Source organism: Dreissena polymorpha, chromosome 6, assembly GCF_020536995.1.
Source record: "Dreissena polymorpha isolate Duluth1 chromosome 6, UMN_Dpol_1.0, whole genome shotgun sequence".
Classification (NCBI taxonomy): Eukaryota; Metazoa; Mollusca; class Bivalvia; order Myida; family Dreissenidae; genus Dreissena; species Dreissena polymorpha.
Window position 1 is genome coordinate 43,377,870 of NC_068360.1, and position 72,089 is coordinate 43,449,958.

General features: G+C 36.0%; 4 protein-coding genes across 8 annotated transcripts in view; 1 reads left to right on the top strand and 3 right to left on the bottom strand.

The window, feature by feature from the left end:
* Window positions 1–2,184: 2,184 nt before the first annotated feature.
* Window positions 2,185–12,822, bottom strand: LOC127834418 (COMM domain-containing protein 2-like). The gene is made up of 5 exons (XM_052360244.1): window positions 12,642–12,822; window positions 6,648–6,725; window positions 5,133–5,215; window positions 4,327–4,500; window positions 2,185–3,460 (listed from the first exon to the last, which is right to left on the bottom strand). The coding sequence occupies exons 1-5, from the start codon at window positions 12,706–12,708 to the stop codon at window positions 3,263–3,265; spliced, it is 600 nt and encodes a 199-aa protein (XP_052216204.1). The 5' UTR covers window positions 12,709–12,822; the 3' UTR covers window positions 2,185–3,262.
* Window positions 12,823–12,865: 43 nt separating this feature from the next.
* Window positions 12,866–51,986, top strand: LOC127834417 (centrosomal protein of 63 kDa-like). 5 transcript variants are annotated; one of them, XM_052360243.1, is made up of 20 exons: window positions 12,866–12,961; window positions 15,283–15,409; window positions 16,353–16,542; window positions 19,170–19,265; window positions 21,424–21,567; window positions 22,700–22,813; window positions 25,913–25,975; window positions 30,782–30,916; window positions 32,282–32,401; window positions 33,529–33,674; window positions 35,311–35,397; window positions 36,967–37,078; window positions 38,438–38,464; window positions 40,418–40,552; window positions 40,989–41,111; window positions 41,337–41,492; window positions 42,658–42,800; window positions 43,689–43,846; window positions 46,193–46,305; window positions 47,852–51,986. In XM_052360243.1, exons 2-20 carry the CDS (start codon window positions 15,351–15,353, stop codon window positions 47,993–47,995), a joined length of 2,265 nt encoding a protein of 754 aa, XP_052216203.1. In that variant the 5' UTR covers window positions 12,866–12,961; window positions 15,283–15,350; the 3' UTR covers window positions 47,996–51,986. The 5 variants fall into 5 exon arrangements, with proteins under 5 accessions (XP_052216203.1, XP_052216198.1, XP_052216199.1 ...); XM_052360238.1 differs by lacking the exon at window positions 12,866–12,961 and adding an exon at window positions 12,985–13,103; XM_052360241.1 differs by lacking the exon at window positions 12,866–12,961 and adding an exon at window positions 13,113–13,382.
* Window positions 51,987–53,018: 1,032 nt separating this feature from the next.
* Window positions 53,019–57,556, bottom strand: LOC127835221 (kelch domain-containing protein 10-like). Its single transcript, XM_052361543.1, has 2 exons — window positions 56,714–57,556; window positions 53,019–56,402 (listed from the first exon to the last, which is right to left on the bottom strand). Exons 1-2 carry the CDS (start codon window positions 57,436–57,438, stop codon window positions 55,871–55,873), a joined length of 1,257 nt encoding a protein of 418 aa, XP_052217503.1. The 5' UTR covers window positions 57,439–57,556; the 3' UTR covers window positions 53,019–55,870.
* A 9,873-nt stretch (window positions 57,557–67,429) lies between these two features.
* The window catches only part of LOC127835633 (uncharacterized), a 30,043-nt gene continuing 25,383 nt past the window's right edge, over window positions 67,430–72,089 (bottom strand). Inside the window, exon 15 of the mRNA XM_052362068.1 lies at window positions 67,430–67,489. Within this exon, the coding sequence (XP_052218028.1) occupies window positions 67,430–67,489 (60 nt within the window). The remainder of the gene's footprint in view (window positions 67,490–72,089) is intronic.

Consider the following 72,089-nt stretch of genomic DNA (forward strand, 5'->3'; position numbering starts at 1 on the left):
ACGACACTTTCCGCTTCAATGGTATTTTTCGTTTACAGAAAGTCTCTTATTTGCAAAAATCAAGTTTAGGCGGAAAGTGTCGTCCCTGATTTGCATGTGCGGACTGCACAGGCCAATCAGGGACGACACTTATTTTTATACGCACAGGCATTAAAGCCCATTTTCACAGAGCACGGCCCAAAATTGATTTATGTCATGAACACGTCCTTCAACACAAGTACAACAGCGTTTGCACTACTTTTCATTTTTTCAGGACAGACATGGACTAAGATTGCATTAAAACTGTTGATAAGATATCTTGGAACGAGTTAATAAAATCTGTCTGAATCAATACGAGATTTACGTCACGAATATTCTGTACCGAGTCGCACATGTACCGGTAATCAATTTGCAGTGATTTAAAAATCCAATCATGTCACAAAGCAAACAAACCGGTGGGCGATAACCGGGCTTAGGCGGTGTCGCGAGAATCCTTTTCATAAACATGAAATTGGAATCGCAGGCGACCGGAAATGGCAGAATAATCGGACGAAATGCAAACAATTACCCGTGGAAGAAATGGAATCATTATTATAAAATCGTTACAGATATATCGTTACATATAATTCAGCGCACAATTGCTTCAATTAATTTCAAGTAGGGCGCTATAAACTGACGTACAAAACAATAATCAGGTAATTGTACTTACCCGGTATATTCATTTGTTAAAAGATCAATCGTTAATAGACACACGTATTTGATGTGTGCATTATTATAAATGAACAGTGAATAGATATATGACATGTTATGCGTTACGCGGTATGTAAATACCGCACGTGCGGACGCATATATTTTGCCTGTCTTAAAACATATAAGCGCAAATAAGATAAACAAAAACTTGCTGACACTGTCAAAGAATATGAATGCAGTTTCACTACAAAGACAAAATCTTGAATATAAAGAAAATACAAACGAACGACAACTTTAAATTAAAAGATGTCAATCTCGAAAATCTGTTGTGAGGAGTTTTCTATCCTAACATTCTATCTTCAAGTATTGTCGTGGTTATCATGTACACACGTTCGTTTGCCTGATGAAAGTGATCAGAAGGTGCCGTCAGCCTTCCTTGCCCATGTGCATAACGGGACGTAGTGTGTGCCAACATTAATAATGGACGTAACCGTTGACATGGGGAATTCGGAATCAGTAAACAATTCATGTAATCGCAAATATAATTAACGATATCCCGACCGTAATAAGCGTTCGGCGTAATGTGGAATCGATAATCTTACGTGGGTAAGAAGGCCGTTTTAGATTTCCCCATGGAGAATGGCTGCCACCAAATGACTTTGTTTGAGACTGAATCATTAAATATATGAGCCGCGTTCTTGGAATACTGGGCTTACTGCCATATGCGTTAACCCTTTGCATGCTGGGAAATTTATCGTCTGCTAAAATGTCGTCTGCTGAATTTCTACAATTAGCATTTCTTCGATTTTTTTTCAAAAAATACTATCAGAATAGCAAACAGTTTGGATCCAGATGAGACGCCACGTTCTGTGGCGTCTCATCTGGATCCAAACTGTTTGCAAAGGCCTTCAAAATTCGGTTCCCGCACTGAAAGAGTTAAGTGTCGTTCAAGATTAGTCTGTGCAGTCCACACAGGCTAATTAGGGACGGCACTTTCCGCCCAGACTGGATTTTTGTCTAGAAGGGGCTTCCTTTAAAGAAAGATTCCATAAAGTGGAAAGTGTCGCCCCTGATAAGCCTGTTCTGACCTTACAGGCTAAACTAAGGGGTCACTTTAAGAACATGCATTATGTCCCGTTTTTCCTGAACGCGGATAAAAGATATTATTAAAAATCCCTGTGAATACGTGTTCATACATAAGCCGGTATCAATATTTTAGCTTCAACGTGACCACAGAAAGTCTGAATCTGTGAACGCACAGTGCGATGGGCTTGGCTACCATTTTTATGTACAAGCGATACTAGATGAACGCTGTCAATAAACAAGAGGACTGAAAGGCCATAGGTTGCTCATCTGCCGGACTTAACACATTTATTGTTATCTGGACTAATACTAAACATCATATGTGGCCTTCTGATTATTTTTTTTTTAATAAAATTTTTACTGGTGCAATAATGTTTAACCACGCTTGACCCAGTTTCGAACGCGATTAATATATGGATATCATAAAAACAATTTTTATTCATAGCTTTAATCAAAATTTCAGTTTGATTTTCACTTTGACGTGTAATTTTTAATAATGATTATCACCATCATCAAAGTGTTGGAGTTTTCTTATAATAAATTTTGCGTAACTGGTTTCTTTAATATGCTAGACAACCGTAAAATTACAATACAAAACAAACAATTGTCCCACAAGAAAATGGTACCTGATGAAATATCACATACGGTAAGCAGTTCTATTGACAAATAAGATTTTATATAAGAATGACAAGACACAACATGAACTAATCCCATATTTATACAAGTAACAAATGCAGTTCTTTTGTTAACAAACTAAGTGTTTATGATAATAGCGCACCCTCAAATAAAACTTAAACTTGTTAGTTTTTAAACTATTTTTATAATAACATAATATGTATTATATTGTTTTTAGGTAATTGAGCCACATATGAAAATTGGCTTAATTAGAGCTTGTAACAATAGTAACGGATATACTCCCCTCCCCTGACGCCGCAGTTTTTAATGTAGCACGTAGTAAGAAATAAAATTTGGATCGTAGGGCATGGCCAGTTTTGACACAAGTGGAATTATTTAAGAAAGTTTTGAGAGAAGCAAAATACATGTACGGTGTTTAATACAAAATATTAAACAATTGGTCCTTGTGGTTTCAGAGACAAAGGCTATAACAACAATAATATTACAGAATTTGCAAAAGGGTCATAACTTTTATAATTTTTAACATAAAGCAATACAAATTGCACATGCCCAAATTCATATATGCGACAATCCAAGCTCACTTAATCCAAGAACTTACTGGTGAGCTGATACAGTAAAAAATTAACTTTGAAAAAAATAAAAATAATGGGAAATATATATTTATGATCTTTTTTTGTTTATAAAGTAGATTATCGATCATGCTTTTGGAGAGCGGCATAGACACTTTAAAAAATATTTATATTTTTGATAATTCATAAATTATTATTGATAATGGATCAAATAAACAAATATCCCCTATATATTCTCATCATATCACTATCAGAAACAAAATTCTCCACCTCAAACAATCAAAGTACAGGTGCAGCAAAAAGCGCTACTTAATATTTCTAAATATTCTTCTACAATACGGCGACTTGATCTCTTGTAATGCTTCATCCAGGACCTTTGTCAAGTGTACGAGGTTGACTGGATCGGTCTGAAGAACGTGTGACATCATATCCTCCCCGTCCTTGGTCTGTAGCTTCATCGTGACAATCGGGGTGATCTGACGCTGTAACGCTCTACTGGCCAACTGAAATAACAGAGACCGCTTTATTTCACAACAATTATCAGGGTTACCTGATGCTGTAAGGCTCTACTGGCCAACTGAAATGACAGAGCCTGCTTTATTTCACAACAATTATCAGGGTTACTTGATGTTGTAACGATTGATTGGCTAACTGAAATAACAGAGTTCGCTCTCATTTTTACAATAATTATAAGGGTTATCTGACATTTTAACGCTAAAATGACTGAAATAACCAAGTTCCATATTCCTTTCACGATAAGTAAACATGTAAATAAAGCATCATCCTTATACATTCACTTAATTGACTGTGAAATCCATTGTGTCGACAGGTGTTGCATGGACAAATACAGTCAAATTCTACCTTTATGAAAATAATGTTGTCAATTTACTTATATTTCCATGCATTGCTAACTTTTGCACCCTTTAGGTTTTCACAATTCCCTGAATCAATTAGCAAATATCTACCATTTCATACAGATGACTTTTTAAAATCAGATGCATGTGAAATACAGATACCATGAAAATGTCAGCTATTCCAAATTTGAACAGTATATAAAAGTAATTCCACAATTAACTGAAAATATCAGATCACAAATGTGAAAAGCATATAATTTTGACCATCCGTACACAAAAGTTAACAAATTGGACCCTTGGGATTGTTTCCATACTAAGCGGGGGAGGGGGTGTATGAGGAATAAGCATAAGGAAACTTTACACTGCCTTGCTGTATCAGCTAGTATTTATAACAATTCAGTAGAGTGTCTGCCTTGGAACCAGGATGGCTCGGGTTCAATCCCCATTGTGGTCAGGGATTTTTCAAGCTGGGTTACATGTTTAACACACTCTCCAAGCATACACATACACCCTACCTGAACATCCAGCCTCCACTCCAGGTTGTGGTAGTGAGGCACATCCATGGCCATCTCTGACAGTATCGCACGGACCTCGCGCCGGTGAGTCAGGTACAGCGCCAGCAGTTCCCGCTGCATGTCCTCCCGGAATCCTAGTGTCAGGATTGAGTCCTGGAAGTCAATCTCGCTGATCTGAAAGGGCCACAGCGATTACAGTCTGACATTCAATATCATTGGGCTTCTACCTTTATACAGTCTTAAGCGTGGCATACTAGCATCCTGTCAGGAGTTTTATGTGTTATGTCTAAAACTATTGGCTACTCATACCAATGTTCTTTTTTTATATGTAAACAAAATGAAAATGAAAATTTCTAAAAATCTTTTAAAAAGCAGTAAAAAAACAATAGCTGTCACCATAGGATGACAAATGCCCTCGAAAAAGGCTTTTTCGAAACCTAAACGCAGATTTCGAAACCTAAACATGGACCCCAAGTTCAAGGTCAAAGGGGTCAAAATTTGTGTGCGTATGGAAAGGCTTTGTCCATATACACATGCATACCAAATATGAAGGTTACATCTGAAGTGACAGTTATGAGCATTTTTTGAAACCTAAACGCAAAGTGTGACCGACAGACGGATGGACAGGCGGACCGACAGACAGACAGACAGACAGACAGACAGACAGACAGACATGCGATCACTATATGCCCACCTTCGGGGGCATAATAATTTGACAATAATTGATATAAATTAAAGTTAACCGTGCAAAATAAAATACAATTCTTACACATTAAGATTCCTTAGACCATCCAATAATAACGTACCATGAGCTTGGAGCTCTCTGTCAGCAGGTACATGAGTCCTTCCACACCATTCTGTACCGTCTCTGCAGGCACACTCAACTTCTCTGGTAAACAATATCTCATATTTAACAATACAAGATAATAATAATAACAAGTCATGTTTGTAAACCACATATCCTCACTTGACTTACAGCCATTGAATAAATACGTGAAATTTTCAAGTTTTTTTTCCAATGACCTTGACCTCAGACTTTGTAGGCTTGTTCTTGAGTTAAGTTTAAACCTATTAATTTTAGCTCATTTGCATTGAAAGCCTCAGGCCTATTGAAATGCTCTCGAGTCCCTTTCCTGGGCCTATAACCAGTTCTTGGTGTACATGGGGGAGATCTAAAGAACGCTTCCACAGTGGGGATTAAAACCGTGACCTCTAGGTCTTCTTCTTTTCCTCCCGAATAATCATCATTTGAATTCAGTTTGGTAATGAAGGTTCAAGGCGTTATCTTAGATACCCTGTAGAAAAAAATAGGTCTGTTGAAAAACACTTTTTAACCCCCTTTACTTGACCTTTGACATGTTTAATTATCTCAAAATCAAAAGACCTGTTTTTCTTCCTTCAAGACTTCTTCCTTTTCTCCAAAGAAAGCAGCATACAAATTAAAATGATAAAAATGTCAAATTGATCTAGATTTTGTGCAGGCAGACAAAAAGTTGTTTGGACAGACAAACAGGTGAAAAGCAATTTACCCCCCACTTTTTTAAAGTTGGGCATAACTCTAGCAATTACTCATGCTGTTAGTATGAAATGATATGAGCTCTGCTCCGTGAAAAGGGGGTTTAATGCATGTGCGAAAGTGTTGTCCCAGATTAGCCTGTGCAGTCCACACGAGCTATAATATTTTGTATGGAATTACTTTGAATGAGCCATTTGCATGTTGTCCCAAAAAACAACAAACACAACAGAAACCCTTTATATTATTCAGTTATTTTTTATAAGTTACCCTTCATTATTTCATAAATTTCAAATGATGATTGAAGTTGGAACATTTTCATTTGAATAATCACTAAACAAGTCGCTTGAAACGTCTTTATTTATCAAAATCAACATAAGCATTAACCCATTTATGCCTAGTGGACTCTCCCATTTTTCTAAATTGGATCAATTTATTTCCAAAATTAGGGATGCCTAGTAAATTTATTTCTATATTTAGAATATTTCTTACAGAAATTTCTTTAAGCAAACAGCACAGACCCTGATGAGACACCGCATCATGCCGCGTCTCATCTGGGTCTACGCTGTTTGCCAAGGCCTTTTTTCTAGACGCTAGGCATAAATGGGTTAAAAAATAAATGATGATAATTATTTTCAGCCAAAAAATCAATCGATCATCACCTTTACATCATCATTGTCACTATCATCATCACATTTTTTTATTTTAATCATCTTAATTCTACTTAATCATTTACATCTGCAGTAATGTCAGGTACACTAACCAATATTTTTCAATAAATCCGATTTTAAATAAATGAACTACATACGTGCTGCTCCCTGGTACACCTTTGGATTGGCCCCTTTTTTGATGAATTCCAAACTTATCTTGCAAAATTCTTGCAGAACTGAAGAGAAATGGATTCAAAAACAATTGACTAAATCATCATTAATTTATTACACTATTAAGAAATAAAAGCATATGAACAGAATTCTAACCAGTAACTTAATAATGCACTAAGATGTACATGTACATTTTTGTGTGAAACATTCTAATGCCTAGGTTAAACTGAACTTGGTTTTCAAACTTTCCACCTAATATTACATAAGAAATATTATCAGGTTCTGAATCCCAAAATATTAATATCATTCAGCTATTGTTACTTACTGGTAAAACTCATCATTATTGTTACAAGTCTGTTTATACAGCAGTTGTTTAACAAACCAAACAATTTATGCATGTATTTCATAGGAGTGATTACACCATGTGAACAAGACAGGAAAAAAAGCATTGTACTATTTGTACATACAAAGATCATTTCATTGGAAAATTAACCTTTTTTTCAAGTGTGTATTTTATAATTCTAATTTATTTGTGGATTGGTTCTTATAATAAAGTGCTCGTGGATTGCATAACATCAATAAGCAATCTTTAATACTGCAGTCTTGATTTGACGACAAATACATTAAATATTTAAATATAAACTTACTTTCAAAATGACAAGAAAATGCCCCAACAAGCTTAACAAGGATAGTCAAAACTCTGCTAGACCTGATGAAGTCTTACTGGCATTACCCAATGGCTCATTGACTTTCAGTGAGACTGATCTGAGGCAAATGTTTTGAGCTGCATTAACATTATTTGTATTTAAAACAATTAACTTGACATGGTGTGCTCGCAGAATAATGATATTAATCCAAGTTTCAAACACATCAATGTTTAAAACAAATGTGTTCAAAATTTGTACAAAGGAAAGCACCAAGTATTCCGAATTTGAAAATATGCTAATTTACACATTGACTTACTCCGGAATCTTCAGCAAGATAGATCTTCAATGACTTGCATCTAATCAACCAATGGTGCTACAGCTTCTATCTCCAAAATCTCAGATAGAGTGAATCATGTTTTCTTATCAACTATTAGTTTTGAGCGTTTACCCACAAACAACACACAAATTGATGTTGATGGTAAAAGCTATTGTATTTGTTACTATGATTTAGTTTGATTAAATTTGATTTGATAGACAAACTTGAGACATAATTTTTTGAAATGGAATTTGATTTTACTAAGAAGAACTTTGAGCTGTATGTATGCACTCATAAAAGCACAGAGCATTAAAATTCAAGTAGGAACAATATTTCTTTACGGCAGTACACTAGTTGCAATAATCCAACTCCCAGCTATTGACCCTCCAGGTCGCTTGGAGAAGCAACCGCTAACGGCATTTTTCATGTCAAGTCCCCCGCCCAGAATCCGGGAGGCAGTTAAATCCGAAATATTAGCCATGTAAACTATTTATTGGCATAAATAAACACAAATAGATCGTAAATATATCCATAATGCGCAAATAAAAACAACTTACATGATATGTAATATTAGCATAATATTGATTTTAATCCAAAGTTTCAAACACGTCAAACACGTTCTTTTAAATGTATATGTTTTTGTAATGGACAAAGCCGGGTATTCCGAGTAATTCCGAATTCGAAATTACGCTATAGACCATCTCCAGAATCATCGGCTAGATAAATCTCGTGTCTAATCTACCAATCGTTATATACAGACTATCTCCGGAACATCCGTAAGATAGATTGAATTGTCAATTCAAAACTTTGGCTTTTGGTTTGATAACGGGTTTTGTATTAAGTTTTTATTTTGAGTATTTCTCCACAATTCACTCGGAAATTGATATTGGTAATAACAGGTATTATGTTTGTAACAATGTATTAGGTTGATTAAACTGGATTTTATAGACATACGTGAGACATACAAGGAAGAACTCTGAGCTGTTCGTATGTACTTATAAAAGCTCAGAACATTCAAGAAAAACTAGGCATTACCAGTGTTTTTTTTTCACCTATAAAGGCTATAGGGGAATGGTGGCGGAGCCCGTCCAAAGGGGAAAAACGCGCCGTTTTTTAGGAAAAGGGGAAAATTAAGAAGTCATTCTTTTATATGTAATGATATTTATTATATGAATACACATGTATGTATGAATGTAAAATTCACAGCTGAATGTCTCAGTTCTTTTTCTTAAATATATATCAATGATTTGTTCAACATTAGTTTCAGTCAGTTCAGCCGTTATGCACAGTATCAGTTTTCCAAGCCAATTAGAGCCTAATTGGGATTTTTTTAATCAAGAAAATGGCAAATGTGAGCATTTTTTATCAATAAAATGGGCCAAATTGGAATGTTTTTATCAACAAATATTGACACAATATAGATACATCAGGCCTTTTCTTGGCCATTTTGGAAAAAAAATTAATTCATGAAGTCCACTGATTTGGGAAAACTGAATTTAATATAACTCTTTACAGAGCTCCAGATAAGGAATTGTGAAATAAGTAACGGTACTGCCACTGACAGAAAAAAAGGAGTTACGCTTAAAATTAATTAGTACCTGTACTACCATATCCAAAAATACAGGTAGTACTGTACTACCCGTGTTCTTGGATATTGAAGGGTGTATAACTGACTGTACAGAAACATTTGCAGCAATTATAATAAATATATGCAGCTTCTTAAACAGTTACTGTATTAGGTTTTCCATTCTGAATTATGATGCAAATATAACTTCACATTAAAACTCATGACTAATACTATTTCTTCATTTTTCTTGACAAGAAAACACAAGCCAACTAGTAAGCTATGTAAACGAACACTTATTTCACTGTCTCATCCGTTTCCCATTGTGTTTTCTAACGTTTTAAGCCACCGATGCAATCAAGTCCTTTAATATGGGGGCGACAATGTCTTTTTCTGGGTTTACAGATTTAATGTCAGGATGGTAAGACGACACCGTATGTAGTCATTATATGACAACAAAGTGTTGTTTTGAATCGCTTTCAGTTAAGCCAGCATTCCATTGCGCGCATACATATTGTTTTTGACGGATTTACAAGTTAAAGGAAATCACGCGACAGAATAGACAATAATATATGAACCCAGTCTACAACTTTTCGGTAATTTAAATTAACGAAAAGCGCCATTAGGTTAGAGACCAACAAATCATACCGCGCTGACGCAGACGTATCCGTATGGCCAGATGTTTTTCGTAAATGCGTAAAATGGATATTAAAGTCGTAATTGTACGTCCAGTTGATAAAAATAAATGTGTAAATCGTCATGAAAAAGGCGTTTTTACGGCTGTACGGCCCTTATCTGGAGCTCTGTCTTTATAATAATAAAAAATCATATAAATTATAGTTATATACCTTGTTAGTTGTTTATAAAATGAATTTGAGATATATCTATTATGAGGCAGTTGTTTCTAAAAAAAAATTTTTTTTTTTTTTTTGCTTCTGGGCCCGTATTCACAAACTGATTCTTAGACTTAAGGACATATCACTTTCTGAAATGGTCAGAAGTGGGTGGGGTAATGTAAAATAATAATTTCTTTTATAAGCATTCTATATATAGTTTGGAACAATATGAAAGATACAGAAATATTGAAAACATTTTAATAAAATCCCTTCAATTTTATAGCATATATTAATGAAATATGCATAATTATATATACATGTGTTTGTTAAAGTTTTGTTTTACACATTTAAAAAAAAGTCTCAATCTAATTTATATTTGTCTTTTCTGGTCAACCATACTTTTTCCTACTATTTTTAGACTGAAGTTGTTTACATTTTTTTCTTACAAAAAAGGATGCTTTTTTCAGTGTTTCTAGTGTGTTATATTTAATAATACTCTAACACTATGTTCTACAGTGGTGTATGTTCCAGCTGGTATCAGTGGATTTATAAAGAAAATAAGGACTTGAACACTCAAGAAAAAAGTGGTTTAAAAGATGAAAAAAGTGATTATTTACTCTTTTTGAAAGACTTCATTAGAACTTGTTCATGTATCACTGAAGTATATGCTATTTTAATTGTGCATATTGTTCCAAACCTAATATAGAATGTTAATATAAGGAATACATTTTTTACATAACCCCACCCACTTCTGACTGTTTCAGAAAGTGATATGTCCTTAAGAATAAAGAATAGACTTAAAACCAAGAAAAATGTGTTCAGTGTTTGAATTTATACAGGCCTCCACTGGTGATTATGTCATTAACAAAATGTTCTATATGAAGAATAATATAAAAAGAGATGTTTACTGCAGAGTTTGACTCAAAATTAAAGAAATTCGTGAATATTCTAATTTAAAAAAGAATTTTCTTTATTCTTAGACTTAAGTCTAAGAATTGTTTGGTGAATACGGGCCCAGCTGAAGGAGATTTTTTTCAAAAAAATTGGGGAAAAATATATACTATTTTTGGAGGGGAATGGGGCCGAATATCGGCCCCGAAATTGCCATAAAAAACCCACTGATTACACTTCTTTGTTGGATGCTAAAATTTCTGATAAGAGTCAAAAAGAATATATTGACATCATTATAATGATGGTCAAAAAATTTAAAACAGAAGATGTGGGATAGTGATGCTCAGTGCATGTTCTTACCAGTGTTCTATTTCAATGCAGGCATTGAATTAGCTAAAGAAACTTCAGCGTACAGTTTATTTAGTATTGACATACCTGTAAGCTGAAGCTAACCTCGTATCGAAAGTCAACCAGAGTCGTAACATATTTATGTCACGCTATAAATCAAAGAATGCTCATTTTCTTGGATACATTTCTAGATATATTGGTGAATGAATATAAATTACTGCATCGAGGAATATCTTAAGGTTCAAATGTTTCGAATGCATCTTACAATAGATGAAAATAACTCTCATCAGTTTGAAATTCACAATTTTGACGCCATTGTCACTTTGTCACATGAAGAGTTTTCATTTGGATACTTTCGGATCGACCTTGACATTTTATGCTGAAATGGTAAACATTACTTTCATTTTCTGAAATCTATTATTTAGTTTAAACCTATTTATTTTAGCTCGATTGCGTCGAAAGCCTTAGGCTTATATAAACGCTCTCGAGTCCGTTTCCTGGGCCTAGAACCAGTACTTGGTGTCTTTGGGGGAGATCTAAAGAACGCTCCCACGGTGGGGATCGAACCCGTGACCTCCCGGTTGCAAGGCGGACACCATATCCATTACACCACAAATCTATTATTTGTGATTAACAACTTACGTCTGGTGGATTATAAGACTGATTTCAGTGTGAATCAGGTACTTTAAAATAATATTCGCGTTGAGTTTGTATTTACACTACAATTTGTTTTCAAAACCATCAAGAATAATCTTAAATACCGGAAAATGTCATTCTGAATTTGAAAGCACCTGAGCACATGGTATGTTACTAAAAATAGAAATAACGTCATATGACCGTGAAATCTTGGGAGATTCGCATTTCAAGAAAGTCTGTTACATCGCTGTTTTTCTCGATATGTAAGAGCAAAATAGAAAATTTTTAAATGTTTAAGATAGTATTTTGGGAAAGAATATACCATTTAAATGTGAAAAATGTCAATCTTTCCGATCAAGTGGTTGATTTGGACCAATAACTGCATTTAAAAGCTGTTTTGGACCGGTCTTTGTTAACTGTCAACTTTTCGGGAATTTCTGGTTGACTTTTGTTATGGGGTTGGTCCATAACTATAAAGTCGCGCCAGTCAAAAATCATAAAAAGCGACATTTAAAGTTATGGTAGCAAGAACTAGCATTGAATGTACCAAATATCAATAGATCTTTTATGTGAAAAGCGTATTACAAACTGTAAAAGAAGTCCAGTCATCATTAGATAACGAAGATGTAGGCTAAAAAGGATCCTGATTCTTACCTACGAGCCTAAAAACGATTCTATGGTATTCTACGGTAGAAGCAGAGTTTCAAAAGTCGCGAAAACGAATGACAATACAAAATAAATACCTGCTATGTCAATGTCAAGTAGAAACGACAGGTGGTTTTTATGCTTGTCATCAAACATTAACAACATGATTGAATAATATAAATAATAATGAAACTAAAAATATTGAAATTTATATAAAATCGTTTTACTATTTACATTTTCACGCCCCGGATGTGATTCTGATTTTTATTAGACTGCTTTAGGAGCTTCTTTTTTATACATTCATTCACAAATATGTAAAAAATAATAACCAGCCCAGTGCAGCGGTAACTTCGTCAGATTTTGTAAACAAATTATTTTGAACCATGTTAATGATCTAAAGCGAGTTGTTATGAGATTGGTAATGGTTTTATTAAAAATAATGTCACTTTTAAACGTGCAATGACTATTATTCATTCACAAACATTTGCACACATGAATGATTTCCGTTGGTAAATACGATCTCAACAGACTTGCTGCAACTTGTTCCCAAAAAGTGAATGGTAGCAAAAATATTTACATTTAGCATGTTTTGGCAGACTGTCAGGTCCTTTTGAATGTATATCGTAGAACGTAGACACTATCAATATATAAACACAGGTGTTCTCTTTGATGTTACACTACACTACTAGTTTCTTTCTGTCAAAGTGTCATGATATGTCAGCAATTTAAAGTGATGCCATAATAATTTAATTTAGCAATTGAAAAAAAATATCATAATTATGTTGAATCTTCTGACATAAAGAATATTTAAGTGGATATGGATTGGATGGAATCATATGGTTGGTATTAATGTTACATAAGATTGAGTACAGTCAAGTTACCATTACCAGATCATTACCCATAGCAGATCACTTTGATGTCTGAGACTGTGTATCGCGATAAATAGTTGACATTTTTAGAAGATTTTTTGCACACAGCATCTTCAAGGCCTGTTCTTTAAAACGCATTGATTGAGTCGTAATCGGAGCTACTCTTTGTCAAACATTTCGCTATGTTTTGCTGTCATGTATATACGACTTTGTTGACTTCCGTCTCGTTTTCAAATCGAGGTTGAACATTATTTACGGCCTTATCCTATAAATCTGTTGGAAATTAAGAAGTTATAACGCACTTATTTAAAGGCCATTTATTAGTCTTTCTGCCTGCAAAAGTCCATTTCAGTTTTGATTCGTTTTTTAAGATTTGGCAACACCTTAAATAAGATGAAGAATTATGGCAATATCGGATCAAGCGTGATAATCTGCATATTGATAATATATTGTATTAAAATATATGCGAATCTGTTGATTTTTTATCTCAATCTTCATGTTTTATTTATGTCCCATGTTCAATATCGATGTTAAACATGATTGAAACAATTTACATGGTTTATAAGATGCCCATATCTTTTCGATCTTTTTAGGATTTTAAAAGATAATTCACACAAGAACGTCATGCGTAAAGTGTAGACACAAAATAACATATAGAAAACAATTAATAACAAAATATGAATATAATTAATAACTGGCGATGTTACTTGGTCATTGTAAACAACACAGTTCATGTGTCAACAGTTCAAATAGCGTGTTAGATGCCCTCCTGAATGGTTAAAACTATCCGTTAATGCATGAATTCTCAGGCAAAAAAAAGGTATCACAAATACATTTTGGTTGCGCTTAAAAATAAGACTATGCACTGAAACAGTAAGCACAGGCAATATTTCATCAAACTGGCGTAAAAGAAGTGTCAAAACATTTATTGCTTTTCACCAGAACAACTTTATTACGTTACTGATCAAGTAATGGTTACTTGACTGAATCAGTAAAATAATGTTTCCATTATTCATTAATATGTATCGCCTGAGAGTGATCCTGTTGCTAAGTCAATGTCAAATTAAAAATTTAGTTTGCATGGACAATTGTCAATAGGTAAAATTGTCATTGTTTTTTAAACAACATTTTTGCATTAATTAGCATTAAAATTTAAAGAAGCAACTCAAATGAACAATAATTACAACAAGAAGAATGAATACTATTTTAAATTGATCTAATTTGGATCTTATATCTAAATCGTTAGTACATGAATCCAGAAAGGATTATCACAAAATACTTGTCTGTCAATCTGTCTGTCTTGCTGTTACTTTTTTCTGCACATCTTTTCTTATCTTCTAAACCCACAAACAGATTTTCATAAAACTTGGCAAATGTCTACTGATACCTTATTGAGACATTCTGCAAAAGATTCAAGTCAGTCATGCCTGGTCAAGGTCACACTTAGAGGTCAAACATTTGGGCTCCTATTTAGTGTCCACTTCATACCTCCTTTGTATTTTGAAAGATTTTCAAAACTGGGCTAAATTAAATAGTTACTTGAGACAATGTGCAGAAGCCATGGGCCTAACATGTTAGTTACATGATAATTTTTAAATTTTGTCCGTTTATTAGTATACATATGAAACTCAGGCGGATGTCATCTGGGGTTATAGCTGTCTTTGGACTTCCTTGCACTAATTGTTTCTTATTCAAAATTTATGTTTAAAATAAATACTTTTCAATCTACAATGTAATTACAGATGCAATATATGTGTTGGCCTTTTTTCAAAAACACTTAATTCTTGAATATATCTCTAACAGTTATTCTTAGCACGATAAAACAACAATAAAGTAACTTATTTGAATGTGTTGCCGACCTCGATTTCAGAATGCCGTGCATTGTACAAGAAAATTCTTCAAACCTTTTCTTCACGTCCAGCAACTCCTGACAGACAAATGAAAAACATGGACGTCCCTGTAACCAGTCTGTGGACGGAGCTGCAGAGGGAAAATAAGTATGAACATCAAGATTTGAGCCTGGCTGTGAAAAAGCTGGGGGAAATGCATGTGCGTTAAGTGTTGTCCCAGATTAGCGTATGCATTCTTCACAAGCAAATTAGGGACAACATTTTCCACTTTTGAGTTACTTTTTGTTTTAAGGAAGGCTGTTCTTAGCGAAAATCCAGTTGAGGCGCAAAGTGTCATCCCTGATTAGCCTGTGCAGCTTGCAAAGGCTAATCAGGGATGAAACTTTACAGTTTTTACACACATGCATTTAACCACGTTTTCCATGAGCAAGACTTTTCAGATTTTAGTAGAGAGGTGTGTTTCCTTTTAATACCAAGATACATGTAGTTTTGCAAATAATTCTTGACTAGGTCTACAGAGATGTGAAGTTTTGATAACCTCTTCAAGGAGCTAGTGTGTTTTCATCACTTTAAGTCTGTTTTGAATACTAGAATATGCCTCAATGAACACAACAATATTTGTCTAGACAGTAGTTTGAGTCATCTAAGAGGTGTGATAAATGTCAGAGTATGAATATTCATGTAAGTGTAGAACTTGTTATCTGTGTGAGGAGAACACTTTGCCAGTATTCACAAAAATATTCTTAGACTTATGTCGAAGAATAAACCATATACTTTAAATTGGTATATTATAGAGTTTCTTTCATATTGAGTAAAGCTTGTAGAATTTTTTGTTGTGGATATAATTACCAATGACAGCTTGAATATGTTCAAATAGCTTGTATATGATCAAACGCTGGACATAATGATATTTTTCCTGGTTCTAAGTGTATTCTTTGTGGACAAGTCTAAGAATTGGTTGGTGAATAAGTTCCATTGACAGTGTGTTTAATTTTCTTCTCCTGTGACACCAATGTCATCCACTGTCCAATGTTGAACATAAAAATTTCTGAGAACGTCACATTTAACAAGTAACAACAAATGATTCCAGGATCCCCAAGGGAGTGCTCACATCCAACTGTGAGCTGGAGCTGCAGGAATTAATGAAGCAGATCGACAAGTCTGTGGCGGGCAGGAAGAGGGAGTGGGAGCGCGAGCGTGAGAGTCTGCAGTCCAGGCTCAATGTACGCGAGAAGGAGGGACAGATGCAGAAGACCACACTGGAGCAGAAACATAAAGAGGTGTGGATGTTTACTTCATATTCTTTTCACAGATTTCGGCATGTATTGAAGTTTGTCATTAAATGCTTTATATTGAAAAATGTAAACATTGGATACAAAAAGCCCCAGTAAAAAACCAAGAATAAAATTTAAAAAAAGAAAAAAAAAGGTAACCCTCAGCAGGGCTCGAACCACTGACCCCTGGAGTCCTGGAGTAAAAAGTCTACCACTTAGACCACTCGGCCATTCTTCTGAATACAATACCAGATGTATTTTATACTTTATATAAGCAATCCTCGTAGTTTCACAAAATATAACGACAACAACAAAACTCTCCAAATTATTAATTCGTTTCGCGTTGCAACGCTTTATAATTTTCGGGTTTTTAAATCGTCAAAAGATGCATATAATGGCTATTTTAGAGCATAGTAAATGTTCAGTATTACTGTTTCCTCACAAATATCATAACTAAAACGAAAATGTGCGAATCTGAAACAACTTTTTTCAATTTTGTCAATTTACCCAAGAGTGAAAAGGCCCCTTTAAGAATCAGTGTTAGAAATTATCACAAGCTCGCTACCCATGCACTGGTAAATTTTAAAGTGGCTTGCTAAGAATGATAAAACGATCATTGTTCTGGGAAAACTGGGCTTAAGGGACTGAATGCATGTGCATAAAGTGTCGTCCCAGATTAGCCCGAGCAGTCCGCACAGGCTAATCAGGGACCACACTTTCCACCTAACTGGATTTTGCTAAGGAGAGAGCTCCTTTAAAAAAAAACATTTATGAGGAAAGTGTTGTCCCTGATAAGCCTGTGCAGATGCATTAAGCCCAGTTTTCCCAGAACAACAAGGTTCATATTCTTAGTTATCAGTGGTAGAAATTAAAACAAGCTCACCAGCTATACAATGATGAATTTTGAAGCGGGCTTACTCAAAATAAGAATTTGAGCATGCTTGGTTACACTGGTTATTTGCATTAATTTATTTTGATGGCATAAACTTGTCAACGTGCCATGACATCGTGTAGGTACATGTTTTGGTCAAATAGCAATTGTTTGTTTTCACTACATATTAAACAGAAAAGGGGATTTTTTGTCTTTTCTGTTGGTCCGAATATTGACCCCATACCCAACCCCAACTTTGCTTTTTCCTAATCCAATAATTTTTCTTCTCAAACCATTGCAACAAAGTCTGAAAAAAACACTATTTTTATTGCCCTAGTTGAATTCAATTGATTTTTATGCCCCCTTTTGAAGAAAAGGGGGTATTATAGTTTTCGCACTGTCCGTCTTTCTGTAAGTCTGTCTGTCACACTTTTCGTGTCTGCTCTCTTTTTCAAATAGTTTTCATCCGATCTTTACGAAACTTGGTCAGAAGTTGTATCTAGACAATATCTAGGTCAAGTTCGAATATGGGTAATGCTGGGTCAAAAACTAGGTCACGGGGTTGAAAAAACAAATCCAAGGGAGGTCATAAGCTTTAAATGGATATAATTATCTGACCTGCCAAATTATATATTTTTGCTAAATAAATCAAAGCGGCGCAGTAGGCGGCATTGTGTTTCTGACAAACACATCGTGGTAAAAGGTCAAGGTCATTCTTCAAGGTCTAAGGTCAAAAATACAAATCCAAGGGAAGTAATAAGCTTTAAAGGGAGATAACTATTCAATATTGAACATAGCAACTTGATATTTGGCATGCATGTGTATCTAATGGAGCTGCACATTTTGAGTGGTGAATCTACAGTCATGGTAGTGGCTTTTAATTATTTGCTACTGAAAATAGATATTTGTTGGAGACAATTATTTTCAAGGGAAGTAATTTATATAATTATAAATCTCAGATTATATAATTCCTTATCAAGAATTTAAGTTATTTTCACAGTTACTGTACAGATTTTTTATTTTGATTATTTATAACTCAAATGATTGATTTGTCAAAGTTTTTTTTTAAATGATATGATTATCATTTCTTTCCTGTACTAATTTGTGAATGGTAGGGTTCATTACATACCTGTGGACTTATGTCCATAGATACACGATGAACTCTGGCTATGATCTCTTTGATAAACCAGAGGCCTTGGTTGTCAGTGATGTCTGACTTGGTCATTTTTGACTCTCTACAGACCCCCCCCCCCTGGTTGAATTGGACAAAATCCAAGGGAAGTAATAAGCTTTAAAGGGAGATGATTTCTATACCTGTCAAATGATAAATAGATTTTTTATTTCAAAGCGATGCAGTAGGGGGCATTGTGTTTCTGACAAACACATTTCTTGTTTTTCCTGGAATATGAACATAATTTTATCTAGATTCATCTTTCAAAATTAAATTTTAGATTCTTATAATATTATTTTTTATTATAATTTATTAATGTGACTAATGTCACTTTGTATCTCTATAACCAATTAAATCTTTAAGGAATGGTTAAAATACATGAACACAGATATTTTTCCCAACGTTGTCATTTTTCCGATTAAAGTGTTTCCGTGAATTAAGAATATTAAATTACAAGATTCTAAAATGTCCAAAGTAGCATTGTCCCAAAATAGAGGAAAAAATGCCTGGGAGCAATATTTGCTCTACATTGTCTATTGATTAATATGACCTTTTATTTACTATTGGTGTGACCCATCTTGCCATTAACAGATTGGAGAGTTGAGGGTGAAACTGGATACGTCTGAGAACAAACAGAGAGACCTGGTCAGCCAATATGAGACACAGCTGTCACAGATGAAAACAGAGGTAAGCTTTCATTGTATTCAGATAAGGTCAGCCAATATGAAACACAACTGTCACAGATGAAAACAGAGGTAGGCTTTCATTGTATTCAGATAAGGTCAGCCAATACCAAACACAACTGTCAAAGATGAAAACAGAGGTAAGCTTTCATTGTATTCAGATAAGGTCAGCCAATACCAAACACAACTGTCACAGATGAAAACAGAGGTAAGCTTTCATTGTATTCAGATAAGGTCAGCCAATATGAGACACAGCTGTCACAGATGAAAACAGAGGTAGGCTTTCATTGTATTCAGATAAGGTCAGCCAATACCAAACACAACTGTCACAGATGAAAACAGAGGTAGGCTGTCATTGTATTCAGATAAGGTCAGCCAATACCAAACACAACTGTCACAGATGAAAACAGAGGTAGGCTTTCATTGTAACCTGATTAGATTTCACATCAAATGAAACTTAACCCTGTGTCCTAATCTTTCAAATGTGTTTACATCCATTCTTAGAATTCTTAGTATATTTAATTCTCAATTATAAAGAATTTGTTAGCAAAACAAGAACAACACTTATATCCCAATTTTAGTAAAAACACCGCAATTTTTCCCAATCCAAAGCGACCTGGTCCCATTCCCAAAATGATGAAAAAAACACTCTTGGTTTAAGAGTGTCTTTATTATACCATGGCCATAGGTGCAATCGAGCTAAAATTAATTGGATTAAACTAATTTGATAGGGAGTCTTTCGGGTTTACTGCTGGACTGGCCACAAGTTTGTTCACAATGGGAAATCTAGGCTTAAGAATATGCATAAAATGTTGTCCACACAGGCTAATCAGGGACTACACCTTCCCCTTTCATGGTATTTATCTTTTAAAGAAGGTCCCTCCTCAGTGAAATTCTTTGTAAGCAGAAAGTGCTGTTCTAATCTGGGACAACACTTCACGCACATGCATAAAGCCCAGTTTTCACAGAACAAAACTCATATTGCCCTGTTTATGCTGCCAAGGTTCAGTACATCCATCGCCAGTATGAGCAACTGTACTACTATCATAAGGAAACTTAAAATGTTTGTCATCGCACTGTCATACTATCATTAGGAAACTTAAAATGTTTGCAATCATAGCGAGCCTTTAATCAAGTGCTCATAATCGATTAACAGCTTTATGCAACGGAAGCAGGTTTCAGCCAAACGAACAAAAGAACGTTTGAAATCTGTGACCCAGACATTTTGAGCCATCCAATAATTTAAGCCTCACGTTTCAAGCCTTCCGACAGAAATGAATATGAATATATAGCAATAAAAAATCGGTGCTTGGAGGAAAATTCAAGCTAACCGGAAGTTTGAGCGAAGCAAGTTGGAACCATTAGGTTTCGCCTGTAAATTGATAGTGAGTCTTTTGGTTAACTGCTGGACTGGCCACAAAATTTGTTCACAAATATGATACACATGCACAAACTTTTACTCTTCATACATGTAAGCCTTGTTCTGGGAAAACTTTGCTTAAGAATTTGCATAAAGTGTTGTCCCAGATTATCAGGGACTTCATCGGCGGCTTTTATGGTATTTAACTTTTAAAGAAAGTCCCTTCTTAGTGAAATCCAGTTAATGCAGAAAGTGTTGTTCCAAGATAAACCTGTGTGGACCACACAGGCTAATCTGGGACAACACTTCACGCACATGCATTGAAGCCCAGTTTTCATTGAGCAAGACTCATATTGCCCTGTTAACGCTGCCAAGGTACATCAATCGCCAGTATGAGCAACTGTCATGCTAGGAAACTTAATATGTTTGTCATGGCATGAATTTGGTCAATAAAGGATTAAAATTACAACACATTTTAATCACAATGATGTTCTACCTGCACAAAATTGAATCGCGTTCTGAGAAAACTGGGCATAATGCATGTGTGTAAAGTGTTGTCACTTATTAGCCTGTGCAGTCCTGGGACGACATGTTTCGCTTTTATGGTATTTTTAGTTTTAAGGAAGTCCCTCCTTAGCGAAAAATCAAGTTTAGGCGGAAAGTGTCTTCCCTGATTAGCCTGTGCGGACTGCACAGGCTAATCTGGGACGACACTTTACGCACAGGCATTATGCCCAGTTTTCTCAGAACGCGACACAATTTTACTCATCAAACTGCCCTGTTAACTGTCGTCTGTGGCTAGGTTCAGAACATCCATCGAGAGTATGAGCGGCTACAGAAGCGCTATACAAAGCACAAGAGAGAGACTGAGCGAGACAAAGAGAAATCCTCACTGGAGATCCAGGACAATGCGCAGGAAGTACAGAGGCTCGCAAAGAAGGTTGAGGTTTGTGGTGGAAATCTGTGGTGCCATTTGAAGCCTCATTCTCGGGAAAACTGGTCTAAATGCATCAGCTTAAAGTGTAGTTCCAGATAAGCCATTGGAGTCCGGAGAGGCTAATCATGGATGCCACTTTCTGCTTTTATGGAATTTTTCGTATGAATATCTAACTGTCATTGCCTTGGTCAATAATATGAAATTTAACAAGAATGGAGAATGCTGTTTTGAATGTTTGATTCACCTTATTAGTTTTTGTCTTCACCCAATCAGATTTAATAAATCACTGGCATGCCTTCATCCGGAGACTTCTTTGTATATTAACTGTTTTTATGCCCCCAGATCGAATGATCAGGGGTTTATTGTTTTTGACCTGTCTGTCTTTCTGTCATTGTATGTGTGATTGTGTGTGTCTGTCTGTCATTGTATGCATGTGTCTGTCTGTAATTGTATGCATGTGTCTGTCTGTCATTGTATGTTTGTGTCTGTCCCAAAACTTTATTCTGGCCATAACTTTTGCAATATTGAAGATAGCAACTAGATATTTGGCATGCATGTGTACCTCATTGAGCTGCACATTTTGAGGGGTGAAAGGTCAAGGTTAAGGTCATCCTTCAAGGTCAAGGTAAAAGGTCAAATATTGAAGATGGCAACTTAATATTTGGCATGCATGTGTATCTCATGGAGCTGCATATTTTGAGTGGTGAAAGGTCAATGTCATCCTTCAAGGTCAAAGGTAAAATATATTGTTGGGGGCATTGCGTTTCACAAACACAGCTCTTGTTAATAAATTAGATTAAATAAGATTTTTTGACATTGATTATGTGTTGCTTATATTTTAGCTATTTCTTTCCTGTCATCTTCTGATCTGCTTGGCAAATTTTGACAAAACTTCACAGGAATGTTTTTTGTGAGGTCCTCTATAGAAAATCTTAAACTGTTCTGGTCCATTGATTAATTTGGACACAGGGCCCAAAAAGGGCTTTGTAAAATGTAAACTTCCAAAAATCTCCTTTGTAACTGCAAAAGCCTAGGGTTGTCCTTTTTATAAATCTGTTTGTTATTTGTTACATAATGTTGGAAGCGTAGCTACTTAATTGGACAATTTAATGCTCTACTGTTTATTATTATAAATCTTCAGGATTATAGGCAAAGATCAAAGGAGTGGGAGATAGACAGAAGAGCGCAGCAAAAGCAGATTGAAAATCTGGAATCCCAGCGGAAAGCCATCTCCGAGAAATGTGAATTTGTACAGGTATGTCTGCCCCGCTTACTTGGGGGATGACTTTTTATGTAGATCTGAACCCATTTTAAAAGACATTTGTTTTACTTTTTATAACAGATTTTTGTTTGTTTGTTGAGAATTGCTTTTTATATGGAGTTTGCTAAAAAATTGCTTATACAATTCTGTCAGAGTTTTAAATTGTGTTAGGCTGATTAAATTACATTGGCTCTGAAATCAAAGCATTTAAATTAATGTTAAAGTTATTTTATTAAAATTTTAACTTATGCCTTTAAACATTTTATATGAAGCAACATTTATTGATTATTAACTTTTTTTTATATAAATTTGAACCCTATTTAGTAATTAAGATTTTAGTCATTTATTTTCTGAGGATATTACTTGTGTGTATACAAATAACTGCTAGTTTGCTGTAATCCAAATTTGTATCTAGAGTTCACCAATGTGTTTTATTAATATTTCAATAATTATATAAATATTTAATTATGCCCCCCTTCGAAGAAGAGGGGGTATATTGTTTTGCACATGTCGGTCCGTCCGTCCACCAGATGGTTTCCGGATGATAAATCAAGAACGCTTATGCCAAGGATCATGAAACTTCATAGGTACATTGATCATGACTGGCAGATGACCCCTATTGATTTTGAGGTCACTAGGTCAAAGGTCAAGGTCACAGTGACTCGTTCTTGGATGCAGTTTAGGACCACATTTGCAGATTATATTATGTACTGGTGTCGTGGGGTCTGTCCACCAGATGGTTTCCGGATGATAACTCAAGAACGCTTATGCCTAGGATCATGAAACTTCATAGGTACATTGATCATGACTGGCAGATGACCCCTATTGATTTTGAGGTCACTAGGTCAAAGGTCAAGGTCACAGTGACTCGTTCTTGGATGCAGTTTAGGACCACATTTGCAGATTATATTATGTACTGGTGGCGTGGGGTCTATCTACCAGGGCTAGCGCTGTCCCAAAATTTCTTTGAGCCAACCAGTTTTTATGCCCCCCTTTGAAGAAGAGGGGGTATATTGTTTTGCTCATGTCGGTCCGTCGGTCTGTCGGTCCGTCCACAAGATGGTTTCCGGATGATAACTCAAGGACACTTAGGCCTAGGATCATGAAACTTCATAGGTACATTGATCATGACTGTCAGATGACCCCTATAGATTTTTAGGTCACTAGGTCAAAGGTCAAGGTCACAGTGACTCGAAGTAGTAAAATGGTTTCCGGATGATAACTCAAGAATGCTTAGGCCTAGGATCATGAAACTTCATAGGTACATTGATCATGACTGGCAGATGACCCCTATTTTGATTTTCAGGTCACTAGGTCACAGGTCAAGGTCACAGTGACTCGAAATAGTACAATGGTTTCCGGATGATAACTCAAGAATGCTTACGCCTAGGATCATGAAACTTCATAGGAACATTGATCATGACTGGCAGATGACCCCTGTTGATTTTCAGGTCACTTGGTCAAAGGTCAAGGTCACAGTGACTCAAAACAGTAAAATGGTTTCCGGATGATAACTCAAGAATGCTTATGCCTAGGATCATGAAACTTCATAGGAACATTGATCATGACTGGCAGATGACCCCTATTCATTTTCAGGTCACTAGGTCAAAGGTCAAGGTCACAGTGACTCAAAATGGTAAAATGGTTTCTGGATGATTACTCAAAAATGCTTACACCTAGGATCCTGAAAATTGATAGGTTCATTGATCGTGACTGGCAAATGACTGCTATCAATTTTCAGGTCACTAGGTCAAAGGTCAAGGTCACAATGACTTGAAACAGTAAAATGGTTTTCTGATGATAACTCAAGAATAATTAGGCCTAGGATCATGAAACTTCATAGGTACAGTGATCATGACTGGCAGATGACCCCTATTGATTTTCAGGTCACTAGGTCAAAGGTCAAGGTCACAATGACAAAAACATATTCACACAATGGCTGCCACTACAACTGACAGCCCATATGGGGGGCATGCATGTTTTACAAACAGCCCTTGTTTAAAACATAACCCTCCAAAGATTGTCCCTATTTTAACATAGGTATATCATTGTAAAATGTGCTTAGAATGGACCGGCTTTACTATTAAATATTTTTAAGTAACTAAGTAATATTGTAAACATAATTTTTCTAACAATATCATTGTCAAAATAGAACAATGCTCTCTCTGCCATTATCAAATTAAAATTAAACAAAAACAACAACTTTTAAATATTGATATAGGGCATTCAAACAGAGGACATATGGCAAAATAATACAAGGACATTTTTTCTTTGACCTAACATGTATTTTTAGATAAAACCAGCTTGTGACGAACATTTCTTAGACATTAAAATCCAAATTAAAAATAAATGGAGAGCAAGCAATTTTATATTTGGGATACACTTTCTTTCCATATTTTTAATATTCAATGTCATTTCATTTTAAGGGTTTTGCTGTTGCTCTTGTAAGTGGTAACTGACTATTTCATGTATAATGCTTTATTATTATTTTTCATAGGGTAGTCATTTTGGTTTGCTAGTATGCATTACATTCTTGATCATTTATATACAAGTAAATATAAAGATCTTTTCATATGGCTTATTGTGTTTTACATTTACAAATACATTTATTCATAATTCATAGAGCAGATTATAATAAGTATGGCTTTTAAGCTATGTTCATCTTCTTTTTACACTGAACTGAATTTAAACTGAAATTATTATAAAAAGTATATACAAAGAGAGAAAGAATTCAAAGTTGATCGAAACTATTTATGAGAATTGAAATTATACATTATATTGAACCAATGATAAGGCGTTTATCTACGAAAACAATAATTAATTGTAAAAATCAGCGTTTGTTTGGACTGAATTTAAAAAGAAAGGATGTTAAAGATATTAATGTTTATCTTTACATTAAACACATTCAAAGTTTTTACTTTTGGAATACTTGCAAGAATTGCAATCTCATCATTTGGCTATCACCCTCCTGGTTGAATTACTTCCCATCTGAACTCAAAACCATGTGGTTATTTCTGCAATAACCAACATTCAGTCGTACATTATTTGATACATCATCAATATTAACAAAACCGTGTTTCTAATCTCCACTAGCAACAATTTGAAGAGCTAGAATCACATCGTGAGTCGCTGATAGACAAATGTGACAGGGTTCAGGTTGGTTGGAAGCTCATGTAGATCATATAGATCTTGGCCCATATTTGCAAAGTATCGTAGAGAAATCTTAACTTAGGATTAAGTTTAGTTATCCAAAGTTTTCTTTTCTGCTTTCCAAAAGATACAATATTAATAATTTAAATGATATTTACAGCTATTTGTGTAATCATGTGAATGTGAAAGTGCCTTTACACAAACTTGCCAGGGGCTTATGGAATTCATATATTCAAGAAATTTCTTTGCATTTAATGAGTCAGAGCTTTGCAAATATGGGCCTCTGTTCAATAGCTTGCTTGTTTGGTTCAACTCTTAATGGTAATATATTTAAAGCATTAGCCCAAATCATAGACATTTCATAGGAACAGATAAAGTTAATCCAATAGCCAGACTCTATGTATTATGAATTTTCAGTAGTCTAATAAGCATTTCACCAGCCCAGGGCTGTCGGGCTTATAGTAAATGTGAAGACTGTTTGGTATTGTTTTATGTGGGTAAAAATAGTGTGTTTTTTTAATTAAGGACTTGCGCTGTCTCTCATTTTTGAAGAGTATTCATGAACACTATGCACCTACCCCTGTCATTGTGCCTGCCGCTGCAACCCATTACAGTTAAACACCTTGACAAGGGGTTCCTTCCCTTACCACCTATTACGCCTAACCCCAGGGGTGTGGTGGTCTAGCCCCTATCACAGTTAAAACCCCTTGATATGGGTCCTTCCCTTACCACCTATTATGCCTCACCCCAGGGGTGGTCTAGCCCCTTTCACAGTTACACCCCCTTGATATGGGGTTCCTGCCCTTACCACCTGTTACGCCTAACCCCAGGGGTGTGATGGTTTAGCTCCTATCACAGTTAAACTCCTTGATATGGGGTTCCTGCCCTTACAACCTATTACACCATATCACAGGGGTGTGATGGTCTAGCCCCTATCACAATTAAACCCCTTGATATGGGGTTCTTGCCCTTACCACCCATTACGCCTAACCACAGGGGTGTGGTGGTCTAGCCCCTATCACAGTTAAACCCCTTGATATGGGGTTCTTGCCCTTACCACCCATTACGCCTAACCACAGGGGTGTGGTGGTCTAGCCCCTATCACAGTTAAACCCCTTGATATGGGGTTCTTGCCCTTACCACCCATTACGCCTAACCCCAGGGGTGTGGTGGTCTAGCCCCTATCACAGTTAAACCCCTTGATATGGGGTTCTTGCCCTTACCACCCATTACGCCTAACCACAGGGGTGTGGTGGTCTAGCCCCTATCACAGTTAAACCCCTTGACATGGGGTTCCTGCCCTTACCACCCATTTCGCCTAACCACAGGGGTGTGGTGGTCTAGCCCCTATCCGTAACATGCCCTGGAGATTTATAAGTGATAAGTGCATAATGTTTGATTGAAAGCAATTCGTGACAGGCTAGAATTTGAGAGGCCAAATGAGTTCCACTCGCCTGGACGTGGACCAGTAGAATTGTGCCATTTGATCAACATATAATGAGATGGTCATATAGAATTTCTCAGTGAGAGGGTGTAGTCAAATATAATTGACCCAAAACAATAACTTTTGTCACATTTCTCTTTTTATATTTCTTAAATGGAGCAAATACAACAGAGTGTTTAATAATTTCAGTTGTTTTTCCATCATATTTACTGTCAAAATAGGATAATAACCAACTGAACAAGCAAGCTATTAATACGGTAGCTGATAGTATTTAGAAATTGTATTCCTTTATAGTAATTGCTTTTGGACAGGTACCTTTTAGATTTCCATAGGTTTTACATACATATTTATCCAGACTTAAGAAATTTTAGGGGGTCTGAAAAGGGGCAGGTGACCTTTTATGTGAAAAATCATCAGGTAATAAACTATGTACATTGTGATTTTTTTTGTACAGTTTCGACTAAAATAATGGTATTCAATCATCCATTTAGCATATGTATTCTATCAGTTATGTTCTTTATAAAAAGATAATTTGAAGTTAATATCATGTAATCCCAAATGCAACTCTAAAAAAATCATCAATACCGATTTGCTAACTTTACAGATGTTACCTTTTGTAAAATATGCATTCTTTCGGTGAACTGAAGGTCCCAAAATTTAATGTGACGTTACAAAGTCTTAATAATGTAGCATGATATTTTGTCAGACTTTTAGAGCACAGTTATTTGCCCTTGCTTATAGCTGACAAAGTGGCAGGGGTACAAAAGTACTAGTCACATTTGTAATAGAGCTCTAGTACTATAGTAGTAGGTAAAAATTCAGCATTCAGTGTTTTTTTTATGTCCCCCACCACTATAGTGGGGGACATATTGTTTTTGCCCTGTCTGTTGGTTGGTTGGTCTGTTGGTCTGTTGGTTGGTTTGCGCCAACTTTAACATTTGCAATAACTTTTGCAATATTGAAGATAGCAACTTGATATTTGGCATGCATATGTATCTCATGGAGCTGCACATTTTGAGTGGTGAAAGGTCAAGGTCATCCTTCAAGGTCAAAGGTCAGATATATGGGGACATAGTGTTTCACAAACACATTGCTTGTTGTCGTTCAGAATCTGGTCTGGTATTTGGCCCCATTCCCAATAAAAAAGTATTTGTTTTTCCAAAATGGGACCTCAACATTTTGTTTATCTCCCGTCCATCTATATAAACTAACCTTGGTAAATATAAAACTTAAAACACTTTAATTCTCAATTTTGAAACTTTTTTTAGAAAAACATAGACAACACTTATTTCCAAATTTTAGTCAAAGCGCCTCGAAATTTTCCAATCCAAAGGCCCCAGCCCCATTCCAAAAATGGTGAAAAACACTGGCATTGGAGCAACATTTCAACCAAATAAGTACAGAAATGCTAACCAGTTACCATGTACTTGAAATTTTTCTTTTTCTCTACCATATTATCTGTCTATAATGTCAATGTTATAGTATAACAAATACAGTTTCTATCTTTTAGTAATTCATTTTTTCCATATTTGTAATAATAATTGTAAATCTGTATAAAATAATGTTGATAGAGAACTATCTCAAGTCTTAATATTCAAGATTATTTTGCTATGAACTCTTTAATAATCATTAAAATCAAATTCTATATTTAATACTATTATTATACCCCAACAAACGAAGTTTAGGGGTGTATATAGGAGTGAGCTTGTCTGTCTGTCAGTCGGTCCGTATTAAGTGTCCGCTCTCTAATTCAAGTAGTTTTCATCCGAGCTTCACCAAACTTGGTCAGAAGTTGTATCTAGGTGATGTCTAGGTCAAGTTCGAATATGGGTCATGCTGGTTCGTAAACTAGGTCATGGGGTCACTTAGTGCGTTTTAAAGATTGAGCATGGTGTCTGCTCTCTAATTCAAGTAGTTTTCATCGAGCTTCACCAAACTTAGTTAGAAGTTGTATCTAGATGATGTTTAGGCCAAGTTTGAACATGGGTCATGGCAGGTAAAAAACTTGGTCACGGAGTCACTTACTGCGTTTTAAACATTGAGCATGGTGTCCGCTCTCTAATTCAAGTAGTTTTCATCCGATCTTCACCACACTTGGTCAGAAGTTGTATCTAGATGATGTGTAGGTCAAGTTCAAGGCCATGCTGGGTCAAAAACTAGGTCACGGGGTCACTTAGTGCGTTTTAGACATTAAGCATGGTGTCCGCTGTTTTTTGTGAAGACAACATGCAAAATATTCTGTGTCAATGCGGCATGTGGGGGTATTTGTCACATCTATGACAAAGCTCTAGTTTAGAAAGATGCAGTCATGTTTTGCTTGCTGCACCATGGAACACACTGTTTGCAAATTGCACTTGTAGATAGACAAAAAATGCTTGAAATTGTAGGCTGTTTCTAAAGAAATATTTGCGTTCACATGTGGATGGTTCTAAATATTGGATGCACTATTTTACTAATTACATGAGTCGTGTTCTGAGAAAAATGGGCATAATGCATGTGCGTAAAGTGTCGTCCCAGTCCGCACAGGCTAATCAGGGACGACACTTCGCTTTTATGGTATTTTTCATTTAAAGGAAGTCTCTTCTACACGAAAATCCAGTTAAGGCAGAAAGTGTCATCCCTGATTAGCCTGTGTGGACTGCACAGGCTAATCTGGGACAACACTTTACGCACATGCATTAAGCCCCGTTTTTTCAGAACGCGTCTCACATTGTATCTATACAGCTCTTACTGTTTTGACCAGTACATTAAAGTATTCCAATCAACATGAAACTATTCTTAAAAGTGTACAATATTTCCACCACTTCTTTCTACATGGGCAAATGATTTCAGTTAAGACATTAAGTATTTTGGAAAGTTTCTATGTAAAATTTAGCAAAATAACCAGCTCAATTTTTGTTACAATTCATTTTTTGAAGCAGCTTGAATTCTTTATTTTAGTTAAGCAATTGTATTTTCAGTTTTTGTATTCTTTTTTATTTACCATGAACGTCTCAAATTAATTCATAACCCAAAACTAGTAAGTTGATCTTTGATATGACAGAACCTAGAGAATTCACCCTTGTTTCTATCTGTTAACCCTTTTCCGCTCAAAAGCTAAGTGAAAGTGGCTATGTGCAACCAGCATAAAACCAGAACAGCCTGTTAGTAACTCACAGTCTGTTCAGGTTTTATGCTGTTTGCTGCTCATCTGTATATAAGGGTTGGAAATGAAGCCTTTGAAACTTTAATCTAGTAAGAAAGGTCTTAAATTAAATTTGATTTTCTAAAGGACTACAAATGCGTCAAAGTGCGTATCTGAGCAGTTAAGGGTTAATTGGTTGCTAGGCAACACTATCAGCACTGTTGTTTGTTTTGCGTTACCATAGCAACAAGCACAGACGTATCAGGCACAGTTAGATAGGCGGCGGGAGATTCTGGACAGCACAGAGTTGAGTTTGAACTCACAAATTGCACAGCTTGAGGCCAAGCTAAGCACCTCGACTGAGTCACTCCGCATTCAGGTATGCATGGATATGGGTGGTGAAGGGAAGGACTTTAGCCTGGCTCTGTGAAAACGGGACTTAATGAATGTGTGTCAAGTGTCCACACAGGCTTATCAGGGATGACACTACTATTACACTGGATTTTTGTTTAGAAGAGACTTCCTTTGGAATGAACAATACTATTAAAGAGGAAAGTGTTGTCCCTGATTAGCCTGTGCAGACAACACAGGCTTATCTGGAACGACACTTAATGCACATGCATCAAGCCCCATTTTCTCAGAATGAGGCTTATTTACAATAATGAAAGTCTGAATGATTGAATAAGTCCCTGACCTGTCTCTTTCCTTCTCTCTAGAAATCTGGATAATGCAATTTTTCAAAAAGTACTGACCATCGACTTTTGCTTGGATAGAGGTATTGTGTTTTAATTTGTTTGTTTGTACCTTTTATGCAGACCCAAGATTGCATATGGGGCTAATTGGGTCTAGGTCATTGTTACTAAAAGTAAAAAGGGTATCCGCTTGATCCCTTGCATTTGAATGGAGGTATTGTATTTTGTGCATATGAGTGTTAAATGAAGACCATGTTTTCAAAGTTTAGTAAATTCAACTACCCGTAAATAAATTTGTAAATTAAAAAACAATCCACTTTCCTGGCATGGTCATATTTCTTGTTGTAGTTTATAAATGTTCAGCTTTAAGGTCACACATACTACATTTCAACATCATATATGTCTTTGTGGTGATTATACTAGGTGACTTATGTACATGATACAATCAATTTGGTAGAATAGTGGAGCCTTTGGACCACTCTTGTTTTACAGAGTTTTGATAGCTCTGTTTTGAGGTTGGTAAATATTGCACTGAAATGCATGACAATGTTAAGTAAAGTTATGAGTGGAAGTTTAGTGCATGTTGTTAGTAGGTTTTTAGATTAAAAAAAACAACAGAGTCATGCATGTAACAGAGCAATGCATTTTAAAAAGTCATATATTTGTATTTTACAAAGTTAACTTACAGTATTCTACAGTGATGAGAGTGATAAAAAATGAAGTTATTTACAAAGTCATGTACTGATATGTTACAGAGCCATTAATGTTACATAGCAGTTATTGAAAAAGCCATGTGCTGGTTTATTAGAGAGCCAGAAGAAGCTTAGATATGTACAAACATGTCATACAATTGTTTGTTACCTGGGCCAGGAATGTTACAATGACAAGTTATTTACAAACAAATCATGCACTTTTATGTTACAGAGCTAATACTGGTATGTTTCAGAGCTCATACTGGTTTGTTACAAAGCTCATACTTGTTTGTTGCAGAGCTTGTACTGGTATGTTACAGAGTCATCATTTATACAAAGCCAAGTATTGGTATGTTACAGAGCTCAAAGGTTGAGAAATTGAAGCAGTCACTAGAGGAGGCCATGAATGCACACAAGAAGGCGATGGACGACAATGAGAGACTGCTCAGTGACCTCAAAAAGGCCACAACGTCAATCAGAGTAGGTTTTGTGGGAGCCTGGTTCTGGGAAAACTGGGCTTAACGCATGTGCCCTAAGTGTCATCCCAGAATAGCCTGCGCAGTCCACACAGGCTCATCAGGAAAGACACTTTCAGCGTTAATGGAATTTGTTGTTTAAATCTAGTCTAGTCTGAAAGCGTCGTCCCATATAAGCCTGTGCGGACTGTGCATGCTTATCTGGGACAACAATTTACATACATGCATGAAGTCATCTTTTTCCCGGAGAAGGCACTGTGTAATGAACTTATCTTTTCATTATACCTGTCATTAAATAAATAACACCCTATCTGATAAATATTTGAGTATTTCAACAGTTTAAATGTATGCAGCAAGCACGGGGGGAAAGGGATTGTTTGTTTATTGTTCTTTTCTAACATTCGAAATGAAGACGGAACAAAAGTAGCAATGGTGGGAAATAAAGAATATCCTGGATATTATTAGATAATTAAATGCTACGTCATGCTTCCTGGACATTGTTGCGCTATTGATTACATGTAACTGCTGCAAAGAATACTTGCAGTTGGTAATTGCTCAGTCAGCTGAGAAAAACAATGTCTAATAATAATAAGAGTTAATGGTGGACTGTAACCCAGTGTGAGCAGAGGGCCAGAGAATCCTTTATCTACACTTATAGAATTGTTTATACTGTATATAAAGATTATATCAACGGATACTATCAGCTGATAGGAGTACATATTGTGATACAACTAGTGGCTGTGTGACTGTACTGAGTAACTTGCAGTACTTAGGTTTTATGCAGTTTGCTGCTCATCAGTGTCTTAGGGTTGGAAATGAATTTAGCAAGAAAGGTCTTAAATTAATTGTAACTTTCTAAGGGACAGCAAATGCGTAAAAATACGTATCTAACTGGTAAAAGGTTAAACTACTGCTATGAAAACTAAACTATTATAATTACAGTAACCAATGTTGTTTTTTTTGCACATTTTTTGACAGGGCACACATTTTTTTAGGAATAACAACATCAGTTATGTTGGGGAGCAGTATTAACTTTACAATTTAAGTATGTGTTATGCATGGTATGACTAAAAAACAATCCTACTGTAAGCGACACAACCATCAATCATTAACACTTAAGTTTGTTAATAGAAACTGGAGGAGCTGAACACGGAACTGCAGGCGGAGTTACGCGCCCGCGACAACTTCCTACAGATGTCGGAGGAGGACAGCAAACAACATGAGAAGGACCTGGCCATACTGAAGGCACAGATAGAGGAGAAAGATGCCATCATCAAGTGAGTATAAGGACCTGGCCATACTGAAGGCACAGATTGAGGAGAAAGATGCCATCATCAAGTGAGTATAAGGACCTGGCCATACTGAAGGCACAGATTGAGGAGAAAGATGCCATCATCAAGTGAGTATAAGGACCTGGCCATACTGAAGGCACAGATTGAGGAGAAAGATGCCATCATCAAGTGAGTATAAGGACCTGGCCATACTCAAGGCACAGATTAAGGAGAAAGATGCCATCATCAAGTGAGTATAAGGACCTGGCCATACTGAAGGCACAGATTGAGGAGAAAGATGCCATCATCAAGTGAGTGTCTCGCAGGGGTAGAAAGCGTACAAAATATACGTCTCAGGGAACATGTGGTTTGATATATGTGCGTCTAGTACAAGATTAGCCTGTGCAGTCAACACAGGCTAATCAGGCAGGGCACTTTCCACCTAAACTGAAACTTTGCTAAGTAGAGACTTACTTTAATTAAGCACAAACATTGAGACTAGTTTAACCCAGAGTGAGGCTCATATAGTTAGTGTCCGCTTAAACCACCAACCATACACATTCTTGCTGCATAAGATCTTATTTGAAGATCTTATTAGCTTTGAAGTATTAAAGCAGATGTTGAATAGAGATTCCGCAAAATTCTGTCATCAAGCATCTTTTATGAAGTGGGAAACGACTTGTGTTTTGTAGTGTATTGAAAAAAAAGAGTTAATAAAAAGCATTTGTTCAACTTACCTACCTACCGTGTTTTTTTTGGAGATTTTATTTGAAACTTTTGTGTCTTCCTATGCCTGCTTCTGTACTCAGCAGGGCTTACTCTGCCATGTGGGAAATAAACAATTGGCTACAATTTAACTATGGTTCCATCAGGAAAATTCTGGTACATTTTTTTCTTCACAAGAACTTCCAACATAAACAAAATGAGCAGTTTTTTTCTCCATATTACAGCTAACTTGGCTAAGGAATATTTGCCAATGGTAGGATTGCTATTAAAGGTTAAAACCCTTTTTTGTATCTTCTGAATGTATCACATTCAAGAGTCATACTCTATCATTGTTGTACTGAAAATGGTATCATGTTTGTGGACATATGTGTCTTGTTCTGAGAAAATTGGGCTTAATGCATGTGCGTAAAGTGTTGTCCCAGATTAGCCTGTGCAGTCCACACAGGCTAATCTGGGACGACACTTTCCGCTTAAACTAGATTTTCTGTAAAAAGGGACTTCCTTTAAACAAAAAATACCATTAAAGCGGAAAGTGTCGGCCCTGATTAGCCTGTGCAGACTGCACAGGCTAATCTGGGACAACACTTTACGCACATGCATTAAGCCCAATTTTCTCAGAACAAGACACATATGAAGTGCTAAACTTGTGACATAGAGGCTTCTGGCTGTTAGATATATTCATGAAAAATTTGAATATATATATTTGTAAAGGTTACATTTCTGTCTGTTTTGTGTTAACATACAGCTACCATTTTATTTTCATTTTAATAGTTAAACTGGCTCTATCACTAAACTTAATGAAACTTGATCAATGTGATTGTTTTTGTTGGCTATCATTACTTCTTATAAAGCAAACATTTTATATTTGGAAGTAAATACTGAACACTGTTATATGGTTACCGATGGTCTATTTCAGAAAACTTGGTGATACACGCTCACAATGTGAAGATGAAACCATACAAGTGCTGAGGAAGACGGTCTCAGAAGTAGAGGACCAAGCCAGGTACATGTCCCCTTGATAACACAAGTACAATAATGGAGCAGCGCTCTTACAAAACCAGGCTTAGCACATGAATGTGAAGTATTGTCCTAGATTAGCCTGTTCAGTCCACACAGGCTACGCCTAAACTGGATTTTTGTTTTGATGATACTTTTTGTAAAAGAAAAATTTAATAAAAGTGTAAAGTTTCAGGCATGATAAGCCTGGAATGACTTTACGCACATGCATTTAGACCAGTTTTCCCAGAACGAGGCTCACATAACTCTTATTCCCCCCCTTAAAGACGTGGGGTAAAGTGCTTTTCACTTGTTCATTGATGGCTTACTTGGCTCACTTGGTCAGTTGGATTCTTCGTTCGTTGATCATGAAAAATGATGTAACGGTTATTGGATGAACAAAAACAGACCCCTGTTTATGTAAGGGTCCATAGGTCAAATGTAAAGGTCACAAAGGCTTGTATTGATATTTGTTCTCCAAGATATCTGGAGAATGCTTAAAAGCAATCATGCAAATTGATATGATGGTATCTTTGGTTGAAAGGAAAACTCCAGGTCAAAGGTCAAAGTCACATGGATTTCTGACATGAAAATTGTTTCAGCCCAATATATTGAGCTTGCTTTCACCTATTATGGTCTCTACTGGTATGCTCACTTTTTGTTTGGAAAGGAACAAGCCTTTAAATTTTGTGGTCATCCACTTAAAGGTCAATGTTTCAAAAACTCTGTGAAGTGCAAATAGGTGTAATTTTCCATACACTTTTTTATAGGCCTGTTTAAAACAGGACATATTATAAGATCACCCTTGGTGGGCGGCGTCCACAGCAGTGTTCGCTCTCTAATTCAAGACAATATCTAGGTCAAGTTCGAATATGGGTCATGCGGGGTCAAAATCTAGGTCACAAGGTCATTTAGTGCATTTCAAGCATTTAGCATGGCTCTCTAATTGAAGTAGATTTTATCCGATCTTCACCAAATTTGGTCAGAAGTTTTGTCTAGATGATGTCTAGGTCAAGTTCAAATATTGGTCATGCTGGGTCAAAAAATAGGTCACAAGGTCACTTAGAGCATTTCAAGCATTTCGCATGGTGTCCCCTCTCTAATTGAAGTAGTTTTCATCCGGTCTTTACCAAATTTGGTCAGACGTTGTGTCAAGATGATATCTAGGTCAAGTTAAAATATTGGTAATGTCGGTTAAACAAATAGGTCACTAGGTCACTGAGTGCATTTCAAGCATTTAGCATGGTGTCCGCTCTCAAATTGTAGTAGTTTTCATTCGATCTTCACCAAATTTGGTCAGAAGTTGTGTCTAGATGATATCTAGGTCAAGTTCAAATATGGGTCATGCCGGGTCAAAAAATAGGCCACAAGGTCACTTAGTGCATTTAAAACAATTACCATTGTGTCTTTTACCCTAGTCCATTAGTTGTAATATCATGCTACACTTGTTTCACCGGTTTTCGTTTGTGCTTTCAACGATTTTGAGGAAATTGACAGTTGGCATTTTATTTACGGGTAGTCCAAAACCTTCAAACGGGCGTATCTTGTGACAGTTTGGCACTCTTGTTTTACACAGGATAAGTCGTCGAAGTGAGGAGCTGCTGAAACAAGAAAACCAGCAGTTGCAGGAGGAACTGGGACTCAAGAGAGAGGACTGTGACAGCCTGGACCGAAAACTAGAAAATAAGGTAGATCGCGTAAATATTTTTGAGCCGGGGTCTGGAAAAACAGGGCTTAATGCGTGTATGTGAAGTGATGTCCCAGATTAGCCTGTGCAGTCCTCAGAGGCATATCAGGGACAATGCTTTCCCCTTTAAGGATTTTTGTTGTTGGAAGGTTGTCTCTTTTAAACAACAATCAAGTCAAGGCCGAAAGTGACGTCCCTGATAAGCCTGTGCTAATCTTGAAGGCTAATCAGGGACGACACTTTAGGCACATGAATTTAGCCCTGTTTTCCTAAAGCGCATCTTATATATTTACATGTTTACAGCAAGTTTTTATGCCCCCTAAGGAGAGCATATAGTGATTGCACTGTCCGTCTGTCTGTCCGTCTGTCTGTCAGTCACACTTTGAAAAAAAATGCTCATAACTTCTTTGTTGCTTCAGATGTAACCTTCATATTTGGCATGCATGTGTATATGGACAAGGCCTTTCCATACCCCAACACATTTTGACCCTTTTGACCTTGACCTTGAACTTAGGGTCCGCGTTTAGGTTTCTAAATCTGCGTTGAGGTTTCGAAAATTGCACATAACTTTTATGTCGCTTCAGATGTAATCTTCATATTTGGTATGCATGTGTATATGGACAAGGCCTTTCCATACGCACAAAAATTTTGACCCCTTTCACCTTTACCTTGAACTTAGGGTCCGGGTTCAGGTTTCGAAGTAGGTTTTGCAAATTTGTTCTGTTATTTAGCTGTCTTACATAACTATCAAAGCGTTTTTCGGGGGCCTATGTCATCCTATGGAGACAGCTCTTGTTTGTATTTACAATGCATTCCATGTTGACTTACCCCATTTGTTAGAAGTTTTCATTGTAAGAATAACCAGATATTTGCTTTCACATGTGTAGTTATTCCTTTCATAATTTTTCCCCTCTTTCGACTCTTAACCGCTATAGTAGACTTACCACTCATATATATGCCCAGCAGTAATATGTATGTGCCCCAACATGATAAGCTGAGCAAAGCTGTATATAGAAATGTTTTGAAGCTTTTTTTGAAGTGTATTAAATCTAAATATTTCCATTGAATTATTGATGTGATGTAGCCCAAACAAGTCACTAAAAGACAACAACCTGTACTGAGACAATTGTGTGTTGCAATCAATGATTATAATGTAAGTTGTAAAATTGTCCATTTGTGGCTTTTTTCATAGTAAAATATTCAAATTCAAAAGTTAATAGATATGGTACTTCTTGTTGTTCCTTCCTGTAAGAGAATGTATGAAATAATGCATGTATATTATTTTATTATTAATTAGGTTTTTTCAATGACGGAAAAAAATGCATTGATTGTCAAAGATATTTGGTACACTCTCTTTTAGCATATATTTAAAGACATCTCCAAGCTGGTAATTATATAGTTCTTGTCTTTGTATCATGCTTCATGACGTAGAGTTGTGTTCATGGGTACAACATTTATCAATAGAATAAAACCTCATCAATCTGTATTGCATGCTTTTTACTCTCAAGGGGCGGTATAAAAACCCATTCAAGTAACTTGTAGTCGTCACATGTCTAATGTTTGCCATGACATTGTCATCAGTTATTTGCCTAATAATTAATAATACTTGTTAAATAACCATCTGCAGGTTACGAACATTACGTATTTATCCACTGGTATGATATGGACATTGAGCGCATGTAAAATTCTAAATCTACTGGTGTGACACCCCCAGGATCAACTTTTTGTTATCAAAATTTACCAAATTATTCAGAATTTGTATAATTTTGAATATTTTGTTGGATTCTAAACAGAAAAATCTTAGGCCAAATGGAAAATTCCTATGCCAAATTTGCTCATTTGCAGCCATAAGTGAATTTGTAAAATGGCAGAGTAAGTTCTGGCTGACAGTATTTTTACAAGTTGATAATAGTTTTCTTGCCCTTTCTTGTAGAATTGAGGTTTAAGATGATGAATGTGAAACAGCTACCACTTGAACTAACTTGATTTTGCATATGAGCAGTGCTCTGTGAAAAGGGGGTTTAATGCATGAGCGAAAAGTGTCTTCCAAGATTAGCCTGTGCAGTCTGCACAGGCTTATCAGGGACAACACTTTTCATTTTTGTGATATTTTTTTGTTTGAAGAAGTCTCTTCTTAGTGAAAATGCAATTAAGGCGGACTAAACAGGCTTATCTCGGACAACACTTTACGCATATGCATTAAACTCCCTTTTCACAGCGCGCGGCCCATATCCTAGTAGCTGAGTGGTTGATGGATTAATAATGTATTTTACATCTAGTTGGGAAAAATAGGTTGATTTGTGCCTGATTTTAATTTTTAATTTCCTGTATATACATTACATATTTAAAGTTTTTCCTTTTATGCAAAAGCATGATGCTTATCAATAAAACGTTGTCACTGTTTCAATGCACATTTTAAAGCTTGGTGATTCTTAGCTATGGGTTTATGTATTCATTAACTGAGACTAGTTAATTATCAAGAAGTACTGTGTTCAAAAGAACATTTATTATACTGCTTGTTTTCTAATAATCAGAAACAACATCTGTTCGGTTATACTATACTCTGGCACTGTTACTAAACTGTGCATGCTGTATTGTGCTTCAACACCACTCTTTTGTTATGTGGAAAGCAGTTAACGTTTGTCAGGTTTTACTCTGCCTTGGAGAACACATCCCTGTAATTCTACCATTCGATTTTTTCTGGTGTTATTTACCATATTTCTGTATGTGTAACAAAAGTTATGAAATCATGCACAGATTAATATTGATCTATCTATACGGGGGACTGGCATTTAAGTTAGGAATACAAGTATACAAGTACATGCATTATTTCAAAATTTTCATTGATTCATTCGAAATTATATGGTTTTGTGTAACTTTCAGTGGAAGCTTATAAACCATTGTTTTTAACATAGCTGCTTTATTGTTTTTTTTGTTTTGCTTTTTTTTTTGAAAACAAAATAATGTAACAAACGTTTTAAACAAAATAAATAATAACACAATGTTTCATTGTATTATTTTATTGTTAGCTTGATTTCAAGTATGTTTGTTTGAAGGAGCAGTACAAACATTGAATTTGAGCCACTTTCAAATACCAGTACATGTGCATATATCATAGCAACTGACTACTCAATATGTCTGTAGACCACATCTGTTTCCTTTTCATAAGCCCAATAGATTTTTTTCTGATTTTCATAAAACTTTACAAAAATCATGTTTAAGGTTGAATGAGCATAGTCAAATTCCATTAAAGCAGAAAATTGTGTTCCTGATAATCCTGCGGGGACTGCACAGACAAATTTGGGATGACACTTAATGCACATGTAGTTTCCGTTTTCAGAAGGCTGACATCGAGAGGTTGGAGGCGGAGTTGGGCTTGATGAAGAGGCAGCTGTCAGACGCCCAGGAGATGATTGCCTCCCTTGGGGGAAAACATGACGCTGAGCTCTCCGGGATGAGGGAACACCTGGCTAAGGTAACCAGGGCTCAAAAACAGAGTCAGATGTGTGTGTTTAAAAGAACACAATCTTACTTGATATCTTCTGAGTCAGATGTGTCTTTTTTACAAATCAATCTTAAATGTATAAAAAGAACAACAACAAAAAATAACAAAAACAAAACCAACTAAATAACATCAATAAAGCACAAAAATGAACCAAAGCCAGAACAATGATAAAAGAAACATTGTCAAAGTTTTGTGCTGTTATGTGTAAAGTCTAAGAAAGACTTAGTGAATACCTGCTTTATATATGTGTGATTTGTCCACCCTTTGTCAATGTCCCGAGAATACAGTGAAATTGTCATTTTTGGTCAATTAAGCCCATTGCATTTTGCATATGTTTAAATCAACTGGTAGTTTGTTCAGGTAACATTTGAGCTGAAAACTATAATTCAACCTGTTATTTGTTCAGGTAACATTTGATCTGCACACCAACAGCAGCCACCTGACCAGCGTAAGTGAGAAGGCGAGGTCGATGGAGGAGCAGATAGTGAGCTCTAGGGATGAGATCAAGATGAAAGACTCTGAACTTAAGGTACGCAGGAACTTTACCCCTCCCCACACAGAAGCAATGTGACAATGGCAATATCCAATCAGCATAAAATCAGAACAGCCTGCAAGTAAATGTTCACAGTCTGTTAAGGTTTTATGCTGTTTGCTGCTTATTAGTATCATAGGGTTGGAAATGAAGCCTTTAAAATGCGTATCTGAGTGGCAACGGGTTAACAAAACGATCAAGTTAGGCCCTCAATATCTGCAGGTGGCTAACGCGCAGGTGGAAGGTCTAAGGCTGGAGAACAGGCACCTGCGGCAGACGATCATCAACCAGACCCAGAAAACCCTCGACCAATCAGAGACTGAGAATCAACTCCGGGAGCGGGAGCAGCAGTATCGTGATAAGATAAAGTCCCTTGAGGTAACCTGCCACTTAGCAACCAAGGCCTTGTTGCTCAAAACTTTAACATTCAGTTAATCTAACAGCAGTAATTTTTATGCCTCGGATGGAATGATCGGGGTTTATTGTTTATGGCCTGTCTGTCTGTCATTCATTCATTTATGCATTGTGTGTGTCCCAAAATTTTAACCTTGGTCATAACTTTTGAAGATAGCAACTTGATATTTTGCATGCATGTGTATCTCATGGAGCTGCACATTTTGAGTGGTGAAAGGTCAAGGTCATCCTTCATGGTCAAAGGTCTAATATATGGCTTTAAAAAAAAGTGGCGCAATAGGGGGCATTGTGTTTCTGACAAACACATCTCTTGTTTAATCAAGTTCTTCAGTGTTAACCCTTTAATATATTTGTTACTCTACAACAAATTTGTATGCTTGAATAAGTTGCATATGTTTGCTTTTAGCATTGCTTTTAAAATTAATTTTATTTGGGCCTGAGGTTAACTGTTACCTTGATAGGCTGTTAAAGTTTTGAACAACAGGGCCCAGCTTTGTTTGAAGCGGTCATGCAGTATATCTTCGTTAATCAATACATGTTAAGTTTACATGAATATTAAATATAAATGATTGTACAGTATATTGTCATCTGTTCCTTGGTGAATGTTTTCATTGACATTCACATGAAGTATATAAATACAGAAAGATTTGTTGGATCATGTTAGAACCAAACTTTTTCCCATGGTATCATGGACTAATATTAAATCTTTGTTTTATTGATTAATGACTATGGCTAAATCTTGTGGTTGAAATGAAATTGTATTACGCTGACAAATAATGAGAAATAGAACATTATTACGGAAACACGCACCATTTAGAATATGTACAATTTAATCCTTTCGGCTGAGAAGCAAAGTGAAATGGCTATATGCAGCCAGCATAATACAAATCAGCCTGCAAGTTTCTCGCAGTCTGTTCCGGTGTCATGCTGTTTTTGTTGCTTGCCAGTATCAAATGGTTGAACATGAAACCTTTAAAAGTTTAATCTTGTAAGAAAGGTCTTCACTTTCATTGATTTCCTAAGGGAGTACAAACATGTCAAAAAGCTTATCTTAGAAGGAAAGGATTAAGTGACCTGCGAACTTTAGGACTGTCTTATCCATTGGAATATCCTTTTTATGATCTTCTAGAAGGAGAACGTGAGCCTTAAGGATGAGTTGAACGTTTTACGTCAAGACTTGACGGCCATGGAGGACCGCTATGACGACACGCTACAGAGGACCATACATGAGGCTGAGATGTCCCATGCAGAGGAGATGGCCAGGGAACAGAGGTGAGATACCAGTATATCAGGGGTGAGATACCAGCATATCAGGGGTGAGATACCAGTGTATCAGGAGTGTGAGATCAGTATATCAGGGGAGAGATACAAGTATACCAGGGGTGAGATACCAGTATATCAGGGGCGGAAGATCAGTATATCAGGGTGAGATACCATAATATCTGGTTGAGATACCATTATATCAGGGTGAGATACCAGTATATCAGGGGTGTGATACCGGTATATCAGGGGTGGGAGATCAGTATATCAGGGGTGAGATACCAGTTTATCAAAAATAAGATACCAGTATATCAGAGGTGAGATAACAGTATATCAAGGTTGAGATACCAGTATATCGGGGTTGAGCTAACAGTTTATCAGGGTTAAATAGATCAGTATATCAGGGTGAGATACCATTATACCAGGGTGAGATACCAGATTATCAGAGATGAGATACCAGTATATCAGAGGTGAGATAACAGTATATCACGGTCCAGATACCAGTATATCAGGGGTGAGATGACAATATATCAGGGTGAGATACCAGTATATCAGGGGTGAGATACCAGTATATCAAGGGTGAAATAACAGTATATCAGGGGGGAAATAAGATTATATAAGGGGTGGTATACCAGTATATCAGGGGTGAGATACCAGTATATCACGGTCGAGATACCAGTATATCAGGGGTGAGATAACAATATATCAGGGTAAGATACCAGTATATCTGGGTGAGATACCAGTATATCAGGAGTGAGATAACAGTATATCAGGTATGAGATACCAGTATATTTGGAGTAAGATACCAGTATTTCAGGGGTGAGATACCGGTCAACTTTACATATAGGCCGCAAAGTCCCATTTTCTCAGATCCCAACTCAATTACAAATCACATTACAGGCGTCTACAGGACATAGAGGAGGATGCAGATCGTCGCGTTAACATGCTTCAGGACCGCCTCGACTCGACCATCAACCGCTACGAGGAACAGCTACAGTTGCTACGGAGACAGAAGGCTCGCCTAGAGGACGACCTTGACCAAGAAAGGAGAGCCGGCTGTAAGTCTTGACTTCTTATAAATTCATTTTAGCCTTGCTCTGGGAAAACGGGGCTTAATGCATGCCCGTAGGCTTATTAGGTATGATACTTTGAATCTAGACTGGATTTTCGTTGAGTAGTGACATCTTTTTTAACAAAAAAAATCAATAAAAGTAATAAGTTCTGTCCCTGATTAGCCTGTATGACACTTTACAAACATGCATTGTTACGGAGACAGAAGGCGCCTTTGAGGATGACTTTGACCAGGACAAGAGAGACGGCTGTGAGTGGGGACTTAATGACGCTCAACTTTTATGGATCTATTTAACCTTAACCTTTTAAATACGTATTTTGAAACTTACGTAGTCCATTAGAAATTAAAGTTAATTAAAGACCTGTCTTACTAGATTAAAATTTCCAAGGCTGTAAACAGCATAAAACCTGAATAGACTGATTCTGTTCTGGTTTAATGCTGTTTGTACATAGCCATTTCCACTTTTCACTTTGCTTCTGAGTGGGAAAAGGTTAAAATGCATTTCATCTTTTTCTAATCATATTGGTCTACTTGCACAGGTGTAAAATATTACCTTAGACAAGCTCAGACCTTTTTCTGGCCACTTTGGAAAAAAAAGCAATTTCATTTTCAGGATTGGGAATCTCTTCGCACAACAAGTCCACTGATTTGGGAAAACTTAATTCAATATTATATTTCAAATAATAAGAACAACATCATATACATTATAGACTTTAATAGTTATATACTTTGTAAGATGTAATTGATATAAAATTGAAATAGAATAATAATTAGACATCTTTAAATAAAACAATGGCATTTTTTTTTCAAAATTGGATTTTTTTTACTAATTTGCTTTGGAATGGGTCCGTTTAACGGACCCATAGATACAGCTGAAAATGGCCTTTAGCCTGTGCAGTAAGATTCTTGCAGGAAGACACTGTTTGCTTTTATGTTTTTTTTACTGTTTTTGGAGAAATTCTCTTTGAAACATTAATCTTCTGTAGGCAAAAGTGCTGTCATGGATTAGAATCTACAATGGTTTATCCAAAACATCACATTATACACATGCAACTAGCTTTAACGTGTCTAAGATGAAGTGCCCAATGAGGTTGCTTTTGAAATGAGGCAAGATGATGTTTAAAGACTTTAATAATAAGATGTAATCAGTTGTCATGATGTTAAGCAAATTGAGGTCATTATACTGACAGACAATCAATGAATTAACATTTTCATACAAGAATTTCTCCAAAACAAAAAAGTGATTTCATTGGAGAAAAATTTAGGTGGTAAATAGATACAATGAACAAATGGAAGTTCTCATTCAATCATTAGAAACTTTGACAAACTTAATTTATTAAATTAAAATGTAAACAAATTTTTACTTTCGTTTTTAGTTGTAAATATGTTCTTTTTGTAATTATTTTGGGCATTTAACCATTAAAAGTAGAATTGATTAAAAGAATAACTTTTGCCTTGTTCGAAGAGAAGTTAAATCCAAAAAAAATATAAATAGCATCAATCTAAATTCGATATCAGCATGTGTTGAAGTATGGTGTCTGACTATATATTAGCCATGACTAACTTCGGTAAACGGAGAGTAATATGTCAGCTCATTGCAATTAAAAGGTCAAAATAAACTATTTGTTTGATAGCAAATTCTTTCAAGGACCAGTCTTTGTTCATTTTACATAACTTAAATACGATTAATGGTAAAATCACAGAAAACATTAAGCAATTGAAACAAAATTAAGCGCAAGTTTATTGATGTCATTTCGGATGAGTTTTCTCATTATGAGGCTTGCCGAATTAGCACCAACAGTCTCAGAACACGCCACATATATCAATATCTCGAAAACTAGCAATGATAGAGACCTAATTTTTTTTGCATTTTGTTTCTAAAAGAAAGTGGAAATAAAATATTTAAAAACCTGAAAATGTGATTTTTGAACCATAATACCCATTTTCCCAGCCACTGCCACATATCTCATCATCATCACTTACTTCATCATCCCTATTATCATCTTTTTAACCATTGTCATCATATTTGCTGTCATGTTCTAAAACTACAAGCATTTAATATGAACCCCGCTGGAAAACAGAGTTGAATGCATGTGCGCAAAGTGTCATCTCAGATTAGCCTGTGCAGTCAAGGATGACACTTTGCTTTTGTGGACATTTTCTCTTAGGGAAAATCCAGTTGAAATGAACAGTGTCATCCCTAGTTAGCCAGTATTCCCTGAACAGGTTAATCTGGGATGACCCTTCATGCACAGGGCGGGGCTAATATATATTTCATAACAATCAAAGGTATGGCAGATATAAGATTCCTTGTGCACATTGTATATTTCAGCTTCTTTCCATCGAGGTGACATCGTGTTGGAAGAGGGTGAGGAGGGGGTGCTCTATGTCAACGATGACATGTCTCTTACAGGGTCAGACAGCTTGCTCGACATGCCCGTTGATGTAAGTCTCTATTTGGGCGCTAAAAACATTAACTAGTAGCCAAAATGCATGTAATTCAGAATGTATTCTCAGAAAGTATGAAAGTCTTCTTTATTTAGAAATAATAAAAAAAAATTGTGTAACCAATTTGAGAATTTAGAAGTCAATTTAAGGTTTCAGTAGCCATTTGCTATTTTGGCAATTGGTCAGTGCTGGATTAGCATCATGGAGGCCCATAGGCCATACATTTTTTGGGAACCACGCCTCAGCCCCTAGTCAGCCATATGCCTACAACAAGGCCAGTGCCCTGTTGATTTCATGTGGTTACATTAGCCTACCATGCCAATACGACATTATAATTATTATATTAAGATTTTAATAAAAAACATTACATACTTCTCTTATTATTCCCCGTTTCTGCTCATATTTCATTAATTGATAACCTTATATTTCCATAAGCGTTCTCTGTTTTGGCACATATTTCCATAAGCGTTCTCTGTTTTGGCACATATTCCCATAAGCGTTCTCTGTTTTGGCACATATTTCCATAACGTTCTCTGTCTTGGCACATATTTCCTTAATTGTTCTCAGCATTGGCTCATATTTCCATAATCATTCTCAGCATTAGCTCATATTTCCATAATCATTCTCAGCATTGGCTCATATTTCCATAATCATTCTCAGCATTGGCTCATATTTCCATAATCATTCTCAGCATTGGCTCATATTTCTTAAATTGTTGTCTGTTTTGGCCTAGATTTACATCAATAGTCTCTGTTTATGCATGTACTTCTTTTATTGTTCCCCATTTTCGCCCATATTTTAGTAATCGTTCACTTTTTTTGCACATATTTTCATAAGGGTTCTCTGTCAAGGTAATTCTCTCTGTGGTACGACCTCTATTTTGGCATATATTTAAGCAATTGGTATCAGAGATTTTTATGCTTTCCCAAAATTTTTTGGGGGGGAGCATATAGTCGTCTGTCTGTGCGTGTGTCCGTCCGTGTGTCCGTCCGTCCGTGCACAATTTTTGTCCGGGCTATATCTCAGCAATTAATGAACGGAATTCAATTAAACTTTATGGGAAGCTTCACTACCAAGAGGAGATGTGCATATTATCAGCCGGAACTGGTCGGATGATTTTTCACAGAGTTATGGCCCTTTGGAATATTTCATTAACTGTACATATAGTGCAATTATTGTCCGGGCTATTTCTATTCAACTAATGATCGGAATTCAATGAAACTTTATGGGAAGCTTCACTACCAAGAGGACATTTGCATATTATCAGCGGGTTCTAGTCAGATGATTTTTCACAGAGTTATTGCCCTTTGAAATTTTTAAGTTGCTAAATCATCCATCGTATTATTTTGACCAAAGTTATGCCCCTCAAGACGTTTCCTTTTATCTGAATATATAGTGCAATATTGTGACAAAAAAAACCTTTGGGGAGCATCACCCGTCTCTGACGGTTTCGTGTTGTAATTAATCTCTGTGAATGCACATATTTCTGTAATTATTGTTCTAACTGTATGTCTCATATTTCTGTACTCTCTCTCTGTTTCAGGGTAATTCCCTCGGTGGTACGGCCTCGGAGAAGTTCCTACAGGAGGAGCAGGCTCGCACCCGACAACTAGAAAACATCATTGACAACCATATAGAAACGCTGAAATCCAACTCAGACTTTGCAATAAAAAAGCACAAGAGATAGTTGGTTAAAATAATCAAGGGTAGGGTGTGAAACTGATGTTTTTGAATAAGAAAGGAGTCTGACTCTAGGAAAAAGGAGCTTAATTTGTGTGCATACAGTGTCGTCTCAGATTAGCATGTGCAGACTGCACAGGCTTATCCTGGACAACACTCCACTCTTTTGTATTTTTGTTGAGAGAAAGTCTCTTCTTACTTAGCAAAATCCATTTTGAGATGTAAAGTGTTGGCCCAGATTAGCCTGTGCAGACCGCACAGGCTTATTTGTGACAACACTGGACACACATGCATTAAGCCCTGTTTTCCCAGAGGAAGGCTCAAATGTCAAGCCGTTGCATTAGTTTAATACTAATCCCTTGGGATGTTAATAAGAAGCATCAAATCAAAATCTGTGATAAGTATTATTTTATTACTAACAAATGTTTGTATGTAAATTTAGTTATGCACTTGTATATGAATTTTGTGTTGTTATACCGTTTTGCAATAAATGATGCGTCATTAAGTTATAGAATCAAAAACTTTTTCAATCAAATAGATAAGTTTACCTCTTCCTACATTACTGCCATAACAAATCATGTAGTCTAGAATTGTACATGTGTTGAGATCTATTGTTTCAGACACAATAACATTACCGTAGCATATAAAATTGTATATAAATTGCACTTTTATTAGCTCCCATGTCATTTAGACACTACAACACTCTTTAATGTCTTTATGTAGGATGAATTAGTGAAAGTTCAGCCAAGTCCACAAGAACTATAAATGTCTAGCTCTTAAGTAAATTACAGGTTATATTATGACTTTTTGGAGAATGGACTGTTTGGATGTTATTGTTGATTGGATGTTATTGTTGATTTCATATTGATTACTTTAAAGGAAAATACTACAAATGCATCACTAATTAGGTCATTTAAAATCATGTTAAGTTGAACATTGTTGGAAACCAGAGAGAACAGACAATACTAGGTTTTAATTTTTCAATTACATATTGAAACTTTGTACACCATTTCATTTTGAAAATCCATATGCCCTTGTACAGTTTCAATAGGTTTCTTCCAACATGCGTAATTTTAGAAAAGCAATCAATTGCGTATCATTACGCTGTGCTCTGTGAAAAGGGGTTCAATGCATGTACAGTGTCTTCCCAGATAAGCCTGTGCAGTCTGCACAGGCTAATCAGCAATAGTTTACTCCTAAACTGGATTTTTGCTAAGAAGAGATTTTCTTGAAACGAAAAATATCATATAAGTGGGATGTGTCGTCCCTGATAAGCCTGTGTGGTTTGCACAGGCTTATCTGGGAAGACACTGTACGCACATGCATTAAACCCCTTTTCACAGAGTACGGCCCATATATTTTACCCAAACATTAATCTTCAATAAGGCACAACTAGTACAAAAACATGATGAAATGAGCCTTTATTTGTGAGACATTTATTTTTGTTGTTTCTGTGGTTTGCCTGATCGATGAATTTATTTCCCCAGAAAAATATACAAATGAACATGTCCACATAAAAAGTCATAAAAAACAACGAAATTAAATAATGCCGATGAATATAAATGATTGAAAAGTATATATCATATATGTGTAAGACCTTGAAAGGATCTCAGATTAGTATTTAAGTGTAAAACGTATTGCTGATATTTTTCACTTAACAGGTTTATATTTATCACAGACAGTTTACATTTTTGTTTTTTGAGTTAAAATCAGGAGGGTTGAATCTCAAATGAAAATCTAAAAGTCATCATTCAAAAAGGATTTGTGGCATTGCTAAGGTCGGTTCACTGTATTTTCTTCATGTAAAAATCTTGCTCTCATTAAGTGTGTTTTTTTATAATGTAAAAATCGTGAATATCGTAAAATGTGGGGCACCAATCACATAGACCTCATATATGCTCTGCTATAATCTGTAGATTATGTTCTTTATTTCATACCTTTCGATTTTTGGCCACGAATGCTGACAGTCAAATAAGAGAAACTCTTCTGGCTACTAGCTTTTACTATTTCCATATCATACTTTTAGCGGGTCTGCTTGTTTATCTTAACCTTTTACCACTAAGATATGTATTTTGACGCATTTGTTGTCCCTTAGACAGTTAAGTTTAATTTAATGCTTTTCTTACTAAATTCATGATTAAAAGGTTTCATTTCCAAGCCTTTGATACTGATTAGCAGCAAACAGCACAACCTGAACAGACTGCCAGTTAATCGCAGGCTGTTCTGGTTTTAATGCTGTTTGTATATAGCCATTTTCACTTTGCTTCTGAGTGGGAAAGGGTTAATGCAAACACATATCCGGCTACAGCACTTATCCTCATTTAGCGAAAAATGCATTGTCTAAATGTCTTGATGTAAAAACAGTTTTTGATTTGTGATATTTTTCATAAAAATATTGCAAAAACAATGCATTATAAAGAAATTTTACACTAGAATGGTGTTGTGAGACTGTGAATGAGTCTCTTTGGGTTTACTAATACAAGTTCTCAGAATATAATACTTGCATAATTTTCTATATGGGTCTGGCTCTGAGATAAGGGTGTATAATGCATGTGCGTTAAGTGTCGTCCCAGATGAACCTGTGCAGTCTTCACAGGCTAATCAGGGATTACACTCCATCTAAACTGGATTTTTGCTAAGAAGAGACTTTCTTTAAACGAAAATATCATAAAAGCGGAAAGTATCTCCTCTGATAAGCCTGGGTCGACTGCACAGGCTAATCTGGAAAGACACTTAACGTGCATGCATTACACCCCCTTTTCACAAAGTGCAGCTCATATATAATAACCAGTATCCTGAACCAATACATCTGTCTTGATAATTAAAGCATGTGTAATCATGTTTATTAGTAACTCGTGATTGTTTTCAGTTTACATTTGAGTATCTATATCATGTTTATTATTTGTGCCTGTATGTTTTGTTTTGTCTACCTCCTTTGCATTTATTTATCTATAAATCTTTTATTGGTTAGCATACATTTAAGTGTCGGTGTATATGGGTGTTAATGACTTCATTGTGACTTCATTGTGACAGCTGCACATAAGCTAATTTGATTGGAGTAATTGCAAACAAAACTATGTTTCTATATTCCATTTTTATCATTTTGCCCACTTTCTTGCCATTTTTAAACAGATTTTTTTTGTTTGGGCATTTTCATTTCACTAAAGGAAAACACTACTCTGTTATCTAAATAATGACTCTGATATTTAACCAGGTTTTCCGAAGGAAAAAACTGGTTATTAGATTGGCGAATGCGGGCGGGCTGGCTGGCGGGCTGGCGGGCGGAACAAGCTTGTCCGGGCCATAACTTTGTCGTTCATTGTGAGATTTTAAAATCATTTGTCACATTTGTTAACCATCATTAGACGGTGTGTCGCGCAAAAAAAATACGTCAATATCTCCAAGGTCTAGGTCACACTTTGAGTTCAAAGGTAAAAAATTGCCATAAATAAGCTTGTCTGGGCTATAACTATGTCATTCATTATGAGATTTTAAAATCATTTGGCACATTTGTTCACCATCATGGGACGGTGTGTCGCACGAAAGAATCACGTCAATATCTCCAATGTCAAGGTCGCCACGACTAAAAATATATTTATTTTAAAACAAACTTACAAAGGGGGTTAATTTTGTTTGTTCATTTCAAAAGTACAGTTTGAGTTGTCTCCCTTTATCAGATTTTTTTTCACAATGAAAACCTGGTTTTGTGACAATTTTGTCCCTTGTTTGAATATTGTTTTTATTAAGTTTGTAAGCAATATCATAATCTTTGACTGTTTTAGAACTTTTTTTTCAAACATACAGCTGTATAATTACAAAGTTTTCTTTACCAATATGCTTAATTATGTAAAACAGGGTTGATTACAAGATTGTACATAGTAGATTAATTTTTGTAGTCAGAGAATTTTATATCAATTCAGTAAAATATGTGCTTTAAAACTTAAGTTGAGAAGCCTGTATGTATATGACATATATGCAAAGTAAAAATACACATGTTTCATTGATGTTTGTTCTTTCAATGGAATGTAGACAACTGATCCCAGTTAAATGAATATTCTGAAGTCAAATATGTTCTAACAGGGTAAGCAAAAGCTTTCTGTTCATGTACCAATAGTGGGCACACATTCATACTATTATTTATAACATAATTAACTTAAAATCCTAAAAGTCAGCCAAGTTTGCCTGTATGTTGTTTAAACAGAAGCATATATAAGAATTCAGGACAAGCCAACTTGGCCGACATATCATTGGAAAAAATGTTCGGACCAACTTTCATTTAGATAAAGATTACCAGTAGGTAATTATTGTGGCTTCTATAGAGTGCACATGTGTTAAGTGTTGATGGATTTCCACACAAGAAGGTGATCACAAAGGCTTTCTATGAGCATGTACTGCTCAGGGACATGTGCTTGAAATTTTGCCTCGCTGTGGGAAAATGGGGCTTAATGCATGTATGTAAAGTGTTGCCCTAGAGTAGCCTGTGTAGCCCCATGCTTATCTGGGACAACACTTTCCGCTGTTATGGATTTTTTTAAGGGGATATTTTTTTAATTGAAAACCCAGTGTAGCTGGAAAGTGTTGAGCCAGATTAGCCTGTGAGGACTGCAAAGGCTAATCTGATACAAAACATTATGGACAAGAATTAACCCCAGCTTTCCCACAGGGAGACATATCTCAATACGGCTGTGACTAGGCTTAGTAAAAGCCTGGTTTAAATTTGTATCTTCTTTTTAAAGCATTTCTATGTCCCCCACCACTATAGTGGGGGACATATTGTTTTTGCCCTGTCTGTTCCTTTGTTGGTTTGTTTGTTCGTTGGTTTGCGTCAAACTTTAACATTTGCCATAACTTTTGCAATATTGAAGATAGCAACTTTATATTTGGCATGCATGTGTATCTCATTGAGCTGCACATTTTGAGTGGTGAAAGGTCAAGGTAATCCTTCAAGGTCAAAGGTCAAATATATGGGGGACGTAGTGCTTCACAAACACATCTTGTTATTAAATTGAATACACAAGTAATTTAACCCCAATCTTGTTGCATAGTTTATTCAAATATATAAAAATGTCCAATGATCCTGGCCTCATTAAAATTATCACAATGTACAATATCATGATCCAAATATCAGTAATATGTGTTGAGATTATATGAGCCTTTTTCTTAGAAAACTGGGCTTAATGCTTGTGTGTAAAGTGTCGTCCCTGATTAGACTGTGCAGTCCGCACAGGCTAATCAGTGACGACACTTTCGGCTTTTATGACATTTTTCGTTAAAATAAAGTGTCTACTTAGCAAAAATCCAATTTAGGCGGAAAGTGTCGTCCCTGATAAGCCTGTGCGGACTGCAAAGGCTAATCTGGGACAACACTTTACGCATATGCATTATGCCCAGTTTTCTCTGAAAACAACTCATTTTGTCATACAATTTCTCTAAACAAATTTTAGTTGTCAAATAATAAACATCAGCTTGTCCATATTTCTCTCAATGTATCAATAAACTAACTTTAAATGACAGTTATCTATATTTTTCTATATATGGCTGGATAAATGATACATTTTATAAAAAAAATAAGTCAAAATCTTGTTATTAAACAAGCAAAAATGAGCTGGAGACAATATTTAAAATGATTTCAATGACAGATGATAGACACGTATCTGACAATAAGCCAGAATAGAGACCCCCCAGCTCAAAATGCTTTTTATGTCTTAAATTCTTCTTATTTGGATAACTTATAGGTGATAATGAAGAAAAACTTGTGGCCACATGTACGTTTTTTACACATAATTTCTTTTTTTGGTAGCCATTGGCTAATTTGGCAAATGGAAGAGAAAGCCCCAGGAGGGATACATAAATCCATAATCCCAACAACAATACGGATGTTTGACTAGAGGATTAATTTAACAAGTTGCATCACTATTCAAATAGACAATTGATAAAACACTAAACATTATCTGCCAGAATGAAGATCCCCTGACATAAGAAACGTAAAACATACACTGTTGACTTTGTTTTGCACTTACCCATTCACAGAATCAAGGGAACAAAACAAGAAAATCCTTAATCTCATGTTAAAACAGTAACATCATAAAATATACATGTATACACATTGTCTAATGTAAAGCCCTTTTAAAAAGCTGGTTTAATATGACATAAAATTACATAATATTTTTATAAATCAATACAATCACAAAGCTTAAAACACTAAAGCCAGCATTCCAGAGGCTTTACTGTCCCTTTGTCTCCCAACCACGTTTAGTACTAGTACATGTATTAAGAATTGAAGAGACTGACCATTTCAGAATTGTATACTGTTATTTGTTTTAAAATACTAGTTTTAAAAAACATGGTTTAATAAGAAAAAAACCATTCTGAAAAGTTTTTTGAACGGGTTTCCTTGCAGATCAAATAATAATACCTGTAATACAATTAATAATAATACTAACAATAGTTTTATTACTATAATTATTATTATTTATTAATTATTATGAATGTTATCACTACTTTTAATTATATTACTATTAAAAAATAAATAAAATTCAAATAAGTAACAAGAATTATAATCCAGTAACATGTCAACAACAAAAATAAAGTTTTTTATAGCAAACAAACCAGCACAACGTTCAGCCTATTGTGACACTAGGTATGGAATAGAATGTATATGTACATGTAGAACTATATACAAAATAAAAGCTAAATACAACAAAAATGTGACAACATTTTAATTATGATACAATGATTCTTCAAGTTTAAATCTTGGCCAGCATTCACAAATAAGACATTTTAAATTGATATCCACATGGAGAAAAATTAAATGTCATTTATTTCCACTAATATGGCCAAAAAGATTAGACTAGGTAGGTGAGCTAAACTTTTTTTTGGTAACTCTATGAGACACATTTTATTTCCATAAGCACAAGTTTTTAGCAATATTTTTTTAATTGGAGACTTAAGTTAAAATTTTAAATTCTATTTAATCATTCAGATGACATATATTGAAATTGGTAAATAAAAAACCAGGAAAAGAAAATACCTCTTCTCAAACATAAACAAATCGTAAAATGCTTCAGGCAAAATGTTTATCATGTCAAAAATATTTCAGCTACTGTAAATAAAATACCTTTCTCAAGGTGTCAAAGGTTATCAATAGGAACATCTAAAATATTGCTTTACTAATCAATAATACACAGTTTTGCATCACAATAAGGTGAGAATAATTTAACTATTAAAACAAAAAACAATTTATAATAAAACCTCTGAAGCCTAAAATAAAAATTGACCTTTTACTTTTAATGGGACACAAAATACCATTTTTTTACATTTATAGGCAAATATGCCATATGGTATAAAATAAAAGTCACACAAAACACACAACTTTGAAACACTTAAAACAACACAAAATGGTATTAATAAAATGAAACATGTTAAAAAAGTAAATAAAAATCTTTGTGATGTATATGTTTAACATAACTTAAAACCTTGAATAGCTTTTTGCAAAAGCATTAAACTCTTAAGGTGCTCATGTACTTGTTTGCCCAAGTCTTTCTTTTTGAAATTCAATTACAACTAAATTTTCTTGTTCAAAACATACAAAGAATACTTTTGAATGAAAATGCTTTGAATAAAAATCACAGACAATTTTTAAATGAACTTTGTTTTTAAAATAGCTTTAAATAAAATGAAATTTTATATGATGAAAAGCAACATTAGTTATTAAAAGTTACACATGACTTTAGCTATGCATTGGTTATGTATTAAAAAAGGTCAAAAAATAAAAGCAAAGCAAAGGCTATTATCACTTACATATCCAACGACAAAAAAAACAACAACATTTCAGACACAACTTAATATTTCGGATATCTATAACCTCTTTTAACCTTTGAAATCAATGGATTCGATCAACGAGATTCCATGGTACACCCATTTCAGTCAAATTACCAGCGGTCAACACCTTTTGAACACGGGATATTACGCACAATTTCTCCCAGCAGATCTCGGCCAACTTTGGCATGGTGTGTGGAAGTCGGATCTTGTACAAATAGGGAGCACGGAAACCATCCCTGTGGACCCCTCCAAAAATGTACATGTGCCCCGATGGTGATACTATGGCGCTGTGAAAATACAGCGCATCAGGAAGCTTCATCTTGAGTTTCTTCCACTGGAAGGTGTCCAGATGTAAATGCCAAATGTCCATCAGTGATCTGTGCTCAACATCGGCACTGTAGTGACGTCCACCACTGATGTACACATTCTTGCCATCTTGTGCACACCCGAAGCTGCATCTTGGACGAGGGTAGCCGTGCTCTGGGTCCGGTTTTGTGATCACTTCCGACCAATGGTTGTGGGCGATGTCGTAGGCGTAAATTTTGTCGAGTCCTTCTGCATAGTGCAACCGTCCTCCACCCAGCACATAGAATCTGCAATTATGAAGGTGAAAAAGAATAGTTTGAAAGATAAAAGATGGATTTAGTATAGCCCAAATGTGATGTTTGTATTGACTGATCTAAATGAAATCATAATCTGATTCTGAATAAGATTACATGTACATGTGTCTGCACCAAATATGGAAATGACGATATTATGGAAGACAATAAAAAAGGGTATAAGATTTTCTATGCCTTTTTTCACATTACTATACTTAACAGTCTGACTGTTTTCAGATTCAATGATTCAATTGTAGTTTGACAATTTAAAATGTAATCATATTTCAATTTGACAAATGTCTCACCTATCATTGTCCAGAACAACTTCCTGCTTGTATCGGCCACTTGGGATCCTGCCAGTGGGGCGTAGCCTTTCCCAACACAGCGTGTTAAGGTTCAGCTTATGGAGATCAGAAACAGCCTCACAGTAATACCCAATGGCCCCACCAAAAATGTAGAGTGCGTTCTTGTGGAACATCAGACTCTGTCCATATGCCGGAGGAGGGGTATTATCTTCTTCCTCGCTGTCTTCGCTGAAGGACGGCGCCCTTGTCTTAAGAAGCTGCCAGGTGTGTTTCATCTTCTGCTTGTCAAACATGCTTTCCCCCGCTGCCTGCAGGGCTGGAACGTTCAGTTTCAGAGTATTAATGGTATTGCTCATTATTTGACCAAACGGGTACCCAGTTCCACCGAAGACGAACACTTGCTTATTTCGCACGGCTATGGACGAAGATGCACACGTAATCGGAGTATTATCTGCGTCCACTTGCGACCACTTCTGTGAGGCGAAATTGAATCTCCACAACTCGGGCAAAACGCGACTTTGCCTTACCCCATTTCGATCGTCCATCGGGCTGTATCCTCCAAAAATGTAAATATCCGATTCATCTGCACACATGCAGTGGCCACTTCGCCCTTTTGGTCGTTTTTTGTCATACGGTTTGTATTTCGGGTGAATATTTCGGAATCTCACTGTGCTCGAACAAAAATGTTTTTCGACAGCTGTAGCAAGATCTGTCTTCGCAGCCATTTGTATTTGTTTACTTTTTTACTGAGTTCCGGCGATTCCGTAACCTGACGGTAAATCCCGAGAGTTCTGGTTACAAACCACTCCAAATCATTATCGGTTACACTTAACTGATGTGGTTCCTGCCCAACCTTACTCTTTACATTTTAATAGTGCATAATTTCAAGCGATCATAAACATTTTATATAGTGTGAAAAATAAATCAATACAATACTTCAATTCCGTGCAGTATGTATACTTGATCAATTTAGATAAAATAATATGTCATATCTAACAACGACACGCATGCAATGCGCCGCCTTTGGACTCGCTGATCCGAAAGACTGAACACCACACGTTTAGCCCCAATGATAGATATGTCTTAAAGGTGCTTTTTCACAGATTTTGGCATGTATTGAAGCTTTTCATTAAATGCTTTATATTGATAAATTTAAACATTGGACCTAAAAATCTATAGTAAAAAACAAACAAGAATACAATTAAATAAAAGGATAAAAAAGTAACCCTAAACTGGGCTCGAACCACTGAACCCTGGAGTCCTGGAGTAAAAAGTTTGCTTAAATCTACATTATGACTCACCAGACTTTTGTTGATTTCTGTACTTGTCTAAATCCTCCGGGCCCGGGTGATACTCTTTCATTCAGGTGTTGTCCTATCCATAATATGTGAAGTACATGTGATTCATTCTTCTTCCAAGGGTACTATTCCCATTCATTCATTCATATTTGACAAATTGCACATGGACAAGACGATGTATTACTGCGCAGTAGACAAAAGTTGTTCGTCTAACTGCGATTTGCTTAAATCTACGTTATGACTCACCATACTTTTGTTGATTGCTGTGTTTAGAGACTGATTTTCAAACAAACAAATATGTGCACGTGCAAGAAATGAGTTTTTAATCAAATAAATAAAAGTTTATATCTTTTTCCTGATAGCGCAGTAATATGGGACCTTTATGGGACCCTTATCGGCATTCCCACATGGGCAAGCCCATATAGATCCCAAATGACTCCCATATGGGACCCGTATAAGACCCATATGGGCTGCATATTATTTGCTTATGCATTGATTTTCTATTTTTGGGTAAAATATAAGCAGTTTAAAATATCAAGTTAGTCATACATACATTTAAGAAATGAGTTTTTAATCAAATAAATACAAGTTTTATATTTTTCCTGATAGCGCAATAATATGGGACCTATATGGGGCCATTATGGGCATACCCATATGGGCTAGCCCACATAGGTCCTAAATGACTCCCATATGGGCTAATCCATATGGGTTTGCCCAGAAACAGCTCATATGGGACCCATATGTGCATGTTTGCTGGGTGATTCCTTCACAATGTTCATTAACAAATAAAACTTATTAACATGAACGTGTCCATGAACATGAACTTGTTATAACAGTAAACTGGTAACTTTGACATTAATTCAAAATTGTTTGTTGGAGACGTTCTCCTGTACGACACTATTTAAGAAGGCGAGCGCAGTAATCATGTGGAACCTTGCCATACACGTAATGGTTCAAGAAAACTTCTTGGGTTTTCCAACGGCCGATTTTCATGACAGTTTCTGGCAATACACCAATATCACCGCGTTTGTTGCGCCAGTTGGTCTGAATGATTTTTCAGTGAAGCCTTGACCTTGAAGTCCTGCCCTCTTGATGGCATCTTCTAGTATGTTAGCAACTGTGTCAGCTGCAATGGCATGATATGGCGCACGAAGCGTGAGAAATAAACTCACACATTCTTTAGACCTGCAACCTTGCGTTCGTTCAATGTACATTCTAAGGCATTCAACTGGATAAAAACTGGGGTTTTCCGCGTTATGTGGAATGTTAACTTCAAAACCTTGTCTGTTTGTATCATTCTTTAAACCGTGAAAACAAATTGTCATAGATCCATCCTGTTCAAATGTTACATCATGGACTGACTATGGGCATCGTAGAAGAAGAGTTATCTTCGGGTTTAAAAACTTTACTTTTAGGGGCCAAGTCAGAAGGTCGTTTCATAGCACAGAACGCTAATAATGTAATCGCCTTCATGCGGAGGTCACGTAAATTTAACTGATCGTTGGGTCCCAGCTGATCAAAAAGTTCCACAAAAAAACGGGCAAAGGCCTCTGACGCTTCATTGGTTGTTTTGTACTGGATTTCATCAAAGCAGTCACTAGCTTATCAACGTCTCGATCTCTGGTGGGCGAATCTAACCCCATTGTATAGAGCAATAGATCAACAGCAGTCAGTGTAGTTTTTATCAATGTTTCTGGTCTCTCAGAAGAGTCGGCTAAATGACACAAGAAATCAGCTGTTATAGCAGATGATGAATTGTCAGCAAAATTTACTTGTTTTTCTTCACAAAATTTTAAATATTTACGAATCTGTCCCTTGTATAAACTCAACGTGGAATCTGCTAATGACAATACAGTCTGTTTTGCGGCCATAGCTGACTATCCAAAACATCTTAGGCGAGTTGACCACATACTCTCCAGGCATAAATCTTCCAGTTTTGATTTTTCAGTGGCTCTGCTGCGTTTATGGCGAAAACTGTTTGATTTGACATTGGAAGCGACAAGGGAGGTGCTATCGACATATTTATTAGGTCCTTGAACCATGGCTGAGCTGGCCATTTTGGGGCTATTATGGTTGCCACAGCTCCTTGTTGTTTCACCAGTGATAATACTCTTGATATAAGAGCGAAAGGGGCATTCACAAAGTTGTTCTTGCCTCTCCAATCCTGGGCGAAGGTACTCACTCCTGATGTGCACGGATCTAGGTATAACGAATTGTACACTGGAATCTGGGCGGATGTCACTGAAGCAAAACGGTCCACCTCGTGAGGTCCCCAAATGCGGTTGATGTAGCGAAACAATGCCGGATGAAGTCTCCATTCATACTTTGACCGTGAAAGCTTGTCTGCGAGACAGTTGTCCTTCCCAGCAATGTAGCGTGCCGAAATATTTATGTTGTGCTGCATTGTAAATAGGAATATCATGCGTGTTAAATCGTCCAATGACTTGATAGGATCCCCGAGACCACTTATCATAGCTACTGTCGTAATGTTGTCCGATAGAACTTGAACATTTTTTCCCTTTATTTTTTCCTTGAAAGCAAGAAGGGACATTAAAACTGCCGACAATTCGCGGTAATTTGAACTCTGGCGCCTGACATCTGGAGTCCGAAAACCCTGTGCCCTCTCGTTTAGGATCCATCCGCCCGAACCAGACAATGACGCGTCTGTAGTTAATTGAAAATCGATGTGTTCTTCCTTTACCACTCTACCATTCCAGGTATCAATTGATGACAACCACCACTGAAGGTCATTAACACTGGCAACATCTAAAACTAAATGATCTGTCCAAGATGCTTTAGTATTTAATTGTCTGTAAATGTTCCGAAGCATCAACTTGGCAGGAAATATACATTTGCACATGCTTACACATTGACCAGCTATCCTAGCAAGTGTTCTAGCCTGCACGCTTTTGGCTTTCAAAGTTTTGTGAATTACACGTTTCAACCTTCTTACACGTTCCACAGTAATTTTAATGACAGTAAACGTTCCTGTATTGTCAATTATATGGCCGAGACCTTCTTCTGAGAAGGCTCTAACGAGGACTTTTCATAATTAATAGTGAAACCTAACTGTTCAAGAATATTGATCACAGTAGAGCAATTATTAAATATCAGATTTTTCGGCGCAAGTACAATGAAATCATCAACATATACAATAGTTCTAATACCCAATGACCGTATATAACTAATTATGGGTCGAAGAGTTTTTGCAAAAAAAGAATGGACTACAAGAATGTCCAAATTGTAAAACTGTACAAATATAATATTCACCTTGGAAACTAAACCCTAAATACTCCTGGTCACTTGGATGAACCGGGATGTGAAAAAATCCATCTTTAAGATCAATAGTAACCATATAATCAGAGTTTTTAACATTTGAAAAACATACTGAATATCTTCCTGTTTAAATTTTGAAGCAGTGCACTTAGAGTTAACAAATCGTAAATCTGTAATCAAACAAAACTTTCCAGATTTTTTCTTTACACAATTTATAGGTGAAACACCTTAAGGTTTATGTATGCGCTTCTCTACTTGGCCAAACAATAGCAAACGTTCTATCTCTGATTTTATAAATTTTGATTCAGGCTCAGTAAATGTTTTATTACAAAATTCAAAATCTGGTACATCAGAAGAACAAGAAACCGTCGGAGACGGGTGATGCTCCCCAAAGGTTTTTTGCAATATTGCACTATATATTCAGATAAAAGGAAACGTCTTGAGGACACAGTAGTTGGGGGGACAATATTTTTTTTATAGAAAATTTTAAAGGGCCATAACTCTGTGAAAAATCATCCGACCAGAACCCGCTGGTTATATGCACACCTCCTCTTGGTAGTGAAGCTTCCCATAAAGTTTCATTGGATTCCGGTCATTAGTTGCTGATAAATAGCCCGGACAAAAATTGTGCACGGACGGACGCACACACGCACGGAAAGACGAAGCGGCGACTATATGCTCCCCCAAAATAAATTTTGGGGGAGAATAAAAAGGAAATTTGACCCCTTCAGTTACCCACTTCAAAACTTGTTCATTAGTCTCAATTTTACGCAAAAACTCTATATTGTTACATAACGTTTTTTTCATTGTCGCTCATAGCCACGACTTCTCCAAGGTGTAAACCGTGCACGACCAAATCCACCTCGAAAACTACGACACCCAGATGGGTACCGGTTAGCTATGCTGGAGAGTTCAGCAGCGACTCTAACATTTTGTAAACAAGAGTCTGTGAAGCCACTTGTTCCCTTCTGTAATGCCCTGAATAGTTGCGCCGTACCGTCATCAAACTTGCCTTTGACAAGACAAGTAGCAATTTGAGCAATCTGTATTGCGTTCACAAGATGGCTGACTTGGTTGGCGGAAAGAACTATTTCCAAAAATGGCGACTGATTAACGACTGAAGAATTTATCTGGAATACCTAATTCAAGTTTGGACAATCTGGTTTCTATCCTAACTAGAGCTTCGCTAATGCGATCAAAATAACTTATATCACCGCTATAATCCCTGGTAGCATCTAATTCAGGAACATTTGATGAATTTCAATCACTCATCTTCACCCGGGTCGGCCACGGAAGTTGCACATGGACAAGACGATGTATTACTACGCAGTAGACAAAAGTAGTTCGTCTAACTGCGATCTCCCGCTTAGACTTCTCGACCATCCGTGCACATGCTAAAAACGTATGTATTTTTCGGCGTAAGCTGTATTAAGCCAGCTTTTCACCCTGACTTGACCTTTGTAAGTGTCCAATAATACTCAAATAAAATTTCCCGCTGCTAGGTACGAATGAATACACTTCATTTATTCCATTGGCTGATTTGAGTATAACACCAGAACATTGGAAACATATCCGCGTCTTTGTAACACTGTTTTACTGCATGAAACAATTTTATCTCTAATGAAAAGGCTCAATAGATAGAACAGTTTTACAATCAATTTTCGACATAAATACAGTTTGTGCGTTCACCTTTTATTTTCAGAGAATTACCAGCGCAAAAGCGTTTATACTGAAGGCTATGTTGTCATATTTAGTACTTACTTGCATTGCATTTCAACCTGCGAGGTTTCGGGTCAATTCGTGGCCATTTGTGAAAGTCAGAGTTTATATACAGTTCATCACCGGAGTTCGCAGAAAGGGTTGCGATCATTGTGTTACACCGGTCTTACTGACAATAACGTAGTGACTGTAATGCATTGCATTCCAATCCGCAAGGTATCAAGGTCAGTTTGCGGTCAGTTGCAGAAATCTTTATATAAACGCCGTCTCGTAAACTTTGTGCACTTGAAGTCTGATTTGATCAGAGAGATACTAAATAAAGATATTCGGCGATATTATTGTGGTATGTCAATCATCGATTTTTAATATTGTTTCAACATTTGCATGATAAGGACCAATTTTGATAAAATTAATTAGAAATATTTATCCATTTAGACCAGTTTATTAAGCATGAGCACAATAATTCACTATACTATAATTATGCAATTAAATAAGATTCGAGTATTGCCGGCTGACCTATATGCACTCGTTTATTTTCATGTTTCTTGTGTTTTCTATTCTGTAAATATAGATATCTGAGTAATAATATCACATAAAGCAAAATAAGCCACGAAATCTGGCGCAACACCCCGTAATTGTTTTGCTTATGATGTAGCTGAGAACTGCGCAGAAAAAAGGCATCCGCTACTTTTTATCTCATAGAGATAACTTTTGATCGTTCATAAACATCGACCACAATCAACGCCGTATATCTTTTTTTAAAGATACACTTCAACACCGTTATTTCGAAGTCGTCGGGACCGTTAAAAAAACTTCGGATTAACGATTATTCGAAATAAACATTTGACAGACGACTTCTTTGATCCTGAAAAAATACAACATTGTGGAATTCGCATGGTTGGGTCACACTGTACTTTTAATAATTGTTTTACTTAAAAACGTAAACTAGTCAGATAGCAATAGATTTCTACTTGTAACAAACGGAGGAATAAAACGATTCTTTTTCTTCTTTTTATTTTTCTCTAATTACAGAACATATAAAATATGATGCATAGCGTATCATACATGTTAATACATATGAATACATTTTCGGAAATGAATTCACTTTTTTTTTAATAAGACGCGATGTCTTTCTGAACACCGACGTTAGCAGCACTAAACTGGACGCGTGTAACATATTTCTCCAATTATCAAGGAAATTGAAGAACTGGATTCCGCCCGTGTTTTGCTCGCAGAACTGCCTTACGTCGTTGATGCATGTGATCACACGTTGATTAGATATCATGTTCATTCATGTGTTGTCGGCCTCGTCGTCGGCTTTTGACGACATTATAAAATTAACATGCTACGCGCAGGCGACAAAGGTGTAATTATCGGCTTTGACGTACAACGCGCAGACGACATAGGTGTGAAATTCCGCTCAGTGTTTTGCAGTTTTTACTTCGGATTAAAGATTGATAATAAGGTGCAAATTATAGTGTTGGGACCGACATAATCACTTCGAATTAACGACTTCTTCGGTTTAACGAAGTTCGGATTAACAATGAAATTTTACATTGAACAAAGAACAACTACAATCGGGACCCGAAAAATACTTCGAAATAACGGTGACTTCGGATAATCGGTGTTCGAAATAACGGTGTTTAAGTGAATTTCTTGTTTACTTATATAAGCAATCCTCGTAGTTTCCCAAAATATAACGACAAAAACAGAACTTTCCAAATTATTCAATCGTTTCGCGTTGCAACGCTTTATAATTTTCGAGTCTGTGACCCCTTGTGTTCTATAGGATCTATTTAATCCACCTCAGGAAAATAAGACACACACACTAATGCACTTTTCACTATTTAATACCTTTATTCACACTGTATTGTTATTTAAATATTTCACACACTACTAGACTTTTCATATATAGCATTAAACAACTATTTTCTATTGTTTCTATTGTTTCTATCAAATAATATTACCATGTATATCCTTTCTCTTTAAAACCAACAACTAAACTAAACCGCTAGTCTATCAAAGCTTATTCTAACAGCTTTTTAAATGTCAAACATCTATTCATGAAATCAATTTCCTGCAGAATAAACAAGAGCATGGTAATTACTAAAATTAATGCTCTTTCAACAGAGTGATATTAATGTAAACAACAGGCAGCACAATGTTGTTATAAACTTCATGATTAAATACTATCCAACAATTTCCCCGCGGAACATTCTCCCCTACCTTGATAAACTTTAGTTTATCAAAATGTCAAATATACCAGATGTATGCCAACTGCTTATGCTAACTTTACTCTGTCAATTTTTAAAAGTATGCCATATACTATATTCTATCAAATGCCGTAAGTATAAGACTTATATTGTATCCTATTAAATGTTAACAGTATGACGTATCTTCTGTACTATTTGCTTATCTAGATTCAGAGGAAGCGTTACTATTACAAAACTAACTATAGTTTACTCTAATATCATACTACAATACAAACAAGACACTTTAATCTCCAAATTCTCAATCACACAATCCTTCCTTTAAAGTCTATGGTATTGAATAACGTGTTTACTTAAACATTGAACATGTTTCCAAACCTCTTAACTACACACAATCAAATTATTTTTATAAACAAAACTATAACATTTCACATGCATATATCTGATAAAAGTCTGTAATAAAAGCAACAAATAAGATACATTCTTTATCATCAAAATGTCATATAATGTACAGTTAACTAAAATGTAATTACAAGACATAAAGCAATATTTCAAGCTCTTCAGTTTCCCAAAATGTTCACTATGTTTCTCTTCCCATAAATATGGATACACAGGGATTATTATGCGCTCTGAGTCAAAGTGCAAATCTTCATATAAAAAAGTTTACACCTAACAGTAATAACTATGGCTGCTTTGTGAATTATTATGCCACTTAACACAACAACCAACATACAACTAGCTTATTTACTAGGGATGCAAGAGGTCACAAAAATCATTAACCGGTTAACCTTTTGCCATAACCGATTAGTAACCGGTTAACCGGAACACTTTAATTAGTAAAATGTTAAAGTATACGTAAACAATGTCATACCGCTCGTACATGTACTCTCTATAGAAACGAAAGTAATTCGAGATCGCTTGCGTTGATCATAAAAAATGTCTGTTTCTTAATAAAATGTATTGTAACATTTATTTTAATAATTTTGTATTTTTTTCTTTATATTGTATTTATTTTTCTTGCGTGAAAGAATATGAGTAAAAAATTGAATTACACAATGTTCATTTTCACTTGTCCTTAACTTATTTTTCTGTTGGAGGGCTTACGTTAGCGTCGTATCGCTCACAAATGGCGTGTTTCTTCGTTTATTCTGTTTTAATTGTATCATTAATGTTTATTTTTTAAATTATTTTAATTATTTGCTGTCTTAAATACAATTTGCCTCAGACGGTAGAGGTGACATCGTAAATGATGTAAATTACAAACAATGATTTTAATCTCTGATAGAACAAAGAAGACGTAAACTCGACAAGATTTTGACTACGAATTAAATTCTTCATAAAACTGTTACTTGTAAATTCTTTATTTTCGCGAGCAATCAGTGTTGAATATTTGTTAACAAAAGATCAAAATAAGCTATCCAATGTCTCAACTAAATTTTATCGCGAGTTCGATAAACGTGTCAATTGACTCTTCGCTAATAACCCCACTCCGCGCAGTTTGCTAGTTAAATTTTCCGCGAGTTAAACAAAACAAAAGTGCCAATTATCAAAACGTTGCCCCTGTTTGTTACCACAAAAGTACTGATCTATTGCTTTATTGCCTTGTTTGTTGACATCTTATTTACTACCGTCGATGGTGCGGCATGTTGTTCTTACGAGTCGCCAGCGCACATTGGCAGTATGTCGCGCGCAAAACGTTATATCGTACGAATTGTTTTATGAAAAAGAGAATAAAAAGTATTCAAAGAAAAAAGCATACTAACTTTTTTTTCAGGTTAACCTTTTCCCGAAAATGTAACCGGTTAACTGGTCGTTTCGGTAGGTTAACCGGTTCACCGGTTAACCTGTTGCATCCCTATAATATTTACACTTGCACTTGGTCTTGAAGCTGAGTTCTTGCTCTAATCTTCATAATCTGGCTCAATTAAACAGAGTCTTGTAACTGATCTCTTCAAAACTGATTGTCCAATACGATCACTGACAGTGCGAACATGGCCATCAGCTCCTGGGAAAATCTCCACTATTCTACCAAGCGACCATCGACCTCTAGGCTGCTCAGGATCGACAACAAGAACAACATTTTCTATACGAAAGTCTTCGTGTTGTTGAAACCACTTCTTTCTGCCAGCAAGCATTGGCAGAAACTCTTGCAGCCAACTTTTCCAGAAGTGTTTCACGAGTTCTTGTATACGTCTCCAGCGTTTAATTGGGCTTTAGTCTGTGTCGTCAACTGAGTCTGGGGCAAACTGGCCCCCATCTTGTCCAAACAGGAACTGGTTAGGAGTAAGCGGTGTGCAATCATCAATATTTGCAGACTGGTACGGTAGTGGACTAGAATTAATCAAACTTTCAGCTCCAGTACAAGCTGTGATGAGCTCTTCATCAGATATATCAGCTGAGGTCAAGATTGCAGATATTGCTCGTTTTGCTGAATAAATCATTATTTCATGTACGCCACCCCAGTGTGGCGCCGCAGGAGGGTTGAAAAAACAATGTATTCCTCGGTTAGCAGCACTTTTTTTATTTTGTCTTTTTCTACATTCTGCACTAGTTTTCTTAGTTCTTTATCTGCTCCGACAAAGTTGGTGCCATTGTCAGAATACACTGAAACTGGTAAACCTCTCCTATTCACCATTTTGTTGATCGCATTCAAGAATGCGTTTGCGTCGAGACCAAAGACTATTTCTAGGTGCACTGCGCGTGTTGATAAGCATGTAAATAGACAGAGGTATCTCTTTGCTCGTTTTGTTCCCCTTCCCTGGATTGTAATGTAAGGACCACCAAAGTCTACTGCGACATTACTAAATGCACGCATGGTTACTCTTTTTATCACTTTTGGTAGAGTGCCATGATTTAATCCTTTGGATGGCCTTTCCTTCGTTTGTATTCAGAACACTTGTTTTCACAGTCTCTTATTTGTTCTCTAGCAGCAACAATCCAGTATTTCACTGACAGATCAGAGAGTGTTTGGTTGTTCCGCTATGATTGTTCTTTTCACGGGCATCTTTAACCATTAACTCTGTCACTGAACTCTTTCTGGGTAGTAACACAGGATTTTTTGTGTAATATGGAAGAAATTCAGAGTACTTTAGTCTACTGTCACTTCTTATCACCCCTTCGGTGTCTAATCTTGGATTCAGTTTGATCAGTTTGCTGGAAATTCCTACTTTCTGATTCTTACTAAGTTTATCATACTCTTCTGCAAAATATCTTCTCTGTGTCACTTTGATCATTTCAGTCTTGCTTTTTTCGATTTCAACTACATTCAATGGCCCACGGACTCGATCTTCTTCCTTCATTTTGCGGTTTTCGACAAATCTAATGACCCATGCTCGAATTCTAACAAGTTTTGTCCACTTTGAATACCTTTCCGGGCTAAGTCTCCACTCTTCTTGTGACACATAAAATGTAAGCAAATTTGTTTGTGCTGTTTTTCGCATTTCAAGTTTTCCATCATTACCCACATCAATTTTGCTTTTTGGCCATTCGTTTTTACTTTCTTTTAGGAAGCTGGGGCCTTCCCACCAATTGTTTGCAACAGCAAGACTGTTAACAGGAAAACCTCTTGACACATAGTCTGCTGGGTTTTCGTTTGTTGGAACATATCTCCATTGACTTGGATTTGTAACTCTGTGAATTTCACCAATTCTGTTTGCAACAAATATTTTGAATTGTCTGCTGTTATTTCGTATCCAATATATGACATTCATGCTGTCCGACCAACATGTTACTTGCTTGATTTCTATTTCAAGAGTTTTGCAAATCCTTGATGCTAGTTTTAAACCAAGTGTTGCTGCGAGTAGTTCAAGTCTTGGGATACTAGTAGATTCTGTGAGAGCAACACGACTTTTTGAAGCTACGAAGCGTACAGTTACATCTTCATTTTTATACTCACATCTCAAATATGTAACTGCTCCATATGCAATTGATGATGCATCTACAAATGTATGAATTGACATAGACTTCAGCCGTGTTCCATTATTTTCGTTTTTGAGACAAAGTGAAATCTTTATCTTATCTAAATGTTTAAGCTCTTCGAACCACCTTTCAAAATTCAAGTTCTCTGCTTCTCTCACGTTTTCATCCCAGTCAACCCCACTTAACCAGATGTCTTGCATGATTCGTTTCCCTCGCACTACATATGGCGCTAAAAAACCTAAAGGAGCAAATATCCTACAAACAGTCTTCAAGACATTTTTCTTTGTGATTTCATCTGGCATGGTCATTTCATCACCAACTTTGAATATAAATTCATCATGTTTTGCTTGCCATGATATTCCAAGAGCTTTAGTTGTTGGCAGATTTCCTGATCCTAAATCTATTTCTGCTTCTTCTGGTATTTTTTTAAACATTTCTAGTGAATTTGAATTCCACTTTCTGGCATGCATATCAGCTTTCTGCCACAGCTCTCTCAATTGTCTACATAGTTCTATTCCCTCTGTCACATTTTTCGTAAAATCCATGCTATCGTCCATGTAAGTAGACTTCAGAAATGTCTAAGCCGCCATCGGATATATGTCAGCATGCAACAAAGCATTATGTTGAGACACATACTGGGCTAGATATGGTGATGAGTTAACTCCGAACACTAAACGTGTGAATTCAAATGTTTCGAGGGGGGCTTTTGGACGATTCTCTCCATAGGAATCTTTGGTATTTTTGATCCTCACTTGCTACGCCAACTTTCAAATACATCTCCGCTATGTCACAAACAACTGTGATCTGATTTCTTCTGAACCTTAGCAACACATCAAACAGTTTTCTTTGCAATTTTGGACCTGTACTAAGGTACTCATGCAAACTTGTGCCTTCATGTTTGTATGATGCATCGAATACAGTGCTAACTTTTGTTGTTTCTTTTTCTGGCCTCACTACAGCAAAATGTGGCAAATACTATCTTCTTTCATTGTCTTTTCTTTCAACCTTCTTAATAAAGCCTTTCTCTTCATATTTCCATATGATGTCACTATACTCCCGCTTCAATTCAGGAGATTTCTTCATTTTTTCTCAGTGCTATTTAGCCTGTTTAATGCAATACTATAGTTGTCAGGTAATGTCTCTTTATCTGATGCTGATTTCCATGGCAATGGAACTATGTATCTATTGTCTTTGTGTTCAATACTGTTTTTTATTTGAACCTGCACTCTCTTATCTTGTAGTACCATTTGGTTAAACTCCGTTTCACTTTCAACTTCCCAAAATTGTTCCAATGAAGTCTCCATGGTATTATTAGCATGGAACACAAACATGTTAATGCTATCATGATTCTTCTCTCTATTTATTGGCCCAACACATGTCCATCCAAGCGATGCCAATCTAGCCACTGGTTCATAATCACCACCTACTATCTCTCAAAGTGATCTATGAAGGTGCGCGTGGTCAAGACCTATCAGTTAATCTTTTTCTTTCTACCAGCACTGGGGAATGGTATGTCTTTAAGATGTTGCCACTGCTCTTTCATTATTTGCCAATTCACTGTTTGAAGTTTCCCAGTTACATTTCTTGTTGTTTGTGCTTCCATTGAAAGTTCATATTTTCTATTTAAGCTCTGGAGTTTGAACATGACATTCCTAGTGCTGAATCTTTCTGATTTTCCATTAACTTCTATGGGTTTTCTTTCACATTTGAGTTGTAATTCACATGCAACATCTTCGTTTAGATAAGACGTTGTACTCCCGACATCTAACAATACATTGATGCCAAATTCACTATTGTCTGCTGATACTACTACCGGAATGGTTCTCAGAGCAATACTTGATCTATTATGAGCACTATATGTCTTCGAGACATCTTTTTGTGGTATTGGGTGAAATGCTTTAGCATTAACATTCAACAAATCTCTATGTAATAGTCTGTTGTGTGTCTTTGTGCAACTAGTCTGGTAACGAATTGAAATGGAGTGTTTTCATAAAGCGTGTTAACATGGTTTGTGGCAGTTTCTTTAACAAACGGTGGTATAACGATCCTCCTGACCATGAAGATGGTTTACTTCCTTTAAGTTAATAACTGCAATGCCGAGTAAATCAGCAAATTTTTCAAGTTCTCTAGGCGTTTCATTCTTCAGCGGCTGGAAATTCTCTAACTCATCTAAGAATTGGTTTACTACTCTTTTGGTACCACCATATTTCCTGTCAAGCCTTTCCTTTGCAGCAGTATATGCCTCTTTCGAATGTCCCAGATTTTCAATAGAATGTACTTAGCGCTTTGCCACCTAGGTACTGACGTAATTGCAGAAGTTTGTACTGATGGGTACTTGGCGATTCGTCAATAATACATACCTTACTATATATAGTAACAAATTTGTACAGTTTGTCATGCCATCATCACCATAGCGGGGTCATTATAAATAATCGGCCCTCAGAACGTGTGCGCGTGACGTCTTAGTCAATTATGATCAATATCATTAAGCCAAAACTCAACAAAAGAAGCGAACATTGTTATTATGACACGTAGCACACAATTGGGATAATACAAATATCGATTGAAACTGAAACTCATCTGCACTTTAAATTGACGCCTCTATGTGTGCTTTAACAAGATTCGTCAAACAGCAACATTTATAATAAAAGACACACTTACCTCGATGACAACTTAAATCCGGTTCATATGACACTAAAATAACAAAGATTTGTAATTCCATTTTCTGTTATTCCCAAATTTAAGGGTAGGGGTGTCCCGCTGAGACTTCCGAAATGTGACCCATTTTTATACCGGAACTCTGATAAAGTAGACCCATTTTGATACACGATTTTTTGAAAAAGCATACCCATTTGTATACGATACCATTGAGAAAGTGGACCCATTTCAATACAAGAAGTTTGATAAACTGGACCCATTTAAATACTAGAATTTAATAAAGTGGACACATTTCAT

Bases quoted from the DNA above. Each gene is read 5' to 3' on its own strand.
- LOC127835221 (XM_052361543.1), bottom strand. From the start codon at position 57,438: ATGGCTGCGAAGACAGATCTTGCTACAGCTGTCGAAAAACATTTTTGT. The intron at 56,403-56,713 runs GTGAGACATTTG...TCATAATTGCAG, and splicing joins GTTGTTCTGGACAATGATAG to ATTCTATGTGCTGGGTGGAG.
- LOC127834418 (XM_052360244.1), bottom strand. From the start codon at position 12,708: ATGTTGTTAATGTTTGATGACAAGCATAAAAACCACCTGTCGTTTCTA. The intron at 4,501-5,132 runs GTACGTTATTAT...TGGCCCTTTCAG, and splicing joins CAGAGAGCTCCAAGCTCATG to ATCAGCGAGATTGACTTCCA. The intron at 3,461-4,326 runs GTAGGGTGTATG...CTGTTATTTCAG, and splicing joins AGTGGAGGCTGGATGTTCAG to TTGGCCAGTAGAGCGTTACA.
- LOC127834417 (XM_052360238.1), top strand. From the start codon at position 13,040: ATGATTTCCGTTGGTAAATACGATCTCAACAGACTTGCTGCAACTTGT. The intron at 13,104-15,282 runs GTAGCAAAAATA...CCTCGATTTCAG, and splicing joins TTGTTCCCAAAAAGTGAATG to AATGCCGTGCATTGTACAAG. The intron at 30,917-32,281 runs GTATGCATGGAT...GGTATGTTACAG, and splicing joins CTGAGTCACTCCGCATTCAG to AGCTCAAAGGTTGAGAAATT.